At 39.3% G+C, this 52,573-nt stretch overlaps 4 protein-coding genes across 8 annotated transcripts; 2 read left to right on the plus strand and 2 right to left on the minus strand.

Moving 5' to 3' along the window:
* The first annotated feature begins 18,702 nt into the window (after window positions 1-18,702).
* Window positions 18,703-21,614, plus strand: LOC133707063 (uncharacterized). Of its 2 annotated transcripts, XR_009844899.1 has the most exons (4): window positions 18,703-19,834; window positions 20,147-20,698; window positions 20,798-21,148; window positions 21,291-21,614. XR_009844899.1 is itself a non-coding variant. In XM_062132599.1 (3 exons), exons 1-3 carry the CDS (start codon window positions 18,947-18,949, stop codon window positions 20,906-20,908), a joined length of 1,551 nt encoding a protein of 516 aa, XP_061988583.1. In that variant the 5' UTR covers window positions 18,703-18,946; the 3' UTR covers window positions 20,909-21,275. The 2 variants fall into 2 exon arrangements, 1 of the variants encoding a protein (XP_061988583.1); XM_062132599.1 differs by lacking the exon at window positions 21,291-21,614 and having other exon boundaries at window positions 20,798-21,275.
* Window positions 21,615-31,328: 9,714 nt separating this feature from the next.
* On the plus strand, window positions 31,329-36,009 carry LOC133746208 (trihelix transcription factor GTL1). Of its 2 annotated transcripts, none has more exons than XM_062174381.1 (3): window positions 31,329-32,481; window positions 33,175-34,759; window positions 35,008-35,163. In XM_062174381.1, exons 1-3 carry the CDS (start codon window positions 32,105-32,107, stop codon window positions 35,017-35,019), a joined length of 1,974 nt encoding a protein of 657 aa, XP_062030365.1. In that variant the 5' UTR covers window positions 31,329-32,104; the 3' UTR covers window positions 35,020-35,163. The 2 variants fall into 2 exon arrangements, with proteins under 2 accessions (XP_062030365.1, XP_062030364.1); XM_062174380.1 differs by having other exon boundaries at window positions 31,331-32,481; window positions 35,004-36,009.
* A 2,150-nt stretch (window positions 36,010-38,159) lies between these two features.
* Window positions 38,160-43,141, minus strand: LOC133742029 (uncharacterized). Of its 2 annotated transcripts, XR_009862325.1 has the most exons (11): window positions 42,780-43,141; window positions 42,623-42,701; window positions 42,455-42,549; window positions 41,577-41,681; window positions 41,393-41,472; window positions 40,485-40,575; window positions 40,293-40,400; window positions 40,126-40,212; window positions 39,798-39,873; window positions 39,280-39,348; window positions 38,698-38,767 (listed from the first exon to the last, which is right to left on the minus strand). XR_009862325.1 is itself a non-coding variant. In XM_062169724.1 (10 exons), exons 1-10 carry the CDS (start codon window positions 43,041-43,043, stop codon window positions 38,639-38,641), a joined length of 1,107 nt encoding a protein of 368 aa, XP_062025708.1. In that variant the 5' UTR covers window positions 43,044-43,140; the 3' UTR covers window positions 38,160-38,638. The 2 variants fall into 2 exon arrangements, 1 of the variants encoding a protein (XP_062025708.1); XM_062169724.1 differs by lacking the exon at window positions 39,798-39,873 and having other exon boundaries at window positions 38,160-38,767; window positions 42,780-43,140.
* A 4,346-nt stretch (window positions 43,142-47,487) lies between these two features.
* LOC133742028 (probable methyltransferase PMT18) lies at window positions 47,488-51,340 on the minus strand. Of its 2 annotated transcripts, none has more exons than XM_062169723.1 (6): window positions 50,931-51,340; window positions 49,490-50,187; window positions 49,197-49,407; window positions 48,539-48,836; window positions 47,962-48,426; window positions 47,488-47,867 (listed from the first exon to the last, which is right to left on the minus strand). In XM_062169723.1, exons 2-6 carry the CDS (start codon window positions 50,177-50,179, stop codon window positions 47,642-47,644), a joined length of 1,890 nt encoding a protein of 629 aa, XP_062025707.1. In that variant the 5' UTR covers window positions 50,180-50,187; window positions 50,931-51,340; the 3' UTR covers window positions 47,488-47,641. The 2 variants fall into 2 exon arrangements, with proteins under 2 accessions (XP_062025707.1, XP_062025706.1); XM_062169722.1 differs by lacking the exon at window positions 50,931-51,340 and adding an exon at window positions 50,595-50,870.
* Window positions 51,341-52,573: the final 1,233 nt, after the last annotated feature.

Genomic DNA, 52,573 nt, shown 5'->3' on the forward strand with positions numbered 1-52,573 from the left:
GAACAATCCATTTATGTTTTTTTTTTTGTAAGAACAATCCGTTTATGTTACTTTTTTTTTTTTTTTTTTCTGAGAACAATCCGTTTATGTTACTCTTTTTTTTTCTTGAGAATAATCTCTTTACGTTACTTCACAAAACTACACTCTCCTACTACTCTTATCTCATCGCCTAATCCTGCTACTGCACTCATACTCGTCCAATTCTGCTACTGCACTTGTGATCGTCTAATCCTGCTACTGCACTCATACTCGTCCAGTTCTGCTACTGTACTCGTCATCGCCTAATCCTGCTACTTCACTTGTCCAATCCTGCTACTGTACTCATACTCGTCCAATTTTGGTACTGCACTCGTCTAATCGTGCTACTGCACTCGCTGCACTCATACTCGTCCAGTTCTTGAGAATAATCTCTTTACGTTACTTCACAAAACTTCACTCTCCTACTACTCTTATCTCATCGCCTAATCCTGCTACTGCACTCGTCCAATCCTACTACTGCACTCGCTGCACTCATACTCGTCCAGTTCTGCTACTGCACTCGTCTAATCCTGCTACTGCACTCGCTGCACTCATACTTGTCCAGTTCTGCTACTGCACTCGTCATCGCCTAATCCTGCTACTGCACTCGTCCAATCCTGATACTGTACTCATACTCGTCCAGTTCTACTACTGCACTCGTCATCACCTAATCCTGCTACTGCACTCGTCCAATCCTGCTACTGTACTCATACTCGTCCAGTTCTGCTACTGCACTCGTCATCACCTAATCCTGCTACTGCACTCGTCCAATCCTGCTACTGCACTCGTCCAATCCTGCTACTGTACTCATACTCGTCCAGTTCTGATACTGCACTTTTTCCTACGTGCCGGAGCTTTTTTTCTCACTGGTTTTGTTCGATTATTTCTTGTGTTATCACCCTTTTGCACCTCCACACAATAGCCAATTTGAACCATAAACAATGAAAATCATATCATTAACATAAACCATAAACTAAAAAGTAGCGGATCAATTCAATTTGAACATTAGCAGATCATATCATTGACAGTAGCCGATCATATCAAAGTAAACCACAGAACCTTAGTGATACTAAATTCATGAATCTGCTCCTCATGTATATCAAAGTAAACTACAAAACCTTTGTTACGCCCGGAATCAAATTTTTCATGTTTAGTTGTTATTAAACGAGGAATGACGATTTTCTATACAATTTATTTAAGTTTCGATATTTTAGGGGGCCCTGAAAGTTTACTTTTTGACCGGGTCAAAATTTGAAAATTTTTTCTTCATGAAAGTCGTAGAGGACGTTAAACCGAGCACGTGCATATTTGGTTCGTAAAAATCGGACTTCATATGCAAAAATTATAAGCGAAATACGAAAGTTACTGTTTATGGTAATTTGGAAAGTTACTGTGGGTAGGTCGGTCAGAAACCTACCCAGCCACTTTTCTCTCTCTTCTTCCCCGATCTCTCACTCTTCCTCTCTCTCCCCCGCGTCGGCCCTCTCCCGTTTTTCCTTGATTTCTCCGGCATCTGGCAACCAAACGGCGCACCACCACCCATAAAAGAACCGTCTCTTTCTCCTCTACACGTTGGTACCCGTGGGTCACGGCGATTTGGCCAGAAAACCATCAATTTTGACCAAAACCGTCACTGTAGCAGTTGTGTTCTCCAGCGAAATTCTCCATTTTCCGGCCACTTCCAGAAGTGAAATTGATCCTATTAGGTGCGCCTCGAGTCACTGATCATCTTCCCTCAAAGCTTCTAGCTGAAATTCTCACTGTGGAAGGAGAATTTGAAGGATTTCCAAATCGGTGAGTTTGGAAATTGATGAAACTCGATTTAGGACAGTGGCAGTGTCGTAAATTATGATGAAACTCGAGTATTTTAGTCATTTGTCATTAAAATTGGGAATCAGGCTTGATTCATTTGGCTTTTGGGCCTGGGCTCATGTCCTTATTTGTAAAAAAAATTTTGCAAGTAGGTTTTTTGTGTTTACATCTTTAGTCATGTGCTACTATGTAATTTTCTATTTAAAATTTAACTTGTTGTCATTTTATATTTTATTTCTACACGTCACAATAAATGAGATGATGTATATAAGATTATTATTTCTATACGTCACAATAAATGAAACGATGCATTTGATAGAGAAACAATTGACAATTGACGTAATATATATCATTAAAATTATACAAATTTCACCAATATAATACTTAGTGAAGAAAAAGAATTAGTGTTTGTTTTAGTCAAAATAAGAATGCCACTAATTAAATTCCACCACTATTTTTTAAGTTCTTTTCTTTGCTCAAGCTGTTGATGTTGTCTATTGCTTTGTGAGGAATTTGGGGGTGTCCACCAGTGGTCCAATATTAAAACTTTGCACATTTCAAAGCTCTAGCATTCAATGTTAGAATTAAAAATGTTGCCTTTGAGATTACATTTATAGCTGTTTCTTCAACTTTATTAATTGCAGGCCTGAAACATGCATGGTATTTACTATATTTCAGTCAATATGAAAATTAATCAATGCAAATTTAGGTTTTGTATATATTTTACCAAAAAAAAACAAAAAATTGAGGTTTTGATTTGATAAGAATGCCAAATATATCATGTAAATGCTAACTAAAATTTGGGAAGACCGTCGTATAAATGTAATTTCCCGCGTTCATGATCCCATAATTTCGTTCGTCTTTATATTTATATTTTTCACATCATTTAAGTAAATTATGGGTCACAAAATATAGAGCATACTTATATAGAAAACATTGAACAGAATAAAACCCATGAGGAACCAAAAGTTATGAAATCAAAATTATGATTTGTGGAAAATGTTCTATTAACTTTGTGTTGTAATTTTCGAATTTCAGGATATAATTTTTTTTTTTTTTTTCATAGTACACAAATGAAGACGATAAAAGCATTGGATGCAATATGATTTAATCTTATAAATTAACTCATACAAGTGCAATACCATCAAACCACACTTCTATATCACATTAGGTATAAAGTAGCTTCCCACCCAATTGATTATTTTCAAAACTATCTAAATGAGCCCACAACAAAGCTTATAGTAAGGTTGGGCTATCTTTTCTATTATCACATTGAAAATGAGGTTTTATGGAAGTATATAAATGATTATCACGCGGCTTTTTCTTTCTTTTTCAAGTCAATGTCCTATTCTTCTTTACCTTTCGGGAGTTTACAATGACTACAATCCAAATACGTACAAATTATGAATCCAGTCAAGGCATAATAATGTGCTTAACTTTGCTCATTATTGATAATGTTCAATTGAGTTATGTGGAAATATGACCAACCAAAACGAGTGGGGGACTTTCATTTGAGGAAGAAAGCAAATTAATGGTCTATTTCAGTGTGTTTAATTTAGTAACAGTTAAGCGGCAAGTGCTTTTGGGGTAAGCCACTAAGCCGTATACTCGATCTTTTCTTTACAAAAGCAAAAATCAAGTAAGTTAATTTGTTGAGGCAAAATTTATGGCTCAAGCCCTTTTAGTTTCTCTTCTATCAAATGCCGCTAATATTGTTTTCAAACCTTTGATACCAATTTAATTTGCTATAGGTGACATCGTTTTAGGGTTTTGGGAGTCAATAGCTTTGTTGTCTCTGAGCAACGACGTCCGCTAGTGCTTTAACGTTTTTGGCTTCCTATTTTAATTTTTAATTTCCAGTTTGGTCACAAACGTAAACTTCATAGCATGAGTTAATAGAGCAGGAGCAAAAATGATCCAATGGTAGCCCCAGCGCTAAGTTTGACGATACTAAACGAACACTCCCCCTAACTCTCAATTCTTGGTATTGATATACTTGTTTATTGATGTTTAATATGAGTTTTGGTTAAAGAAACAGTCCAAAATGAACATAATCAAACACCGTCTTAGGGTATGTCTAATTGATATACATCATCCACTGCATTTTACAAACAGATCAGAATGAATTAGGAATGTGCCTAGCTCATTCCTACTCCATTTTTCTTTATTCTTTTTTATATTTAGCCTGCAGTGAGTAATTATTTAATCCTCGATCCTTATTGGCTCTGGCCCTGGTCGGTTATATAATTTTCTAATTAAGCACTGCCTAATTTGCCTTATCTCGTATCACCCGTGCACAAACACAGACACACCAACTCCATAATTATTTCTTAATTAGTCTGACTAATTATTTTTTCGTGTTTTAAATACATGAATCGCTGCGGGCACGACATCTTTGTCATGAATGTACGTACATTGCTACCAAATCCCCATCACAATACGTATATTTATATGCCTCTGTATATACGTCTGGTATGATAGTTTAGGGTTTCTGATCCTGTTTAAATTGTATATATTATACGTAAACCTCTTTGTTTGATTATGATAACGTAACCACAGGCTAAAGCTACTTCCTACCCGATCGCTAAGACAAGGACTCTTTGATTACAATAAGAGGGGGACAAATAGGAATACTCAGACATATAAACCACGTTTTAAGTTGCAGATTAGCTGAGTCTCTGTGTAGTTCTTGGAGTTTTAGAAGGGTAGTTTTGCTGTTTTACAGAGGCTTTGATTGATTTACAAGTCAAAGTGGAAGAGTTTGGGGTGTTTGGCCGAGCACGGCTAGTGGAGGACCATCTCACCATTATATGACTGTAAAACTTGGCCATCCAGATGGGTTGGCTGTGTTTAATACTGGAATTTATTTTTGTCCTACTTCTCCATAATTTGTTCGCGTTCTAACCTAGCTAGCTAATCACATAGAATGATGATGCCGCTGCGGATAATTATTCTGGGACTCGTACTTTTGGGGCAGTCCTTTTCAAGATCATCGATCTTAAATGGTGATGTGGTTTATGCTTTTGTTAAACCAGCTCGTAGCAGTAGGATAGGATACTAAAGTGCTTTTGCATGTTAGTTGTCCAAGAGGGAATACGTACTATGTGGTATTGTACGTCCTATTGATCTTGCAGAGTTGCAGTGCTTTTGCATGTTAGTTGTCCAAGAGGGAATACGTACTATGTGGTATTGTACGTCCTATTGATCTTGCAGAGTTGCAGTGCTTTTGTAGGGGGATATGTCAGATTCTCTCTGCAAATATTCATAATGTGGAGTTGAAGCAACTAACCGTTTTAATTATGATCGATCAAGTTCTTGTTGAGTTCAGGTTTTGATTTCATTAGAGACATAAATTGGGAAGTTTTGAGAGAGGGTGGAAAAGTTGACCGGAGGAGGAATGTGTCTTTGCAAATTGCAACAAATCATCAGGACATTAAAACAATTTGTTCTGTGATCGAGTTTATATCATGTGGATTAGCGCGCGCGTGTGTGTGTAATCATCCGACTGGTTCTTAAAGCTTAGAAGCATTTCGGAAATGAGTAGATTGCAATTCAATTTTTTTGGTTTTTTTGTTCCCCAAGTAAACTTGTAGAAAGTATACTACAACACTTGGATATAGTTGAACATTGAAATGCTAATTACTAATAAGACGGTGCTATAGTGATCTAGATCATCCATTTGCATCCTACCAAGCACAAGAATGAATGAGGAATGTGCCTACCCCATAATTTACCTTTCTTATATTTGTGACCTGCATCGAGTCATTGTTAGTCTTTGTTGGGTTGGCTCTTGTCGGATATATAAAAGAAATGAAACATTTGCCTAAACATCATATCACCCGTGCGCGCACACCAAACCCTAAACTGCAGTTTCTTTCTTATACGACTCTCTTTACCAAGAAGACGGGCCACGTACCATCTTATAATTAGTAGTCTACTTCTATTATATATCTAGGGTTTTAAATTACATTCATGTATCACTGCAGGTACGACATCTTTGTCATGAAAGTACGTTCTTAGCTACCAAATCCCCATTACATCACTATACGTGTATGATAGTTTAGGGTTTTTGATAGTGTTTCAAATCGTGTTTAGGTTTATTAATAAACCTTGCATTTTGGTTTTGATGGTGATAACGTAACCACTGGGTTTTAGGGTTTATGTATATGTTGAACTCAATTTAGAAGGGTTTAGTTTACAAGCCGATCGAAGTGGAAGAGTTTATGGTTTTTGAGTATGGCGGTACGTGGAGGGCCATTTCGATCTCCATTATTATGTCTGTTGATAAATGAAAATGGATTAATGGTCCACCCCGATGGGTTGGCATGAGTTGAGTACACTCTATGATGGTCTTAGCTTGGAATTTATTTTTGACCTACTTTCGATAATTTTTTCCCTTTTCTTTTCAATCTAATCAAATCAAAGCTTGAGACTTTGAGAGTAGTGGCGCCGAGAATCATAGCTCTAAGCCTCCTTTTTAAGAGATTCGTAGTAATGGGGCAGTCCTTTTCGGACAATCATCTTGGCCAGTGATTAATTAGTTTAGGCTTTTGTTCCCTGCGTATGTATTGGTAACGATCCAAGAGGGAATGCTTTGTGCAATTGCTGTTTAAAAGTGCTGGAATCGGATTGATGTGGAGTTGAAGCGGCCAATTACCATTTTAGAATGAAGGCCTTGTATATGACTGGAGTTGCTAGGATTTGATTTCATCAGAGGAATTAAGGTGGGCAGGTTTGAGAGAAAAAAGAAAACCACTGGAGGAGAGTGTGCATAGAGGTTTCCCATAGGCCATATCCTTATAGCGTGTCTTTCCAACTAATTAGATGATGAGCTTATCGTGTATCAATACCTCGGTATCATACTAATTAAGAGGAAAGCCATATTCTATTGACATATCAGTCCAATACTATGTGCTATTACTATTGCTGTTGCAGTTGATCCTCCAAATATTCCGGTAGAGTTGAGTTGAGTAGCCAACCCTCCAATTTAGAGATTTAAAAAGTTCAGTAGCGTGTATTTACAACTATATCCATTGACCAATCAGAATATGCTATATACAACGTATTGAGAAAAAAATATATAACTATCCTTATTCTTAAAGTTTAAAGGAAAAGTTTGATTCATATGTATACGCACACTTATATACATATGTTTTTCATAAGAACACCAGAGTAATAACCAAGTTTAAAGAGATCGAGTTTTAGGTCGCAATTCAATGGATTGGCTTCGTACCCTTACAATGACGTGCATCTTGATGGAGGGTAAGTTTCCTCATATTTCTTTTTGCTCTTTTTATTGTATAACAATAACATTTTATTAGATTTGTGTTTAAGGAAAACTGAATTGAGAGAGAATTGAGTCGTACTTTCATTGATAATAGGGGCCTCTTTATATAGAGGATTACAAGCATAGAGATAGAGTTGTACATGGAAACATAATCGTATATTGATTGGATATCTCCTAAGATTATCTGAGAATATCTCTAATATAAACCCTATTTCAACTAGAGCAAGTAACCTCGAGTTTGGGCCAGACACATATTCTGGATTTACTTGAACACTCCCACTTGTGTCGCCCAAACGTGGTGCTCCTCTCGTTGCCTCAATAAAAACCTTGCCGAGTAACAAAAACCCAGTGGGACAAAAATAACCTCGGTCGAAGGGGAAAAAGAGCACAACACACCTTTCACGTTTCCAGACCATACATGTAGACACCTCCCCCTGATGTCTGCATCTCCCCCTGACGACTACGGTCATTAGAGTTCGGATAACTTCCGCAAACGATGCTACCAACATGTTTCTCGAAAGTGGAATTTAGGCAATGACTTAGTGAGCAAGCCTGCCGCACTGTCCTCAGATTGAACCTAGTTCACTTTGATCTTGAGGAGAGTTTGTTGTTGCTGATTATACTTGGTGTGGTCGCTTTTGATGTAACCTTGCTTCAAAACAAGCAGCATTATCCTATATGCTCGTAGGCTCATCTGTGGTAGACTTCAAACCACAATTGTTTCGAACATGCGTAATTATGGATCCAATCCATATACATTCACGAACCACTTTGTGAAGAGCAATAATCTCTGCATTGTTCGAAGATATAGCGACTAGGGTCTGTTCTGTAGACCTCCAAGATATCACGGTCTTTTCCTATGGTGAACACTTAACCAGTTTAGGAATGATCTTTATGTGGGTCAGAGAGATACCCAACATCAGCAAAACCTTCCAAAACACATGTCGTTTTGGGATGGGGATAGAGGACGCAGGCCAGTGTTGGCGGCGTTCCTGGTGTGTGATGGGTCTGAATCCATCATCTCTCTGTAGGGATAGAATAAGCCCATATCAATCGTATATCTCAAGTACTGAAAGATATCTTTTACACCAATCCTAATGGTGTCGCGTTGGCACAGAGCTATATCTTAGCTAACAAGTTCACTGCAAATGAGATGTCCGGTCTTGTGCATTTAGCTAAGTACAATAATGCGCCTATTGTACTAAGTAAGGCACTTCTGCCTCTAGCACATCTTCGTCATCATCCTTTCGACGAAGAGGATCCTTTTCAGGATCAAGACTACGGATGATCATGGGGGTGCTTGAAGGCTTGACCTTGTCAAAATGCCTAAGCATCTATCGACACGATGCTCAAGTTCCAAACCGAGACATAATCGTGTTTTCCCATAATCCTTAATCTCAAAATCGGATTTCAAGTGTTCAGCGGTTTTCCTTAACTCTTTAAGGGCTTCCAATGAAGATCATGTCCAACATGAACCGCGATAGAATCCGGAACTTATTATGAAAACGTGCGAGCATATCCCCTCCCAATCAAGTAGTCATCTTAGTGAGCGTTTCAACCTTATTGTAAACGCGCTCCGTGGTCTAGAGCCACTTGACTTAGGTAAATGAAGTTCACCATGAACCTTCATGTATATTCCGTATCTATATCCCCATAAAGATACGTAGTGACCACATTTGTAAGCTGCATTTTCAGTTATTCGGAAACTACCAAACTGACAGGGTAGTGGAGTGCAATGACATCCATTACGAGAGAATATGTCTCATCGTAGTCGATTCTAGGGCGTTTTGTGAGAAGCCTTGCGCCATAAGGTGAGATTGTCATCTCTTTTTCTCATCACGCTTTCTAACGAATACCCATTAGTCAATAGGTTTTATGTTAGGAGGTGTTGGCATTACTGGCTCGAAAACCTTCCTCTTCGTTAGAGAATCCAACTTAACCTGGATCACAACTTTCCATTTAGGCCAAATTTCTCTACGTTGGCATTCATTCATCAACGGAGCGTGGTTCGATATCATCGGACTCAACAAACTCATGCGCATGCGTAACTACATCATCATTATGATGGAGTTTCTATCCCACGTCTCATGTACACTAGTGTAAGTTTCATAAAGCTCTATATTCTCAGGAATAAGTTCTGACGTTGAGGCGTCCCCCAACGATAACCATAATCCGGAAGATTCTCATGAGACGGATTTTGAGTCTTGATGATCAAAGGATTGGAATGTGCCAAAGTATCATTCGAACTCACGGGCCTCCCACGCATCCTAGCTGGGGTCATGGCCTGTAACGCCAAAGTGTCACTCTCTTTGGCATTGGTGCCATGCCTACCTCCGTGTAGGGTGGCGCTACGTCCTCTCCTAGGGACGTCCTTCCTTGTAGGCATGTTTGCAGCATATTTGTGTGATCTCGTCACTTTAGTAGGGATCGAGATGACACATAGTGGGGACAGACCACGACAATTCCTGTCGTTCCTGCTGAACATTTGTGTTCTTATCTCCCCCTAACGATGGGAAGACTGTCTCATCAAAGTGACATTCGCAAATCTAGAGGTAAGGAGATCGCCTAGCAAGGGCATGAAGTGGCGGACGATTGTTGAAATCTCAAATCCAACGTAGTTGGCCATTCGTTTGTAAGGACCCATCATAGAGCGCTGTGGCGGCGCAATTGGCACATAAGTGGCACACTCAAAGATTCGTAAGTACGATACTTGTACCCAGTCACTAGCTGTAACGCAGAGGTAGATTGAGTGGCGGTGGGTCGTAGACGAATTAGCATAGCTGCATGCGATATTGCATTACCCCAAGCAGATATAAGAAGATTGGTGCGCATTACCAATGTCCTGACTACCATCGTAGTCGTTTCGCGAGACCATTTGGGTGTGTCCATGAGAATATGATGTCCAACATCAATCCCATTGCAATATCCATCAAAAGTCTTCGATGTAAACTTACTAGCATTGTCAAGTCCAATTGACGGAATAGGATGATCCAGGGAGTGAGCCCGTTGTCATATGATATTTGCTAGGAGTGTAGCATAAGTAGCATTACAAGTGGACAATGGCACAACATGTGACCAGTATGTTTGCGTGTCAACCAACATCATGAGATATTTAAACGTCCGCAAGTTGGTTAAACTAGTCCACAGAATCCCTACGGATTCTATGTAAGAACACAATGAGTATTTTCATATCCTTTGCATAGGACTGTCTCAGTCCTAATTTCCCTAAGGAACGGGCTTTGTAAAACGAGCGAGAGGCTTTAGAAGCAACCAATGAGAATTTTGGTTAGGCCTGAGCGTCTGAAACGCTATTTGAAGCAAGTTGGTGATGACAGCAACACCTAGGGCGCCATCACCATGATGGACGCCATCCATGGCGTCATGGATAGGAACTGCGCCAGCCCTAGGCTGGTGGTGGACGGAGGCGGTGCCCTAAGCAGCTGCGTCGGTCACACTTAGTCCAGAAATCAACTTTTGATTCATGCTTCATTTCGCTCGAAAGAAATGATGTCCATGTGAAGTCTTTAGTAGACGGATCATCATATCATGACTAGGATGATCTATCCTGTCGTGACAAAGCCAATATGTGTCTAAATCCAAGAAATCTTCTCTCATCACTTTATTGGATTAATAGCTCGAATAGTGACATAGAATCCACTAGAGAGACACATAAACTTCTCTAAGATGCGCCTTTGTTAGCAATCATTAGAGGTATTGGAAAGGAACTCATTTCCGTTCTCTCCATGCGTTTTCACATGGAATCCGTTGGCTATTCATATGTGCGATTGGCCCTAGGAGCGTAGAGAGTTTCTGTGACAGTAATGAAGGTGCCATTTGGCAAGTGGAACTTGGGCTATTCCATGTCCTTGAATTTATACTGATGGCCCAGCCATCGTAGTCACAAAAGTCATGTGCTCAGAATCAAAATGGAGTCATAAGGAACTCGAAATTTTATTCATAAGCCAACGAAGTTACATCATTGTCTCTTTGACTAAACAAAATCTAATCCAAAATGATAGCTAATGCAAAACAATAGTAGTCGTCTAACTTCTTTCGGTAATTCCAAAATAAATGTGACCAGGTGAGTAGAGAGATGTCGGTGGAGTAAGGCTCGCTTAAGTACCACTAATCTCAGAACCTTCCTAGACATCACACTGACTTTGAGTGAGCCTACTTTGAAGAAAAACTAAACCATTGGCATTTACTACAAAAATATATGGCAATTGCCTATTACATCTCTTGGAAAAATAAAGACTTAAACAGAATTGGCGATCTATTGATCCCAGCCAGATTTGTAGTCTTCAACCCTTCACTCTAGATCATCTTCTTGATCTTCTTGTTCCATATAGTGAGCATCTCTTGCTTCACAATATGCTTTGAAGGCGGTGACAAGTTCTTCACAAGCTCTACAAATGTGTGCCCAATGATCAAACACTCCACATCAAGAACATACATCTCTTTGCTCAAACTCCATTGATTGAGGCGCTTTGAAAGCGTCATTTGGATGGCTCTTAATGTTGGTGGCGTCACCAACATGGCCAGAGGCGTTGCCTCCCTCTCTCTTTCCACGTTGACCTCTTTGGTTCTGTGTTCGCCTATTTTGGCGATTACCTTCCCAAGTAAAGCGATTATATGGACTAGAATGTCCAGAAGTATCCCTAAGATTAGGGTTTCGCTCTTGGCGCCCTCTCTTAGAGGCGCGACTATAATTGGATTCCGGAATATGCTCTGTTTCCATGATCTCGAATTATAGTTCTTCACAAGGATGTTGTCATGTTTTTCAGCGACATTCATAGCTCTAATGAGCTCATGAAAACTTTGTGATTCGTCCTGCAGTGGCATCGATTCGATAGTTCTTAGCAACCATCAATGCAGAGACGGGAAAGGTAGAGAGAGTCTTCTCAATCAACATCGCATTTGTGATCTCTTTACCACAGAATTCCATTAAGGATTTAACGCGAAGTACTTCCGAGTTGTAGTCAAGAACTGACTTGAAATCACAGAAGCGGAGGCTTTGCCATCTTACTTCTAGGTCAGAAAGCAGGGAGTCACGGACGTTGCCAAATCTTTCTTCGAGTGAGACCCACAGCCTTCTGGGGTCTTCTTGTAAGACCTCGGAAAATTGTTATTAATTCCTAAATATTTCCTGGGATTAATAAAGTGTTCGTTTGTACGATTTCGTAGTTCGAGGGTGGAGTGAAATTATTTTCGGACGAATAATTATTCGAAGTGCACGTTTTAGGGGGTTACGAAGTTTGACTTTTTATAAGTTTAGATTTTGTGAGAACTTCCTTCACGGAAGTTGTAGAGCGCGTCGATACGAGTTTGTGGACATGTGGAACGCGAAAATCGGAGTTCGTATGAAGAAGTTATGACCTTTGGAAAAAGTTTCCATTTTTGTTAAATAGGAAAAAAATCAGAAAAATCAGAAGTTTCCGAAAAGGGAAACTTTTTCTCTCTCTTCGGCCCCGACCCCGGTTAGCCCCCTCACCTTCGCCGGCGTCGTTCTTCCTCCTCCGGCCACCTTTTGCTTCGATTCCAAAGGGAATCCTGCTCTCCTCAGTCCCCTCTTGAGGTCTGTGGAATAATTGGAGCATGAAAAGAGCTGTGGAGGGCGGTGCAAGGCCGGAAAGTTTGGCGGCGGCGATGCTTCGAACCCAGATCGGAGATCAAGTTTCCGGCCACCATAGCAGATTATTATTGAGGGCTTTTTCAGCCCATAGGACGTTGATGCTTCCCTCCAAGCGGCTTGCAACGATTCAAAGTGTGGAGGTCGAATTTTGAAGATTGTGATTATAGGGTTCATCGGTTTTCAAAACTTGCGAGATAAATTCCGGCCAAATGGCTTTGATTCTGACTTTGTGCTAGTTATGAATGTTTCAATTGGAGTTGAGATGAAGAACTTTGATGTTGGAAGTTTTGTCAAATTTTGACTTTGGTTTGGTGGCGGTGCCGCCACTGTGGTGGTGGTTTCCGGCGGCCTCCGGCCACCTCTGGGGCAGTTTATGCTCCTCAGTGCGATCTACTCGTCGATACGAGCATTTCGATATATAGTTTGTAATTTGTGGAAATCGTATGAGCATGTTATGAATTTTCCAAGTTTTAGGGTTTTCGGTTCGATCGATGTTCGATCCGTGAGGATTTGGCCGACCGATCGACTTGTAGTTTTGATTTGTTAATCGTAGAAGTGTTCCGAAGACGTTGGATGGTCTCGGATGAGGATCCGACTGTTGGATCGTCGTATAATTGTGTTTTGTGAATTGTGTGTTTTGTGTTGTATTGAGTGTGACCTTGATTTGATTAGGTGATTGACGGAATTGTGTGAGCGGGGTATGGATGATTTTGTGCTTGTCTTGGTTTGTGTGAAGACGCAGCAGGATTTGGAGGTGAGTAAATCTCACGTGGTTCATTTACGAACGGATTTATTTATTACTCGGAATTACTTGTTTAATTGTTAAATCATTTTCGAAACAAATTATTTGTTTTAAAATATATGAACTTGATCGACAACGGTTCATGGGTAAGTTAAAACAATGTTTTGATAGAAAATGATTTTCGAGAGGAATAATTTATAAAACTATAGTTGGTATTAGTGGTCATTCCTGCGTGAATGATTACGTATATATATATTTACGTGGAATATATATATTGGATGGTGTGACATTGGTGAAGTAATGATGGTGATTTGATTGAATTATTATTGCGAGCATTACTCTTTTCGGGATTACAATTCATCATGTGAGTGATTGATGTAATTGTATGTGTGTAGCGGTATACAATTCATCATGTGAGTGATTGATGTAATTGTATGAGTGTAGAGGCATACAATTCATCATGTGAGTGATTGATGTAATTGTATGTGTGTAGCGGGATACAATTCATCATGTGAGTGATTGATGTAATTGTATGAGTGTAGCGGCATACAATTCATCATGTGAGTGATTGATGTAATTGTATGTGTGTAGCGGTAGACAATTCATCATGTGAGTGATTGGTGTAATTGTATGAATGTAGCGGTATACAATTCATCATGTGAGTGATTGATGGAATTGTATTAAAAGAGTATTTGGAGTTGATGGGTGATCATCTACTTTAGTCAAAGTCGATGTTCGACTTTAGTTTGGAGTTGATGGGTGATCATTGACTTTAGTGTGAGTTGTTTGACTTCTTCATTTATTTTCATTTTCCTTTTAATTGTTGAATTTTATGTAATCTCCTGAACTAAGTTATATGCAGGGATTACTGTCTTTTGAATTGTTTGTTTTAATGTAATCTCCTGAACTAAGTTATATGCAGGGATTACCGCTTTTTGTATTGTTTGTTTGAATGTAAATTCCTGAACTAAACTCTATGCAGGGATTTATATGATTTCTTTGTTTGTTTTCATGTGATCTCCTGAACTAAGTTTCTATGCAGGGATTACTGATTTTGCTGAATTCCTATTGTGGGTACAGTTGTGGGTTGTGATCTGTAGTGATTGGGAAATGAGTTGTGAGGTCATCCTTTTGACAAATGTTTTATGTTGAGGGGAAGTGAGTGTGATTTGTCGTTGAGATGATATGATATGATATGAACTTGATGTTTGGTTGTGTTTTGTGGAATTAAATATTGTTGCTTTAATTATCTCACGAGCTGAGAAATTATAAGCATGAGTGACGTGAGTCACTTTAATTGAGTTTACTCATACGGGCTGAAAAGCTTACCGGGTTTCTTTTGTTCATTCCCGGTGCACTATTCTATGGTGTAGGGGTTTTTGTGCAGGTTTGAATATCGGGTGATCGTTATCGAAGCTGAGGTGGACTTTCCGTCACGTGGGTGTAGAAGGGCGCTTATACTTGTAGTCTTCCGCTGTGTAGTGAGTTGGTGAGAGTGGTGACACGTTGAATTGATATTCAGTTTAATTTGTAAGCTATTGTAATGTAATATGTGACTCTAAAGAACGAGTTGGTATTGACATTGTGAGTTCAGTTTGTTTGTTGCTTAGTTTATTTGAAAAATTTTCTAAGAGTCTTCTTGTGATTGTTTGTTCTCGCGTTTCGGATTTGAATTCCTTTATTCAAAATTCGGGGCGTGACACTTCTTCATTCATACACTCGTACTAGAGCGAATCATCCATATGACGAGTCATTAGGATGATGGCTTTCGTCTTATTTGCTTCTAAGGCTGCTCTATTTGCTTCCAAAGCTTGAGCTTGCTCAACAGTTAGCACGTCCTGGCTAGGCTCGAGAATCATATCCAGGATTCCATCGGCCTTGAGATGCTGGCGGACATCACGAACCCACCTGTGATATTCAGAGCCAATTGTTCCCAATTGAGCAAAGTCCAATTTGTTCAGGTTACTCATCCTGAAAGAGAACAAGAAATTAGGGTCAGTTTCGGAGCGAAAAAGGCTACCACGAAAACAAATAAAATTTCTGAGCGTAGTCGCTTCCAAGAAATTAGGAATTTCCGAGCGTAGTCGCTTCCAAGAAATTCGATTCCAAGAGGGGTTGGATTAGATCGAAACAATGATGTTTACGGTCGATCGTTTTATCTCAACAAACTCTAAGTTTGGAGAACTCTACAAGCTCTAAACTTGGAGTGAGCACGAACCCCCACAGTTCGGCTTAATTTGGTCTCCCCTATGATAAAGAAAGGGGGGTAGAAGAAGGGAGGTTGCAAGTCCCCGAAAAAGAAGAGAAATTGAATTTAAAATTTCTAAAAAAACGGGAACATTTAGTAAAAAATACCTTGAAATAGGTCGCCGGAAAATTTGGCCGGAAATTGTCGAAAAAGTCGCCGGAAGTCGTTGACCGGAGGGTTGACCAGTGTTGACTGGTGTTGACCAGAGGGTTGACCGAGTTACTAACGTGGCTGCTGACTGTCTGATGACGCGGCGTAGTTGAGGTGGCTGAGATGACGTCAGCGGCTTGGGCTGCGGCTGCGGCTCGGACTCCTGGGCTGTGGCTTGGGCTTCTAGGCTTCGGCTTGGGCTCTGGCTCGGCTTGGGCCTCTAGGCTGCAGCTTCTCCTTCCTCCTTTTTTTTTTTCTTCTTTTCTGCCGGTTCAAGATGCAGATGCTTAGGTGGCCGGTTCACGTCTTTTTAGGCCGGTTTTTGGACTTTTTCTTCCGGTTCCTATAACTTCAGATCAAAGGGCTTCTGCTACCAAAATTTGGTGGAAATTGGAGGTCCGGAAGATGGTGAACTGGTGGAATATTTTCTGCGAGTTGTATGGAGCTTCCGGTGGCCGGTTCGGTAGGTTTCCTGCCGGTTCTTGGGGTGCCGCCGCCGGTTCCGGACTCCTGGAATCGAGTTCTTCAAGTTGTGAGGTGGAGGCAGAAAAGGCTTTAAGGTTTTGTATTTGGATTCAAGGTTTTTAGCTTCTTGAATCAGGGTTTGGCTATTTGTTTCAGGGTTAGGGCTTCGTGTTGATAACGTGTTTAAGGAAAACTGAATTGAGAGAGAATTGAGTCGTACTTTCATTGATAATAGGGGCATCTTTATATAGAGGATTACAAACATAGAGATAGAGTTGTACATGGAAACATAATCGTACATTGATTGGATATCTCTTAAGATTCTCCGAGAATATCTCTAATATAAACTCTATTTCAACTAGAGCAAGTAACCTAGAGTTTGGGCCAGACACATATTCTGGATTTACTTGAACAATTTTATTATTTTTTTTATTATGAAATGTATTATAGATACTTTATATTTGAGACTTTGAGTGAAACCTTTAACACTAAGTTTTATGAGCTGTCACACTTGACTAGCAGGGAGCTGAGATCGAAATTTTTAGAATTCTCTACCGAGAAGAGAGAAATAGTGAGGCTCAAGGGCAGCTAGGGTTCCTTCAAGGTTCCTTTAGTTCTCGTCTGGCTGCCCCGCGCCGTGCCTAGCCGCTGGTCTTGTAGAAGTGCGATGTGTGCTGCCGGACATTGAGGTTTGCGGGAGCGGTTTTGTGGCTCCTAACGAAAAGGCTTGCCTCTATCTTGGTCGATGATGTGTTATCAGTGTGTGGGGTCCGATGATGCAAATTCGAGTAGGCAGAGCGATTATGGACTTCGATCACGATGATTCTAAGGCGGAGGGTAGACCAATTTGTCAGGCGTTCTGGTTCCCCCTAATCCGAGGTTTGGTGGCACTGTTGATGGCTTTTGATTGGGGCGCGACGCTATGCTTGCATAAGGGTGTCAGGCTTCGTAAGCAATGGTGGTTTAGAAGTCTTCTTGGGTTGTGGGTGACGTTGATTGGTGGCTAGTATCTGGGTTGCAATGGTGGTGCAGGTCGCCTTGGATATGTTGTTGGACTCTGGGATCGGGGAGTTTTTTGGTGAGGCCAATGTTGGATATGAGTCTTTAGGGCTATTTTTTACTTAGTTTGTTTTTTCAATAAAGCTCCGCATTTCTGGTGGTTGTATTAGGCTTTGGCCCTGTTATTCCTTGGTCTTTATGTTGGTACAAGTGTGGCAGGTTAAAGGCCAGTATTGATGTACACCATGAAGGTCTTTAGGCGGATGTACTGGTTTATTAGTTGGATTTTGTAGCTTCATTTTGGTCAAAGCTTAGTAGTAGTCTAGGCTAGTAGTCATTTTCTTAAATATATAGGGGGTACTCTGTGCTAGGAATTTGGTTCACGGTTGTTTATGTGCTTCGGGAGCTCAGACTTTGGTATATGAATTATCCTGACAGTGAATTTTGTAAAGTCGTGCGAATATTAATGAATATTCATTTTAAAAAAAAAATGAGTTGTCTTAAATGTTACAAAATTTAGAACAATTCTTAGGTTCACCCCTAGGGTGAATGAGCATATTCACCCCTATTGTCTATTAACATACTTTTATTTAATAAATTTATAATTCAACGGTCCATATCTTAAATTAGCCTTTAAAGATCATCTCTGTAAAAAATCAATCGAATCAGAAATCGTTTAATTATCTAATTGAATCAAACAAATGGTTCTAACAACACTTACTACTATTATGATGAACTGTCCATGTATTTCATAGAAATGAATAACTGAAAGCTCTTCAATTTGATTGATTTTTTACAAAGCTAATCTTTGTATTACGTTGTACAAAATGAATGGTTGGATTAGAAAATTATAAAGTTATTATGCGTTAATCGACAATGGGGGTGAATATGCTCATTCACCCTAGGGGTGAACCTAAAAATTGTTCCAAAATTTAAACCTTATAACAAAAAACTAAAATCATAAATCATAATACTCCGATCTCATCCATGAACAACAAATTATACCAAAAAATAAAAAAAAAATAACGTTGTAAATAGAACAGTTCTACTGTAGTCAAACTTAAGAAAAGAAAAGAGTTCACTGAACTGCCAAAGCGGAGTAAACGGTTGACTACAGTCTTCTACTGTTCCCTCTTTGCGGCCCGCGCGTTCCGGTTCACGTTGTGACTCAATACCTCTATGACGTGTCGTACAAAGGGGTTTTGCTAGGATTTATGCCCATACGAGATTATATCAAACCGAACACGTGGGTCCGATCATCGCCAGTGAACGGTGAAGATTCTCCGCCTTTCACGTTCGAGCCTTTCCGCTTTTCCCATCAATCACACGGCGGCATGTGCAGAAAAATTCGCAGACCTCCAAAAAATTTCAAAAAAAAAAAAAAAAAAAAAATGCCAACAGACACTACACACTTCACACTCCACAGTCAGTTACAGGGTCTCTCCCTAATCCCAAAATGATCCAGATCATAATCTCTATCCACTAATTGGCACTGCCACATTTGGCTGATTAGTTCGTTATTTTCGAGGTGGGGTTTGATTTTTCCGGTGGTTTCTGGCGGCGAGGGGCGGAGAGAAATGAGCATTTGGGGCGATGACTACGATGTCAACCAACCCCAACACCAGTTCCAGTCCCAAAGACCAGACCAATTCCCGATCACCCAAAAGCCGGCGGTGGCGGCAGAGCCAGGTGGCGACGGCCGTGATAGCCATAGCGGCGCTCTTGATCTCCACGGCCGCGTGGCTCTCTCTGGTGTTCTCCGGCAGTCCTCCGTCGCTCACCGTCGCCCGCTTGCAGAACAAGGCACCGGCTCCGTCTTTTGCTCAGTACCGAAACGACAGCGTTGCGGTTTCCGAAGACGAAGAGTGGAGCGACGAGGAGGAGCTGAGCCTAGACGACGTCGTTTTCGGGATTGCCGGGTCGTCCGGGCTCTGGAAGCAGCGGAAGGAGTACGTCAGGCTGTGGTGGCGTCCGGACGACATGCGCGGCCACGTCTGGATGGACGAGAAAGTCCCTGAAGAAGAAAACGACGAGTCGTTGCCTCCGATCATGGTGTCCGAGGACATCTCGAGGTTCCGGTACACAAACCCGACGGGTCACCCGTCGGGGCTCCGAATCTCCCGCATAATTTCCGAGTGCTTCCGCCTCCTCCTGCCCAAAGTCCGGTGGTTCGTGCTGGCGGACGACGACACCATCATCAACGCCGATAACCTCGTCGCAGTTCTGAGCAAATACGACGCGTCGGAGATGGTTTATGTGGGGAGTCCATCGGAGAGTCACTCTGCCAATACTTATTTCAGTCATTCCATGGCTTTTGGCGGTGGGGGTATTGCGATTAGCTATCCTCTGGCGAAGGCTCTCTCTGAAATTCAAGATGAGTGTCTCGAGAGGTACCCGAAACTCTATGGAAGCGATGATCGACTCCATGCCTGCATTACTGAGCTTGGGGTTCCTTTAAGTAGAGAGCCCGGCTTTCACCAGGTACTGCATTCCTGAACTTGAATTGCTTAATTAGTTGATTAGCTAGTATTGGTTAAGTAGTTTTCGGGTTATTCTAGACTTGCTTAATTAGTTAGTTGATGGATTGTTCTAGCACTGCTTAGTAGTTAGTTGATGAGCTGTTCGAGCATTGCTTCAATACTTGATTTGTTGTTCTAGCACTGCTCTATTAGTAGATGGGCTGGGTTGGTCAAGCACTGCCTGATTACTTGGTTTGATATTCTAGTGTTGCTTTTGTTAGTAGATGGGTGGTTCTAGCATTGCTTACTCTGTTGAGTTGGGTTGTTCTTGCAGTACGATATCAGAGGTAATGCACACGGTCTTCTATCTTCTCATCCGATAGCACCATTTGTGTCGATTCACCATGTTGAAGCTGTGGATCCTTTTTATCCTGGTTTAAACTCTCTACAAAGTTTGAAGCTGTTTACACATGCTATGAGACTCCAACCCAGCAGCTTTTTGCAGCGATCCATTTGTTATGATCACCGATACCATCTCACATTTTCGGTTTCTCTTGGTTATGCGGTCCAAGTCTTCCCACAAATCGTGCTTCCTCGTGACCTCGAGCGATCAGAGCAGACTTACTCTGCTTGGAATGGAATCACCACGAGGAATGAATTTGATATGGACACCAAAGACGTGTACAGGTCTGTTTGTAAGAAGCCCATTCTGTTCTTCTTGAAAGATATTAGGTCACAGGGTAATGCTACTTTGGGTTCATATATGAGGAGTAGAGCAAAAGATGATTTCAAAAGAACAGTTCTATGCTTTCCCCGATCCCGGCATTTGCGCCATCTGCGAAAAATTCAGGTTTTGGTTCATCCACTCACCAAGAAATGGCATTTGGTATGTTTCTTCACCTAGGCGTTTCTGCCATATGCACTGAAGTGAATAACTTGACTTGTCAGTTTAGTTTTAGTGATATCTTGAATACATTATACACAGGTACCGCGCCGGCTATGTTGCCAACTGAACCAAAAGAGTGACGAATTCCTTAGATTAGAAGTTGGACAATGTGCTAAGGGAGCTTCTGGTTCTATTACTAATTTTAAATGACTGCTTGGTAGATGGTAGTGCTCATTGGATTCTGACATGAACAACTTGGTAGAAGGCCCCCCACCGTTATGTGTGGCCACAGTGAAAGGCTTTGAACTTGCTGTTATTCATTCAGCTGACGTCTGTCAAACTCTGGAAACTTGTGCTTGCATATACTAGCGTCCTTTATTCTACACAAGAAAGTCGAAGAGAAGCACGTGAACCACGACTACATTCTTTGCCTTCAATTTTGTTCTGAAGGTATCTAATCATAAATTGAGATCCATGATCTACTACTTGCTGATTAACTGAGACAAACTGTAGCTTTTCAAATTTTTGATATGCAAACTGGTGATAATTTGATTGTGGTTAACGTCTGTTCATCTTTATGCTTTTTGTTCAGTGATCATGGTGTGATCTAGGGCCTAATGGTCATCGTTTTGACCAAGTTAGAAATGCTGTTGGCAGCATCATAAGCAAGCTAGAATGCCAAACATTTTTACTCATATCGAGTGAGGAAAATTAGAATATGTTTAAAAGCAACCTGCAGCTTAAGGCATTATTGAGTTGTATGGAAATTGTGTTAACCCCCAAGCCTTGTAAGTATTGAGGAACTCAAGGTGATTGTGGACAGAGTTGTAAGGTTGATGATGTATTGACTTGGTTCCTACAAAGTCGATATTATTTTGGACTACTCGAGGTTGGCTTTAGAATCCATTTTTTTCAACTAGTTATGTTGGATACAGTGTGCCTGGAGATCATAGACGGAGATCTAAAGAGAAATCCATTTAGAAAATAAACCCAATACGTGCAATTAAATTCTTGGTCGTTAATGGAGTTATGTCTGTTCAACTTGCATTGAAGGTCTAGTGTTCTTTGCTAGTTTGCAAAACTTGTTGAGCATACCAACCCTTTTAGTTGAACTGGCACCTGAAGAACTTACATGCTTACTTACCCCGCCAATACAATTCAGTTGTTGGTATGTTATGTTAAGTCATTACACTAGAGATTTTATTTTTTGGCCAATTAACATTAGATAATATCAAATTTGAAGCATTTTGATTGAACTTTGCATTTGTTTAGTTTCTGTCTACAAATTTGGATCACTTGAAGCATTCAATTTGAAGTTCAGATCTGGCTTTGTTCAATGAGCCTCTATGTTACTTAACTGTTGCATTGTATAGTAAGTTTGTATCATAGTTATTTAATAATGTAGGTGAGTAAGACACTCATATAACTGATTATGAAGCTGGAGGATCTTTTGTTAACGCTGTACAAACAAATACAAAGATGTTTAAAGGCAAGGCTAAGTAATTAGAGCAGAGTGGAAGTTGCATGCTTATGAAGAATCTAGGACTACACTAAATTATATGTAGAACTTACATTTTGCCTGACCACTTATTTCTGCTTGATCTCTCGGGCGTTTTAGCACATGTACGAAGATCTATAGCCAGGATTGAACAACTGGAAGATGATCATCTTCTGATTGCTTTGTTCTGGTGTGTGACATTTTGTGCTGCTTTATTTGGGAATGAAATTTTTTAGTTTGACTCAACCGTTCCTCCTTGTATAACATGGTTTCTGGTAGATTAAATCAGAGGAGTATAGTTATGATTTTGTAATTCAGGCGTTCTTTGATTCGCATTGAGCCCTCTTGAAGTCTTTCCAGTAAAATATATATTGCTACGCAGTCCATTTTATTAAGGTTTGTGAAGAACTCTCCTGTAGATAACTCATCTAATGGTTGTGATTAGTGTCACGGTTTTCTCCATTTTGATTCCTTAATGACTGAGGCTGATGGCAAATTGTCCTCTATAGGGCGAATCTTCTTGACCTTCACAATTGGAAATTTGCGGCCCAAAGTCAGGTTTGGAGTTGACAATAACACCCCGTAATGTGGGCTAGGTCTTGTCAAAATCTAAATGAGCCTGACACAAATGATTGAGCCTTTAAATTCTCAGGAGATAGGAAACTACTTTTTTTCCTTTTTTCTTTTTTTAAATTTGACTAAATACAGATGACGGTTTAAATAATTCTTCTACTACTGACGGTGTAAGTGAATCAGCAGATTTTAACTGTTAATATTTATGAATAATTTTTTTTTTTGTTTTTATAACAAGAAAATGTACTTAATGTTATTTAACTGTCTATTTATGTTTGTGCAAGTGTACGTCCGTGTACTGAATACTTTTTCAAATTCGAATGATTCTCTATTGTATTTATATCCGTTGTATATTCTAAAGTCTAATTATTGTATATTTTTTATTATAATATTGTCAGTTATTTATTAACAATTTTATTAAAGAAAAACATACGGTTTCTATTTTATGGGTCTAATCTAAAAATAAGGCAAACACAACACTATTGTTTGTCTGTGATAAGGGTAGGTCATGGTGTAAAAAGAGGAAGAGATAGGATATGACTTTAGGGGAGAGAGCATGTTAGGGGCCAGCTCATTTCCACAGGTGTGGCAAGTAGTAACTTGAGAACAGAAATATTATATAATAACATTAGTTATATGGAGACCGGAGACTAGAGACTAGAGAGAGAAAAAGACGGCATTAAATTAAATTCAATTAAACCAAACAAAAAGGAAAAAGGAAAAAAAAAATATCAAGTGGTTAAAAATGAGGAAGGAGCAAGTGGCATGTGGAGTGGTTCTGGCATGGGGAGCATGACCATGGGATTAGGGTGGGGGTTAGAATTAGAAATACGATTCCAGGCAGTTGGGGGTTTCGGAAATCCGGGAGAAACGCCACGCACGTTTCTTTTTTTTTTTTCTTCTTTCTCATTTGTTTTTTTCTTTACCAATGAAAAATTACACGAAAGAACCTCTAAAATTATCAACTTTAAATTTCTACATGAGCTATATTATAAGGAATGAAATGGATTTATAGTTTGGACGTGCACTTACACTAATAAAAATAGACAGCTGAATAATATAAAGTGTATTTTTTTGTTAATTAATAAAAAGTCTTAACTACAGATCAAAGTCTGAACTCCAACTGCAAGCATTAGAAGAATAACCTGCATTAGCTTTCATATCTGCTACAAAAGTTAATTTCTTCTTCTCTTTCTTTCTGTGGTTCATTCATTCATGATTCATGTAGTAATGTGTCGCCAATTGGATGGGAATGGGACTGGTAATGGTAATGTGGGAACGGTAATGGGAATGGAAATGGGGTCCCTTTTGAACAGCCTGTGCCAATCTGTTCTTGTCTGCCCTTCTCAACCTCTCCTAAATGCTAATGCGCCTTCTTTACCTCCTCCTCATCCTTTTTCTTACCCCATCCTTTTTCTTCTTCTTCTTTTTGGTCAATCTTAGTTAATCCATCACCCCCATCTCTACTTTCTATCTGTTTCCACTTTCTTCTTGCAATGGAAAATGCTATAAATTTGAATTATTATAAGTTTCTAATTATGTGATGTAGGGTGGGATTTACAAATCAGTCAATTATTTAATGATCGAGTAACTCTCAGCTGTAACAATATTTCAATTTATAGAAAGTTGCTTATAATATGCTTTTAGCTCGTACAAACAAGTTGTTTCAATGTTTGGTCAGGAAGCAGAGTAACCAAAGGCAAGATATTTATTAAAATGGTTGAATAAAGTTTAGGTTAGTTTGAAGGTTGCCAAGGGAATGAGGAGTGTGCCGAGAGACGAAAATGAAGTGTTTAATGAGCTTTAAACACACATGCATAAGGTAAAATGTAACTGGATATCCCAATTGAAGACGTTATTTTTCTTATTGGACTTTGAGAAGAAAAATTCTTGAATGTATTGCTCACGGATAAATGAGCGAAATATAATCTACCTAAGAAATGCAACAAATACGGCGGCGGCATTTAACAAATGGGTTGCCTGCCCTTCTCTTGCATGGGCATCCATTTGATCTAATGAACTTTACATGTTAGCTGCATTATGGTTCCCATGTGAAACCAGCCAAGTGATCAAATTAAAAAGGAATTAAGAAAAAGTTGCGTTCTAACTTGTGCCCTATTATTTACTAAAAGAATTAACACACAACGCAGCAAAAACTTGCTGGACAAATAATGTCAGACCTAATTAGATCGCTTAGCAAGTTATTCAATCTGAGATATTCCTTTCCTCAATTACTATACAAGTCTAGTCTTAATATAATCATTTGGTAATATTCTACACTTGTACAGCTAGGTTTGCTCCTTTTATCTAAATCAACAGAGTAAATTATCGAGATTTTATTCCTATACACAACTACCTGAATATCATGATCATCTTTTTTATGAAGTATTTTGTGCTGTATATTGAGTTATATATATTTCACAGTTAAATTTTATGTTCATATTTCCATCCTCTTACTAGACTCATCGGATGATAGTATTTTATGTTTAGGGAATAAGAAATTGATATTTTAAGACTAGGCGGTTTTAAGAGTTAGAAATCACAAGTGCAAATATATAAAGAAAACTGCTGACGCTTTTCGACATCGTGAAAATGCATATTCATAATGTTTTTCAATCAGAAATGTTACATGGATTTTAATTTACAATACATAACAAACCTGCAAGGATATCTCACCGGTTAGATATGAAACTAAAATCGACAATTAATTGAAGTAGCGTGTAATTCACCCAATCTAGTAACACCTTTGTTGAATTTATCCTAGCTAGCTATCAATAAAAGCATACATTAAAGCATGCTTCGTGCATGCATTGATGCATACACATGTATATTCAATATAGTAATAGAGCTTCGATTATTAAAAAAAAAATAAAAAATGATTGGATCAATGATATACAAGTACATAGCATTACGGTTTGCTCCTACCACCATGAGCTAGGTCGAGAATTAAACAACGAACACTATACAGTGTGTCCCACGATGTGTTAATGCGATTAAAAGTTGCACACTGGTTACCAGTTGAGGTTTTTGGGGAGTGAAATGAATGCAAGGGGCTTCCAAAAGGGAAAGGAAGATGTTCCACGGTGGCTTCTAACGTGCTGGCAATTTAGTTTTAATTTCGGGCGTACTATGAATTATTCACCTCCTTAGCTTTTTGAGTAAACTGAGGTCAGCCCTTTATTGAAATTGGAATATTACAATGAGATGATGCAAAAGTACATCAATAACCAAACTAAACAATACGAAAGGAAAAGATGCAAAAAGTGCATCAACATATAAGGAAGAATAAATAAGGCAAGAATAACAGCACCGAAACGCATGGCTGAATTTGCACTACTGATTACAGCCGTGTAGTGAATTGAGTAGTCGGTGGTTTGACTACCCATCGAACTCCAACGCACAAAGTGACAAAAATCAGCTTGGCGTCGGAATGAAGGCACTCTCCCACCTAAAGATCGAAGCCGGCCAAGGGTGTCAGAACATGGCCATGTTGGCAGACGATCTTTCACGAACAGATACCAAAGATTTGGGTCTCGAATCCAATACCAATAACGCAGAGGAGCCCCAAACCATTTTGGCAAACGATCTCCCAAGAACCAGAACAAATACAATATCAATATGAGTAGCTGTCTCGGATCCAAGATCCGGATTTGAATACGACCCGGGTCCCAAATTCGGATCCAAATCCGGCCTGAATCCAAAATCAACTCTGCCGAGGCAAACTTGACAAAGGCCCAGGCCCAACTTAATCTCATTTGGGCACCCAACCACTTGGGCACCCTGGCTGCAGCCCAAATCTGGACACCCACACATCTGATCATCCTTCCAGATCGGCATTGTCGCTCCCCGGAGCTACACCGTTTCACTTCTGATAACGCTGGGCATACACCAGATCGAGAATCCCATAGCCACCTGGAGGCCGAAGAGCAAATCCTCCAACCCTCAGTATCCAAAGAACCCAACGGCAAAACCAACCAGAGCCACTGCCGGAGAGGATCTGCACACGGGGTCACCATCCACCGCCGAAGCAACAGATCAGCACCCAGACACCGAGTCGCCACCATCTGAGATGATCCGAACTCCATACCTCTACCCATGAAAAGACCGGGATCCCATATCTGATTAGGATCCTCCAAACCCCCACGCCGCCGTCCCCCACCATTACTGAAACAGAAAGCAACAGCGACACGGGCAAAATCCGTCGGGGTTGAATCCCAACGCCAGGACGCTGCGATTAGAGTGTAGCAACCAGATGGTTGAAGAAGAGAGATTCGCGAAGCCACAGGACCCGCCAGCAATGGCCCGCAGACGCCATCGACGCAGGCCAAGGAAATCAGACGGCCAAACCCTAGGGTTAGCCGCCGCAAGGGTGAGAGAGCGAGAGCTCTCATATTTTAAGATATATATATATATCTTGGTTTTGTATGAACAACTAAAATCACACCACCTTAGCTAGCTGCGATCATCGTTTGGTGCATTAAAATTTTATAAAATAATAATAATAATAATAATATTATGGATATATCTACGAATAATGGTGATTTACAGTACCTTAATTTAGGGTGGTGCTATTCGCACACCAATTTTCTCTATTCACACACCCCTCCTATTTTTCCATTACTTTAATACAATTTTTTTTTTTACAAATTACCCTAACTACCCTCTCTTGTAAGTTGTAATTATGTTTTTATTTCTTTTCTATTTGGCAAGTCAATCATGAATTAAACATCATTATACAATAAACCAATTTTTCTCGTAAATGTCATTGCTGATTAGGAATATATATATATATATATATATATATATATATATATATATATATATAATGGGCAGGACGAAGTGCAATCTGTCAAAAGTTCTGCAATTAGTGTGGTAAAGTTTAGGGTTCAGATGAAAAATCACGATGTAACTGAGTTTGGGGATTTAGGTATGTCATCATGACTGCTATACAAAACTGAAGAGAGATATAGGCATATCACCTAAACTAAAGGAGATCCAAAACCTCTCACATCTGATTAAGCAACGTTGAATCAAGATACCATTCTCAGTGACATAAAGCATTTTGTAGAGTGATGATATGACTAAAGTCAAAATGAAATCAAAGCGTCAATAATTTCAAAATTATCAATCAACTCAAGTAAAAACCATGATTAGCAAGCAAGCCATACCAAAATCAAACTAAGATGAACAGAACGCACAAATTTAAAGCTCTTAGTCCACCAAATCTCTGAGATAAAATGACGTTAGATAGATAAAATGACTATACTAGAGAAGTTTTTTTATAGAAAAGAAAAGAGAAAATCGTAAAGAGTTTTGAAGTTCTCTATGTCTGCAGGAAAATAAGGGTTAGGATTTGGGGATGATTGACTTGCCAAATTAAAAAAAAGAAAAAAGAAAAAAGAAAAAAGAAAAAAGAAAAAAGAAAAAAGAAAAAAGAAAAAAGAAAAAAGAAAAAAGAAAAAAATAAAAAGAAACAGAATTGCAAGGGAGGGTAATTTGTAAAAAAAATTAAATTAAAGTAATAGATAAATAGATGTGGTGTGTGAATAGCACCACTCTTAATTTATCCATGATTTACTTGATCGGTTTTATATAAATATAAAACTGATTTTCATGCATCAATAGACTATTTTAGCTTGATCTACTGGGTCATTGAGTCAGACATTTGTTCACTGTTTTTTTATGTTTGTTTCTATCAGTTGAAAATTGACCACGATCATTTTGGGTCAGTTTGTAGGTTCGAAAACTACTGATTTAGGAAGTAACTTAGACCCAACGGGATGGAAACAAATATAAAAATATATATATTAAAAAAAAATTAAAAAAAAAGGTAAACAGTGCCTAACTCAGTGACTCTGATCCAATAACCGAACGGATGAAATTGCTTTGATAGTTTTCGAATTAGTCTAGAACTGCAGCGAGCTTATCATTTTATTTACGGTCAGTTTATCGATACGTTATATATATATATTTTTAATATAGATGATGAATTCCCTAAGCCTCCCTACGGCTCCAATCACATGGGACTCATTAAGCATGTCAGATGGGAGGGGTGGGACCCATAAGCAATTGTTTAAAACTAAAGTCGTATCTGACAGCATCACAGGTCTTCTCTCCCTCCAGGTTAAAAAATTTCAAAGTTTTCCGATGTGGGGATTAAAAATTTGGCTTCCGGGTTTTCCCTCCCTCTCTCTCTATCTTTCTATGATTAGCAAATAGTTACTTTAATTAATTAATAATTAAATTCAGGGTTAAGGTGGAGCGTGTAGTACTTGGTTTGATATTAAAATAGGTCTAATGCTAATCATAGAGATCTCACAGATTATCGTGTAGGGTTGGGTTGGCCTTTTAACCATGGTTAAGGTGGAGGAAGGTAAGATATTCTGATTCGTTTTGTTTTGTTGGTGCTGTGCTGATTGTGTGCTTCAACTTCGAGTTTGTTCTTCCAGCTCGGAAAAACCGTATAAAAGGGTGTACAAGTTGTGCTGTGTTAAAAATACTGAAAGTGAATCTGCTGGGACTCTCTCTTAGCTGGGACGAGGGATTCTGTAGAGCTCACAATCTGGATTTCACGTTCATGATTTCAGTATTGATCTTAACTAAGATCTCCACGCACAATTATATACATTTTTTAAATTAATTTTTTTTCATAATTTGAGATCGAAGAATTGTTTGGTTCACGGAATCATGTCTTGGAGAGTCGGAGGAGAAGTAAAATCGTAAGGTGGATGATTTTCAATTTTTCTCTTTTCGTGACGTACTTTTTTTTTATTAAAATGAACCGAGTTTAATATTATGAAAATACAATTCTATTTAATCTAGAAATCCGATTGTAGTCTTTAAACTTTTAATCTCTAACGTTGATAGATGTTTTAAGAATGGGTCAAAACCAGGGGCGGATCTAGTTATAGGGGTTGAAAAAAAAACCTATATATATGATATATATTTTTTGTTTGTATGTATGTTTGTTTGACGAAGCCTACCCGAACTCCCGAATTATCGAAGTCAAGCTCCTCTATGGCTCTCTTTTAATTTTCTCCGTCCATCACAAACTCTCATTATTCGTCTTCTTCTTCTTCCCAAAAAGACCTAAATTTCAGACTAAATTCAATCGTTGAACACTTGAACTCTTAGGTCCTTATCTTTCCGCTACTGCATTCCCACACTTGTGCATAATTGTAGTAAAAAAATTTGGTCTTCACCCAAAGAGACACATGAATACGTAGCCCACCCCATTTTCGAATCCTAGATCCGCCACTGGTCAAAACTTCTTTTTAGTACAATAATGTCCTACCACTAAGATGATAGGTAAGACAGAGATACTAGTAGTGGTAACTTACCAAAATAATCTTCAAAATACTTATAAATTTGCAACAAGCATTAAAAATCCACACTACATCGATCTCTAATTGGATTAGAAAACGTAGTTCGTTTTGGTTACTTTTTAACGCGGGTCCACTTGCTTTTCATTTACTGTGTGTTAGTTAATGTTTGAGAAGTCATATAGTAGAATCATTTCACTAATTCTCATATTTATTTTAGTTAAGTAAAACATGTTATTAATGTCAAGACTAGTCAAATGACGTCCTAATCTCGGAAACTCGCGCGTGATATTTAAAATGGACGATCGGGGTAGATAAACACCACTATATGATGAAAACAAGTGGATAGAAACACAAACAATCTCAATGATACAAAGCAAATTGGAATCAACAAACACATGAAGTCATTGCCAAATCGAGAGCTACTACTAAATCAGACACAATAGAGTACATGAAATTAAACTAGATGATACGATGAGTCATATACTCTCAACCGTGGTGTAACTAGGTCGGTATGGGAATGCAACACAATATGACATGTTGTACTACATTCACATATAAACTCTTCAAGTGATCCCAAGACTGTTTTGTTAGAGATCTCACTAACTGTATTCACATATACGTCACACTTGATGTATATTGTGCAGAAGCGAGAAGTCAAACGATAAAACCCTAGACAACACTCTTGTTCATAACTCATCATAAATTCAACCTACATAACCCTAGACGCAAGTTTGGACATACACACAAATTTCACTTTTCTTATAAATAGAGGGTAGAGTGAAAAGTAAGAGGGAAAATTTCGTGTTGCAAGTTAAAGCAAAGTCCAATAGGACGTGGCCACATCTACAGAGAGGGATTGTTGGGTCAATTCAAGAAGACATTATTGGAACGGCAAAGAAAAGATGGCCCTGGATTTTTATTCCTAACGATGGATGTGGAGACTTGGCTAACCCCCCTCTTGGTCCCTTCAGTTTTCACTTTTCAGCTTTGGACTTGCATGACATTATTACTGTCAATTTTATTATTATTCACCTTGAAAATTTAAAAGGAAAAATATAAAAATAATAGTAAATTAGTCGATCCGATTATTGATTGATTGAGTGTATTACTAACTCGCTAACGTACTCGGAGCGGCTTGCTATCTCGTAATTAATAAAAAAGAAATAGAAATAATAATGATAAAACTGAAAATGGCGGTTCTGACAATTATTAGCAGCAAAGTGAGAGCCGCTGACAACAGAGCATCTCGATCTCAAAATAATATTTAGTTTTTATTTTTTCTCTTTCTATCTCTAGCTCTTAATCATCATCATCACTCTCAATAATAATAATCGTCATCTCCATTCATTCATTTCTTTCTCTTTCTTCATTTATCTCTCGCCCCCCACAACCCATCCACTCTTTTCTGTCTCTTCCTCCTTCTAGCTTCTCCTCCCCCCTCCCTCCCTCTCTCTCTGTCTGTCATTTTTGCAGAGCAGCAGCAGCAGCAGCAGCAGTTTTGATTTTGGGGATGATGATGATGATGATATGCTCTTCTTCTCCTTCTCATCCCCATCAACCCCTTTTCTAATTCTTTAATTCTTTTTCGGTGGGGGGTTTTTTAAATTTTTTTTTTTAAAAAAAAATTCTTAAAAAAAAAGACAGAGGAAGAATAAAAATCAAATCTGGGAGATAGAGAGAGAGAGAGAGAGAGAGAGAGAGAGGTGTACTGGGAAGAAAAAAAAGAAAGAAAGAAAGAAAAGAGAGAAGGTGAAGTCCAGCACTAACTCATAGGAGAGAAAGGAATTCACTTTCTGCCCTCTCAATCTTTCCAGTTGTCTAATCCCACACCTCCATCCTTTTCCTCCTTAACTTCCCTTCCCATCATCATCCTCTTCTCCCCTCTCACCAACCTCCTCTTTGCACCCCTTCCCCACCTCAATTCCCACTCCCTCTCCAAATCCACTGAGATCCGCCGCTTAATGTACCACCACCGTATGCGCAGCTGCCACACGACGCCGTTCTGAGAAGATGCAAGGCGGGCAGTCCCATTACGGAGCTTCAGCTTCAGCTCCAGCTGCCGAAGGGGCCGCTGCTACTACTTCCATGGCGGCGGATGCAGCAGCAGCAGACCAAACGCATGTAGTTGAAGAGGCTTCCCCCATCAGCAGCAGGCCGCCGGCGGGAGGAGCAATCTCCGCCGTCAATTTGGACGAGCTCATGACGCTCTCCGGTGCAGCAGCTGACGTGGCGGCAGATCAAGGCGGCGGCGGCGGTGGTGGAGGGTCCGGCGGCGGGAACAGATGGCCGCGTCAGGAGACGCTGGCGCTTCTTAAGATTCGGTCCGAGATGGATGTGGCCTTCCGCGACGCCACTCTCAAAGGTCCCTTATGGGAAGATGTTTCCAGGTAACCAAAAAAAAATTAAATTCAAAATTAATTAATTCGAACTTTTTTTTTCGATGAACAGTATGGAAAATCAAAATTAATTTCCATTTCTGGGTCACCAAATTCCTCAATTTTCTTCCGCATTCCCGAAATTGATTATTTTTCTCATACCAAATTGTTTAAAAAAAATAGAAAAGGAAAAAAAGAATTTCATCTGCAAGTGAATAGATACATACAGACACAGCTAAGCTAAGCTAAGCTAAGCTCAAGCCAGCTGCACATGGGGACATGGCCCTTCTATCTCTTTCCATCACGATTCACGAGTTGGGCATCTTTCTTTTTTTCTATCTCTCTCTCTGCTCTGGGCTCAGATCCACTGCTTCATGTTTTGTTCCTACCCGCAATCCTTTGTTCCTTTTCTTTTCTTTTTTTGGTTTTATTATGGATATATTTGAAAATCCCGATAAGATTTCCTTTTTTTTTATTATTATAAATTTTCAAAAATTGGTAATATTTATCCTCTTTCCCTCTAAACCCAATTTTATAATAATAGCTTTCCAATCTTTCCACTATAGACAGATTAGGACCAAGTGGAGCTTGTTTCTCACCCCCTCATTTCTCCTCCTCCTCCTTTTTCCTCCCTCAAATTCTTTATTTATTTGTTTGAGAAAATTTTGGGTGTGATCGTCTTGCATTTTCCGGTAATGGCTGCAGGAAGCTAGCGGAGTTGGGTTACAAGCGAAATGCGAAGAAGTGCAAAGAGAAATTCGAAAACGTTCACAAGTATTATAAGAGGACCAAAGAAGGACGGGCCGGGCGGCAAGACGGCAAGAGTTACAAGTTTTTCAGTGAGCTGGAGGCGCTCCACGGCACCGCCAACGTGTCGGCTTCTCCGCCGGTCCACGCCACTACCAACACTCCGGTTTCTATCGGTTTCGGATCCATCAGCAGCCCGATGCCCATTTCGTCTTTCCGGATGACTAGTGGCAGCGGCACCACTTCTACTATTCCGGTTATGACCTCGCAGGGTCCGGGTGCAATTCCAGTAATGCCCTCGTCCCAACCACCACCGCCCCCGGCGACCACCGCCGGCACTCCCATGGACATTAATTTCTCTTCCAACAGCTCCTCCTCCTCCTCGCACGGCGAGGACGATGACTACGAGGACGACGATGAGGTGGCGGGAGAGCCGTCGACGAACACGAGCCGGAAGCGGAAGAGGTCGTCGTCGAGAGAGAGCGGCGGAAGCACGAGAAGGATGATGGAGTTTTTCGAGATTCTGATGAAGCAGGTGATGCAGAAGCAAGAGACGATGCAGCAGAGGTTTCTGGAAGTGATTGAGAAGAGGGAGCAAGATCGGAACATAAGGGAAGAAGCTTGGAAGAGGCAAGAGATGGCCAGGCTGAGTAGAGAGCACGAGCTCATGACTCAAGAGCGAGCCATTTCGGCTTCCAGAGACGCCGCCATTATCGCATTTCTGCAGAAAATTACCGGCCAGACTATCCAATTGCCTCCGCCCCTAAACGTCCACAATGCTCCTCACCCGCCGTCTGTGTCGTCGGTCCATGTCACGCCAATATCAGCACCACCGCCACAACCACCAGTTCAACAATTTCATCCGCATCAACAGCACAGTACTCCAACTGCTCAAGTTTCACGGCATCAAATTCAAACTTCGATCCCGCCTAATCCTCAGACGGAGGTAGTTATGGCTGTGCCGGAGCAACAGGTGGCACCGCCACAGGAGAATGTAGTCGGTAGTGGAGGAGGTTTTGAGGCAACAACCTCATCTTCGAGGTGGCCCAAGGCGGAAGTTCTTGCACTGATAAAGCTGAGGAGCGGACTGGAGACTAGGTATCAAGAGGCTGGGCCGAAAGGCCCACTTTGGGAGGAGATTTCCGCAGGGATGCAGCGAATGGGGTACAAGAGGAATCCCAAGAGGTGCAAAGAGAAATGGGAGAACATCAACAAGTACTTCAAGAAAGTGAAGGAGAGCAACAAGGCCAGGCCCGAAGATGCGAAAACGTGTCCTTATTTTCACGAACTTGATGCACTCTACCGGAAAAGGATACTCGGCGGTGGCCCTAGTGGTGGCGGTGGAAGCAGCAGCTCATTGGGTAATCAGAATATCCCACAACAAGCACCGGCTACTCAAGGGACAGTAGCAGCTACTGTGCCTGCACCACAAACACAAGGAACAGTAGCAGCTACTGATCAATCAGGAAACAAGAGTGGTGATCATAGCCCAAATCTGCAAAAGAATCTCTTTGGAGATGCACCTGAAGAGGCAGCCAAGAAGGTACGTTTTTCCATATGAGTGCCGTTACATTTGCCCCAATATATTACCAAGTTTTATTCATCAGATCCCGCTTCAAACTGTGATTAATTTCTAGGATGTATGCCCAATTAGTAAGCGTATTCGGTGAACTAGTGAATCTTAACATTATTGATTAGTACTGTTGTAATATGATGATCACAAATCTTTTATGCAATGCCAATTGTAGTACAAGAGATATATGCTGATTTTGTTTTTGTATCTGAAGCCAGAAGACATTGTGAAGGAGTTGATGGGGCAACAGCAACAACATCATCATCCACAACAACTACTCAACCAACAAGGGGTACAGCAGCAATTAGTAGTAGAAGACTATGATAGAGTTGAGGAAGCTGACAGCGACATCAATCTCGATCAAGATGAGGAGGAAGACGAAGATGACGAAGAGGATGAAGAAATGGATGAGGAGAGCAGGAAGATGGATTATAAGATTGAGTTTCAGAAGCAACAGAATACAGGCCCTTCATCTAATGGGGGAGGCAATGGGGCACCCTCCTTCTTGGCAATGGTTCAATGATGGATATCATGTGATGATCTCGACCTTCCTTCTTGGCCCAAATCTGTACAATATGTACGTATCTACATGTTCAGAAGCTCAAGTAAGATACCTAACATCTGTCTGAGCTTGAAAATCCATGATGACCTTTAATTCCTCCACTTTCCTTCTTATTTTGTTGTTAATTTTCTTCTTTTGGTCCCCATCATTGTCTTCTTCTGTTTTTTGTTGTCCTCCTTCTTCTTCTACTTCTTTTTTTTCTACATCCAATTGGGTAGAGAGTTAATGTATAGCTTCTCTGAGATGAATTAATATCTTGGATGGCAAGTACTCATCATCATTTGTATCAGTTTTTCCAATTTATTGATTTATTGGTGAATAAAGAACCGTTTTCAAGGAAAAAAACGGAGAGGGGGATTGGATTAAGACACTGGGAAATAAAGCTGCAGCTGTAGCAGCAGCACCTTCATAGTTGTCCTTAGTGAGAGATATGAGATACAGAAGAAAACAAACAAAGCCCTGCGGGCTGAAAAAGAAAGAGATCAGGGAGAAGTGGACAGTTTCATCAGAAGCAGAAGCAGATGATTCAGTTATTCTTTTTTTTTTTTTTTTCATTTTACTTTTATTTAATTTGTATGCTCTGGTTAAGTTTCGAGTTCTTTGTAACTTGCTTGGTTTGAATGAATGAACAAACTGGGCTCTCTAGAATTCATCTTCACTATTCACATTGTTCATTAACTATTTCCTCTTTCATTTGCCGTCTTCTTCATTGAATCCCCAGGAAGTTATACAACCATAGTAGACATACGCATTCAAGTATTTGATTATATACAAAAGAAAAAAAGGATTGAGAAATACATCCGAAATATGAAAATTTTGAAACTCCAGAACCGTAAGCCAATCTCAAAATTTTGATATTGTATGACAAAACTTTATCTACCGAGTTCATTTTGGAGAAATTTTGATGACATGTAGCAGTAAGTCCCAAATTGTAGAAAAAAGAATTTCATCAAAATTTTGACTGTTTGAGAAATATTTAAAATTGATCCATGATGTATATCCAAAAATGAAAAATTTGTCACAAATAAAGAAATGTGAAAAGAGGGTAGTAGTGATCATAAAGACAAGTAGATAAATATGCCAGCTATAATGAGATTGAGAGGTGTTGAATTTTCACCTTTAGAAGACTTTGGAGAACATGGTTGCATGGTGGTGGTGTTGGCTATTTTGGTTCTCACCACGTCACCTGAATAACAGAAACAACTTTGTGAGTTGGCATTTGGTGAATAGTGATGACAAGTATGTGGAGGCTATGCTCTCCCTTGGTCGTCTCTAAATTTTAATTTATCTTTCAATTCTATTATCCACTCAAGCATTTAAAGTCGAATTTGAGATAATTACTTAATACTTTGTTGAAAAGATAATCTTTTAATCCGTTAAGAATCCTCGTTTCTTAAAAAGTAATTTATGTTATTATACTAATTAATTGTTTGCGGTAAGATAATAAGATGATTTATTAGTTATCAAATCCCTAGACTCATTGAATATTATTGTCTTCCTTAAATCATAGGAGGAAAAATAATTGGTACATTGCCCCCAACCATGTGCAAGTTATTGTTGTTTTCTTTTATATCGAACCCACAGACCCCCCACATGCTACAACCTAATCTTTTTCTTTTTTCTTACAACGCCTTGCCAATTCCATCGAGTAATACGGTTTTGCATCTTTCACTAATGAGTTCAACTCCATCTCTATTAAACATATTTTCTAATCACAAAGAACTTGTAAAGAAGCTTACTAAATATACATATTACAAACACAAGCACATGGGAGCAAGAGTGGCCTTGGTTGGTGTTGGTTGAAGGATTAACATCTTATTAATGAACATCCCAGCCTGTACTAGTAATAACTTCTTGCGCAATGCTAGCATCTGTCCTCACATCTTCCCTTTCGACATTTCCCATTTTGGAGTTCATTGTAAACATTGATTCCTTCGTCTGGTTGGTTAAAACGGCAAAAGATCGATTAAGAAAAGAAAAACGACGAGAAAAAGTATATTATGAAGATTGAAATTTTATTTTTTTAGATTCAAATTAGAAGTGATGTATAATGCGTCTCTTTAAATTGTTAAATATAAATGACTCAAAATTGTATGAGATGAAATCAGCTGTCCCAAATTGTATTGGTTCAAAGTAGTGTGCATTGATTAACCAAATGATTTAGGGTACTAAATAATTAGGAGAATAGTATAATAGGTTATTCAATGATGGGGGTGCTTTCTAAGTTTCCCTAACTTCCATTTCAAGGTGGAGGCTATGAAAGCTGTGTGCCATGAGATTCCTTACCTTTACATATCACATGTAATGTCTACTTGTCTAGTACGTGGCTGAAAAACAAAGCCTGTAAATCCCTGTATGTAGTGGTGTATCACTTTCTCTTTTCAGCAAAATCATCACCGTCACTGAAAATACCGAAGCTGTCAATTGTTGTTTTTCCATTCACCTCTTTTCCTTTTTTGCTTGGAGCCTTTGCATTGCATATTCTCATGCTCAAGGAGTGAATGACAACCACCCAGGGCCCTTTTTTTCTGGTGTGGAATGATAAATCTCTAATCAACGTAGGTTTTCCGGCAGACGATGACAAATCCCTAATCTGCCGTGACAGATGTACACCCATGCTTGTTGTGGTGCAGATTGATAAAATAGTATGAGTATTACTTCCAAAATCAATTAGCAAGTTGATTCAAATTCTTATAAACTCATAGACAATATCTCTATTTTTTCATGTGAAATTCATGATCTCAACACGCCCTTGTACAGGCGGCGGAGAAATTTTGCAAATTGGCTATGATACCATCATAACAAGGCTTGTTGAAAATCTTATATTGAAAGAAATGGAATCTTAATGAATTACATTGTGGCTGTGTCAATTACAGAAAAAATGAAAAGATATCAAATCAAGCTTAAGAAAGAAGAAAGGCTATATACAAGAGATCTATCTAGCTCACTCAACCTCTAGGATTAGAACACGTGGCACTGGATTCTGATGATGAACCTTCAACTCGCAACACAGATGATTACAAGTCTCACATGTATAGCTAGTCAAGCATTTTTCTTTCAAGTATCATATATAACGAACCTGTATCAAAACTTATTACAAGGAAACTCACAGCCACTCTAATCATTTTATAAAAGATCAAATTCTACATTTATATAGAGCTCAAACTGGTAAGGAAATTTCCAGTGCCTATGTGTCAGAACAACAATTTGAGATCCAGAGAAAACGTTACAAGGAGTTCCTAAGAAGTTGTAAGGAGATTAATCCTAATAATTACGGATCCCCGGCCCTACAATTCCTGCTTGCTCTTGGTCTTTTTCATCTTTGCCTTGAACCTCGATTTCACCATGAGTGTTTGTACAGTATTTACAAAGTTCCCGATCGCCATAAGAATTAATAGCACACCGCACAAACTCACCTGCCAAAAGATATTCATCCCGTTACATTCAATGATAGATATGATTCTTCAAAATTGAGTAAATTACACCAAGTTTTCTTCAGATTTATTTCAACATAATACTGTCAGCCCTCCTGTTTTCAGAAACTACAGAGAGCTCTTACATAAAATTTTGGGAAAACGTGTTGTGTAGCACATCTACTTTGGCTTTTCCATTTCAAGCAACTATCTAATAATATTATTCACTAGAAGTAAAGTTAAGGTTCTATTTTGTTAGGTTTTAAAGTAGCAGTGAGAGAAAAAGAACATAATGTTCTGATGTATATGATAAACTTTTGAAAATCAGTCATATAGCCAATCTTTTTGTTTTGTAAAGCAAAAAATCAACCAGAACAGAACAGGAAAGTTGTCATAAATCTTCTCTTGAAGATTGAAAAGTGGAGTGGTCTGTATAATCTCTGAAGACAATGTCGAGATCTATGAGGTTTATTCTTGTTATTGTATAAATCAGCATAAAGTTGTAGTACAATTACCTGCCATTCGGTAACATCCCCGAACAAAGCAGTCTTAAGCAACTGTAGTCCAACATACGCCTCAAAACCCTATAACAATGTAAGAACAGTCAAAAAGTCAGTTATCAATGCAGCTAGCTAACATGCAAAATCTGGTCAGCCTATTTCAGTTGACCTAATTTGTAGTAGTATGACCCCAACCTTGAACAGAACATGCAAGTATGCAATATATCACTTTATAATACATGAGTTTCTATTTATTTCATGAATTTCTAAGAACACACTGATGCACAGATGATGCAAGCATAAAAAATAAAAAATAATAATCTTGGCATGAATTTCTATTGCCTATGATGTTGCCTTACTAAACATTCTGCTGCATGTCATGCAAAGCTCATAAAGACATGATAAGTTGATGCAGACCAATCAACAGTATACTGTGTTAACATTTAGTGACTGTAAAAGTATCTATTAATTCCCTCTGAAATTTTTATCTCTAATAATCTTTCAGGACAATTATCAAAATGCTTTCTAATCACCTGCATTATAAAAAGTATGGGACATAGAAGCCACAATTGACCATCAACACCAGCTGTTTCACCCCATACGACGTCCCTATTGGCAAACAGATGATGCAAGCATAAAAAATAATAATTTTGGCATGAATTTCTATTGCCTATGATGTTGCCTTACTAAACATTCTGCTGCATGTCATGCAAAGCTCATAAAGACATGATAAGTTGATGCAGACCAATCAACAGTATACTGTGTTAACATTTAGTGACTGTAAAAGTATCTATTAATTCCCTCTGAAATTTTTATCTCTAATAATCTTTCAGGACAATTATCAAAATGCTTTCTAATCACCTGCATTATAAAAAGTATGGGACATAGAAGCCACAATTGACCATCAACACCAGCTGTTTCACCCCATACGACGTCCATCCTATTGGCCTGAAAATACAAAATCAAATATGTAAATAAAAAAAAAAGGCTTAAATTTTTAAAGCAAACAGTAATAGTTGGAATCACACCTTTCCCAATGCAATTCGAGTATACAGTCTCTGGCGTTGATATCTATTTTGTAAAAGCATAGCCACTCCCTGCATCATTGCCCATTGTAGGAAAAGTTCCACCCCTCTCTGCAAAATATTCAACTAATCTTTAAAGGTTCCACTGCTATTACCATACAATGAGCAAAATTTACCTGAAAACTAAAAAGTTACCTGCTTTTGGGCACAATTTGGTTGTCCTTGAATGTCCCATGTGAGACTAACCATGGCCATAAACATAGCACAATAGTGATGGTATATCCACCTACAAAAGCATCAGTTTCTGATCAAATTTGTGCTCAGTCACAATGGCAATTTCCTAACTGAAATACATGCCAGGCATGACCACTAGATATCTTATTGTTGTGAATAAAGCTTCATGCAAAGAATGAGCAATGTATGCATGAAACAAATGATTGAAACTAAATTTTCTGTTTGTTGATGAAGAATCACAAATGACAACCCTTCTAAGTTCTACCTTAACCCAGAGTTTGGAATATAATTTTTTTTTTTCCACATCCCAAAAAGATTTCAAGTCCGTTATGAGCATCTAAAACTGCAAGGCACACACACAGCCTATATGCCAATTTCAATCAAGAAATTCACCATGATCAACCAACATGTGACAAAACAAACCAGGACACCTGATATTGCACTCAGAAGAATTGATACCTCAGAAAAAGGTAACTTTTACAATACTAGGAACAAGGGAAAACAAACTACATGAAATGCGGTAAGGAATTTTCTCCCTTCCAATTGCAATGTAGTAAGGAATTTATGCAGTTTATAGATCCTAAAATAGGCATTCTGAAGTTCCACAAGTGTTGTGTGTGTCTGTGTGTGTGAGTGCAGGCCCACTTAATGACTACTGCTAGTTGAACCAGTATCATTTAAGAGCGATAACTATAAACAATAAGGCACAATAAAATAACAATTTGACCAATTATGGTCGCAGTCGACCCAAGTTTGAGCACACTAGGTCCTTCATATTTGGTTATTTTATCTTGTAAGCCATATTGAAGATGAATAGCAGTGAAGAAAAACAAAACAAAGAAAACAATCAGGATAGATTGTGTATTTACCACGGACGAATATCACTTCCGTTTACTCTCAGTATGTTTTCTCGCAATGACAAACCAGTGTAGAGGAATAAGAGCCATGCCTAATAAACATAAACTTGGAAGTCAAATTAATAATGAAATAAAGCATGTAGGCAGTATCAGCCCATTCTTTATATCTCATAGAAAACAAGTGATTGGCACATACCTGGTAAGCTTGAACAGGAAATGTTGGCAAGCATCCATCCCATATCCAAGATCTCAGAATAAGTAGTGCAAATGGAAAGAGAAGGAATAGCAGGGCAGTTCGATCCTGCTCCAAAGGAAGCTATGGTAAGCGAAACTTCTATGTCACTTGATATTCTTTGTAGTACAGAAGATGGAGAAAGGTATCCAACCTATCCTAAAGGGGCTTCAATTTTGCACTAGAACTACTAATTCAACCTATCCTAAACTTGGAAACCATTTCTCTCCCTGCAGGGAGAAAATTACAACCTATGGCTGCAAGGATACAAAAAAAGAAAAGGACGAAAGGCTTTCCTTGAAATAAGACAATGATCCAGACAAGAATCAAGATTGTCTGAGGAAGTGATCCACAAGGATGAATGATCAGAGCATCGTTTTTGCTTTCATTGATTGGAATTAGCTTTAATCATAGGCATGATGCTAAGCACAGATTCTGCACTCACTTATCTAAACTAAGCCTACTCAGGTAAATTTACTGGCACTTAGAATGTGAGAAGAATCTCCAAAAATTTCAGTGCCAAAAATGGTTAAAGCAAAACCAGGGAAATTGGCAAAGCAGAAGAAGCATATTCACGTACTTTGTAAATGAAAGTGGTCTGAGGAATTGGATATCTACTATGTCAAACCTCCTAAAGATGAATAATCAGAGTATCTAGAATAATTGTAATAGGCATGAGTCTAGAACCATATTCTGTACCAAACTCAGCTTTAATCACACAAACAATCAACTATCTACTTCCCTCCAATATCCAAAACTCTCACTGTACCTAGAACCTCACAAACCTAGGGTGCTTAACAAAAAGTGAAAGGCAAAAACGGAAAAAGCAATCAACAACATACTCTGTAAGCATTGTATTCCTCTTTAACCTTGAGTTGGATGTCTTTGCTAGACGAACGCACGTTGATAGGACCAAGAAACATCCTCAGAAACCCCCCTGCCACATTAAATACATCAAACGAAACCGAATCCAATTACCGAACACAAGATCAAAGTCTCAAAAGGGGTACCGTGAGCTTTGGGAGGAAGAAAAGAACCGGCGTCGCCGTCCGTCAAAACACACGTGGCCCTGTGCAAATCTTCTTCCAGCTGCCATTACCAAATGGATTTCAGTACACGATTGGGTATTGCATGCAGAAAACATTAGAAATTGGATGGAGAACTTGCCTTTTCGCAGAGCTTGGGATCCACCGCCTTGTTGTCATGATGATGAAGAGAATAGATTTGGGAACGGAGGCGGCGGATTGTGGAATCGAGAGACTGGGCTCGCTGGCGAAGCGACTGTTCCTCGCTGGAGTTTCTGGAGATGAAGGAGGAAGCTGAGTCCTGTAACGACTTGGCGCCCTCCATGGCTTCGGTGACTTGAGCTTGTAGGGCGTCCAGAGTAGGCGAATCAGAACAAGAGCTCTTCATCTTCGCATCATCTCCCATTGTTTTGCTTTGCTTTGCTGGGGGATTCCAGTGTTTGATTTGGTGGGCTTTAGGCTCTCTTGAGAGCGTTCGGAGTCCACCAAAAAAGTGTGGGTTGGTTGTAATTTATATGGTGTGGCCTCACAGCGTCACACGCACGAAGAGGCCAAACAAATGGGAAAGACAAGTGCCCAAAGTGGCATACTGATTGGAACCGAACCCAGAGGTGCTTTACCCCAACAGCAAGCCATATACCATTTTGGAAATTTTCATTTTATTTTCCACAAAATTGACAACTAATTAATAGAAGATCACGAAAGAGTTTAACTTTTAAGTTTCATTATGTTACTGACTCATTATGAAATCATAATTATTTAGATTTTGATGTTTCTCTTTCCAATATCTTTTACTAGAAAGAAGCAGTTATTGAGATAAAGTGTTTGATGTTCTATTTGGTTTACGTCAAGCTCGTATGGTGTTTTTAACGATCGATACATCGAGCATGGGAGGTGTAGAATGGGTTTTGAGATCATACAAAAGCACATATGGTGGTGAGAATTAGGTCGATCATGTGTGTGTCATTTGTTGAACGTCTGGAGATGTTGGTAGTCAAGAAGGGCTTGAAGATGACTGTTTGCCGTGATGGTCAAAAATTATTGTATACATGTACAGGGTAAATATTGTTTCGATAACGTACACTTGATTGGATTTCCTAATATATCGACGGTGTGTTGGGGTTCTTTCCTATCGACTCTTTAGAATGTCTCAGTTTCTCATGTTCATAAACAAAGTCAATATGATCGCATGTCATTCAAACAAAGGTTGCTTACTCTTTGCCTGAACTCAAATGATTTGGTAATTTTTCACATTCTGAAGTAATATTTTAGAATATATAATTTATGAAAATTCATTTTCTTCTAAATAAGATTAAGAAATTATAAATTTTGTAAGATGATTATCATAATGAAGAAATCTTACCATCCAACTTAAAATTGATTGACAACAACAAAAAATTTCAAAACCTTATAAGCCCAACTTCTTTAATGTCGATCGACACTAGTACTCTACGCTTATAGGCCGTGATCACTTACCCAATTTCAGCTTAAAATATTTCCACTAAGAGTTTTTTAACCCCATTTACCCAATCTAACATCTATTGACAGTTTTGCCCCTATTAATTAAATTGAAACTCACCGATCTCTCTCCTCCCAGACTCTCTCTCTCTCTCTCTCTCTCTCTCTCTCTCTCTCTCTCTCTCTCTCTCTCTCTCTCTCTCTCTCTCTCTCTCTCTCTCTCTCTCTCTCTCTCTCCACCTCCGGCCGACTGCATCGCCCAACCGGTTTCGCCAAACTGCCTTCATCATCCTTTCGCCACCATCGCGCCATGGATCACCACCCCAGCCAAACAACGCCTTCTCCAGATCGGATCCAAGAAAACCAACCCAGATCGGGTTCGTCCAAGCAGAGCCCGACCGCGCCGCCAAGACCATGGCACCTCGAGCAGCCTCCGACTTCACAACCCCAGTCCCCTCTGCCGACCGGACCAGCAAGGGACAAACTCAAACCCGACAACCTCCGCGATCTCCCTCTTCCTCATCGCACACACCACCACCGGAATCTACCCGATATGAACGAAAACGACGATCGATGAGTCCGGCCACTCACCAGACTCTCACGGAGTCAACAAGTCCCGTCCGACGACTGCGAAAGGCTCGCCGCCGGACAGGGAGAAAAAGCTCAATGTTCTCTCAGGCGCATGGTCAAGCTTGTTTTTTTTAGATGATTTGGTTGGCAATAATAAGATTACTGAGGGGCAATAAAATGTTTATTGGGGCAATAATAAGATTATTGGGGGGCAATAATAAAATTATTTATTTGGATAAACCTCTAAAAGCTTTCAAAATTAAAACATCTTCATTTTTTACTAATTATTGATCCCCAATAAACTTGTTATTGGGGGGCAATAATATGATTACTGGGTATTATTGGGGGGTAATAAAATCAGAAGCCGGAATCTGGTCACCAATCCGGTAGCCGGATTCGGGATTCCAGTCACCGATCGCCGGATTCCGGTCACTGGAGTCCGCGGCCGGCCACTGGTCACTGGAGTCCGGCAAGGTCTCCGATGACTTCTCTCTCTAAGTGACAAAGAGGGCAAAAATGTCCCAAAAATAAATAAAAATGAATAAAAAAAATACTTAATTGGGTATTAGGGAAATGATCTCTTAGGCATTGTTTGTTTCGCGGATTTGAGGACTTGGGAAAGGAAAGTTATTCATTTCCTTTGTTTGGTAACCACAAAGTACGGAAATGCTTTCCTGACATAGAGGAAAGTTGGGGGTAAACTCATTCCACTCAAACTTCATGGGATTGAGTTTCCCATCCCATTTCCCAGCATTAATTGCTTGAGTACCATTGGTAGTGTTGAAAATTCATTCTAGGTTGTTTTTATTTTAAAATAGAAGGGTATTATTGAAACATTGATATATTTTTACTTTCATTTCCTGCACCAACCAAACATCGGAAGGGAAATCAAATGGTCTTTCCTGGATGCTTTCCCTGCTTTACCAAACACATGAAAGGAAATCTGACAGGAACTTTAGTTTCCCTTCCCCACGGGAAAGACAAGGGAATTGATTTCCCTTCCATGAACCAAACGAGGCCTTAGAGTAAATATTTGGGTAAGTGAGCAATCTTTTAAAGTGTTTGAGTGAGATTAATTAACTCCAAAATTAGATAAATGATCATTTCCCCTAACCAACAAACTATATATCTCTCTCTCTCACACACACACACACACAAACTGGATATTGAAAAAGAAAAAGAATTGTGACAAGAACGTGTAATAATGAACAAGCAGGACATAGGGAAGCACAAGTGTTGAAAACAACTTTGGTCCCACTTTGGTTTTTTCACCCCTGAGTCCTGATTCTAGCACGTAGAAATTACTAAATTTAGAGCATGTTAATTAATGTTATGGCTTGAATGATAATACAGAATCATTACAGCTGCTACCTGAAATTGATAGATTTCTACCCACTAAATCAATTGCTGGGGTTGATGTTGGTCAGTATCGTTCATTAATCTTGGTTGTCCATGGGTTTGGGTTTGGGTCTGGGACAGTTGAATTTCTAACTCCTAGCGAGTGTCAACTGACTTGACAGTGACACACTTTATGTTCTGGGGATCTGCTATCTACTGCTCAAGGTTTCTGGTTGTATTCCTTTCTCGGTTCCCGAGTTTTACTATTCTGAAGTACTATAGAAGTTTTGTTTCTTCTTGGCTTTGCCTTATTTGCTGCTGTATTTCTTCACTTTTCGTTTTGAGCTTTCAATCGAAGTATTTTTAAGACCACAAAACAGAAAAAAGAATCGGGGCCAATATAACCCAATCAAGGCTGCCTTTGCAGTCTTGCACCAGTTCTATCCAATCTGACTCTTATTACGTTTTGTCGAGTTTTGGCTGCCCTAAAGTAGGTCACAAGGTGACCATAGTACTAGTAAATCCTGGATACCGGTTCACTCTGGGTTTTCTGCACTCAGTGGGTCTTTTGCCGTCGTTTGAACCTAAATTTGACCGGACTTTGAGTCGGCATCTGTTTAGTTGAGGCGTTGAGCCTCCCCAGTAGTAGTACTACTGTAGTGCATGTCTGTCCAACCCTCTTCCCAACTCCCCAACTCCCCAACAATACCTTATTTGGGACCTATCCCTTACTTCCCAACTTCTCCAACTGTACCCTAGTCGGGACTTGTCCCTTACAGCCCATTACTTGATAAAAATGTCCTGGATAAGGTTTGGAAAATCTCCATCCTTTTACTAGTAGTGAGATCATGACAGAGAAATTTTGAGGAAAAAATGTGTTGATAATGTTTTGCATGTTTTGACATGCCACAAAACATGCCACAAGTGTCTTTATGACACTTCGTAAATGTAAACCATGTCAAGATCCTTATTTCTTAAAATTTTTCCAATGTCATAATTTCACAATTTATATTGCATTATGCATGATTTTAGAATACGCTCCATTTGATGGACATCAAAAATCTCAATGGATTTATATATATGATTTTCCCGGTTTTCAACTTTTGGAGATCATTAAAAATAAAAAAAAGATCAACATTTTCCAATACCATCACTTATAAGTCTTAAAAATCAATACTTTATCAATAATAAGATTATGAAATGAAAGATCGAGAGAAAATGCTCAAGATTTCACAATCAAAGAGTTTACTTAAGATTCATCAGTTAAATTTATATTTGCTTTATTGAATTATTAATCGGTGTATGATTTCAAGTTCAATATGAATATGAATAGTACACTTGGTTATTTATTGCGTCATGTTTCTATTGTTTGGTTTCATCCAGCCTTGTCAAATCTTGACACCATTAAGTCAATAATATACAATACCTGTTCTTTGGAAGTAGAAGTAGTATGACCTACCCAGAGAAGTATAATGCACAATGAATGAGCAAAACTATCCCTTTTCTCAATTAGATGTTTAATATTCGATTACAAATTCCCAGAGGATAATAACATGGTGATGATATGGAACAAAAAAGAAACAGATACAAAAAGAGGGTTGCAAGCATAAGGAAAAAGAGTACACTACTACAACTCTACTAGCTTTGCTTATTAGCTTCACCAGTCCAGTAGGTTTTGACAGCAACTAGAATTTTCTCTGGATTAAAAGGTCCACTCTCATGATCCATAATTTGACTCTTCCACCTCATCCCATCTGTAATGGCCTTTATCTTCGTAAGTATCTCCACAGTATCCCTAAATATAACGGTTCCTTCTGGCCTCAGAATTCTATCCATTTCCAGCAATATGTATGTGATGTCACACCTTCAGTAATTGTAATACAAAGCATATTAGACCATGAAATTAGGAATTACAATACCAAAAGCATTGAGGTAAATTGTGATCTAGCAAGTTTTACCTGTCCTGATATATACTGAAGACACCGCCAGCATGGATGAGATCATAAGTTCTGGGGTATGTCGAAAATGCTTCACACCAATCCTGGTAGGCACCAATGAAACCCCTTTCATAAATCACACCAAGAGTGTCCTGGTTTGTATTGGCAGGAACTGTGTTCATAACCCAGACTGGATATTTCGACGCTGCAGCAGCAAATCCACCGAGGTAAGCATTCATGTCCATCACATTCCTATACCTTCCTTTGGAAATTGGTATAATCCGCTTGTAACGTTCCATCCTCTGCTTCCACAGATCATTATCCTCTTTAAGTTTCTCCGGGGTGATTCCTGGTATTGAACCACTGCTGATTCTAGGTGGGATGGCAAATGCACGCTCAGGCCACTTCTCCAATGCCCCACCAGCAACGTCATTCGGATTGTTTGCCTCTGGTAGAGGTGTAATGCAAGTTTCCATATTTCTGTCCCTTTTAAGCACAACAGAGTCAACAACAGGATCATTTTATTTTATTTTATATTTTTTTTATACCAAATCAAATCAATAAAATATCATGAATGAAGCTCGGGGAGTAGTAGTACCAAGCCATATCTGGATTGTCTGATTTGCATAGATGCGGTGTCTTAACAACATTCCTGCTTCTGATGCATTCAATGTGATTGAGAGGCTTTTGCCAGATAGCAAGATCATTCTTCTGAATCACCTTCTTCCAGCACAAGCTCTTCGCAACAGCCTCAATAGCATCTTGCTCTTGTTTCAAGTCTTCTTGGGTTCTCTCCCATCCTCTCCAGTGTTTTTTCCAGTTAATAGGGGGCCCGGAAAGAATCCAGTAAGCGCCCGGCCTTAGAACTCTGTCCACTTCAATTAGATACAGACCATCTGCTCAAAGTCACAAGAAAATCCACATGTATTAAGTAACCTATCATGTGAGAACTGAGAAATTAGTGGTCAACTTTACTCTTTTCGGCGAATTGTACATTTTAAGCTGAAGGATTAGTTTCTCTATATCGAAGCTGTTAGGTGAGATGTTCATTCCGTGTACACACACACACACACTCTTAGCATGTCGCTCAACCAATTTGCAACCAGTACACTAAGCATGGTCGTGCTTTTGGATCACCCTAAATTCTTACATGCAAGTCACTGTCAAAGTGACCTACATTTGATGAGTATATCAGTGTCGAAGTATTCAATCCCATAATTTAAACTGTTTAGTTTATGGAAGAGTTACATGCTTACCATTATTCTGCCACGGTATCAAGCAGCGGGAACAGTGAGCCATATCGAAAGCCCTGGCCGGGTAGGGAAGCCTTTTTGAACCCATGACACCAATCATAGCAGGAACTCCTCTCTCCAATGCGAACTGGACCTGTGCTGCATGCGTATCTCTTGGAGCAAAAGACATTGTCAAGATATTCCTCTTCAACAAGTAAGCACCCCAACTTGCAACCTTAATAAACCAACAATAAAAGTTCATTAGCATTCACATTATACAAACGAGTAGTGAATTCTAAGTTTGATACGTTACTTACACCACAGCCTGTGTCAATTGCAGTTCTGATTTGACCCTTAGTAAGAGGAATGAGCGCATTAATGTCATCTATATAAGCATCAGCTCCTTTTGGAAACATGGTACCTCCACCAGGGAATCTAAACCGGTCACCCTCAACTTGAATCCAATTCTGAACAGCTTTCTCAATGCTAAGCTCCCTATGCGGAATGTTGTCATACCAGGCGAAATCCCGGCTCTGAGGCCACATAAAAGGAGTCTTGTACTTTGGTGGAGCCGGTATCAAGCAAAGAAGTTGTTCTTCTTTAGTGGGGCAATGCCGCTCTCTGTACTTCAACATTTTCCTGTCGAATTTTCTCCCCCTGTTCGGATCCTGGCAAGGAGTGTACTCACTGTACGTCATGGCACACGGTGGGAACTTCTGGACTGCCTCGGATTTGTTGATATCCACTTGGTGATGGCTTTCGAAATCCAAGTGAGGTGCAACAGACTCCGATGAGGCATTGGAGGTCTTCATTTGGCTAGAAACTTCATCGCAACCAACCCTGTTGTAGAGTTCAGACCGACTGACGGGAGCAGAAGTGGTTTGCCAAGCTCCTAAGCAGTAACATACTATGCAAAGTGCACTAACCCCAAAGATCATAGTCAGCCTCTTCTTCTTGGATTCAACCTGGTGGTGCTTTGGTGATCCACCACCATAGTCCCTAGCCATTTTGGTCTCTGCAGAAGTTTCAATTCAAATTACAAAACATCAACAACAACACCCTATAGCCATCACCAATCAACAATGTCAAAGTTTCAAGCTTTATTCAAAAATTGTAAAACCAACCCCACATATAATCTTGACCAACCTCACCCCACCATATATCTTTTGCGAAACATCAAGATCACACTCTTAACTATCAAACAAAAACTTAAAGATCCAGTCTTTACCTACCTTCATCCATCCCCACATCAATGAATCTTCCTATTTTGTTTCAAATCAAGAACACAAAAGAAAATATACAACTTTCACAGAGATCCAAACACTCAAAAGGCAAAGCTACAAGATCCCAATAAGCAAAACTAACAAAAAAAAATTCAAGAAAACCAAAGGAGGAAGCAAAGTACAGCAATCATTAATGTACCTAATTGCCAGAAACAGAAGCTGAATCTAAAAACAAAATCACAAACTTCGGAGACCCTCCTCCTCTGTAGTCTCTGAAGCTTCTACACTTTCTCTGTTTTCTATTATTCTTTGCTTGTTTTCTGACCCCCAAAAGTTTCTTGTCATGAAACCACAAGAAGACCCCCAACTCCCAATCAATGGATTCTCAAGGAAACCCACAGAAAACGTGCATAACAGCAGAGACCAGAAGCCACTGGAAATGGGTATTATCCAAAGACCACAGTAGTAGTACTAGTTGTATATATATTTCTATAAACAAAGAAACCCAAAAAGGCAGAACCTATTTATTATTTACCTGAGAGAGGAAAATCTCAACCAAGGCTGTGAATATCTGTCTGACTACTTCTCCCCCAGTACAGTAGTACCTCACATACAGCCTCTAAGTAACATTTGTTTCCGTCTATTAGAAATAATAATCAAAGAGTGGGGGAAGATCTAAAAGGCTAATGATAAATAATAAAGTTAATAATAAATAATTGGAATTAGAATGAAGGTTAAAAGGGTCCTCCGCGATTACAGGAACTGGGAAAGTGGTGATTGGTTAAAAGTGGTGTGTATTTGCAACAACTATGCATTTCTTTCTCTTTTTTGTTTTTGTTTTCTTGGTGTGAAAAGGAGGCAAGGGAGAAGAAGAAGATGATGATGATGGAGTTTTGTGCAGAGAGGTTCAGTTTGTTATTGGGGGTTTAGTTTTAAGGCATTTGAGGGTGTACCCCAATTTGTTTGGACCTAAAAATAGAGAGCGAGAGTAATTAAGGGACTCTCTTAAGTGGGGATTTTGTCTACAAAACGACATTTGCGGCCTCCACAGAAGAGAAGAGACTGACCAGCCTCAAATTGCTCCTCACCATCTTTGTTTAAGTAATGTAATTTTAGTCTATTCAAAATTAATTTGTATGTACCTTTTTAGGTTCCTGAGAATCCAACCAAGTTCTGAAAGCACTGACAAAGGTGTCAGTGTTTATTATTCAACTTAACCTAAGCCGTTGGCCCTCTGGGCAAAGTAGGAACACTGTTGGTGGTATATTTTATATTTCTCTTTACACCCTTCGATGTCACTAAATCAAACACACAAAGCAAAGTTGTAGCTGATCTGGGTTGCATTAAATTGCTAAACAATCCAAACCCAGATTAAATTATTAGGGTTTCTCCAATCTCAGCGCATCTGTAATTTAAACTCAAATGGGCGGTTGAAGGGCTATGAATGTCTCTACCTAATGATGGTAGGGATTTGCATAGAGCATAATACTGTCGACATATAATACAAAAAAGTGTACGTGCAAGAAATGAAGAGGAGGGAAGTATCCCACTATTATTAGGAATTGCAAAGGGTGATGAGTGATCACGTGAAGCTCATCAATGGTCATATGTATGTTTACATGGAACTATGCTAACTCGTGGGAGAAAACGACATTAAAGTTGGCCACACGACATATATTGGGGGTGAGGTCCACAGTCCACTTCTATGGTATCTCATAATTTTGGGGTTGCATTATTGATCAAATTCAAAGGTAGGAAGGAATTATTGGATAAGAAAAAAGTAGGAAGGAATGATGCACGTTTATAAATTTAATAAATCCCATTTCAATTAACAGTGTTTTGGAGGTGAGACAGTATCAATGTATTGTCAATTTTTCAACTGAAAAGAAGGTGATATCACTTTCAAGAAGCGATGTTGGAGGAGTATTATGTTGCACTTTTTTAGATTACGTTTATAGGTAAAATTTGCTCGTTTGCATCACTTATAATACACAACTTCTTATTTTATCTCTATATAATGTGAGTCATTTAGATTTTAAGATATTTTTACATAACCGTTCAGTCTAATGGTATGACTCTTCTTTTAGTAAATGAGAAGTCATGAGTTTGACTTTCATAGTTAAAATCAATGACCGATTCATAATGAATATATTAACTTCCGGAATATAGATATGGGAA

Source organism: Rosa rugosa, chromosome 4 (assembly GCF_958449725.1).
Source record: "Rosa rugosa chromosome 4, drRosRugo1.1, whole genome shotgun sequence".
In the NCBI taxonomy this organism is placed as follows: domain Eukaryota; kingdom Viridiplantae; phylum Streptophyta; class Magnoliopsida; order Rosales; family Rosaceae; genus Rosa; species Rosa rugosa.

What these genes read in the sequence shown, in the direction of transcription:
- LOC133742029 (XM_062169724.1), bottom strand. Translation starts at nt 43,043, where the DNA reads ATGGGAGATGATGCGAAGATGAAGAGCTCTTGTTCTGATTCGCCTACT. An exon ending in TCTTCCTCCCAAAGCTCACG is followed by an intron (nt 42,550 to 42,622) that starts GTACCCCTTTTG and finishes TTAATGTGGCAG; the next exon opens with GGGGGTTTCTGAGGATGTTT. An exon ending in GGGATGTTACCGAATGGCAG is followed by an intron (nt 38,768 to 39,279) that starts GTAATTGTACTA and finishes ATCTTTTGGCAG; the next exon opens with GTGAGTTTGTGCGGTGTGCT.
- LOC133707063 (XM_062132599.1), top strand. Translation starts at nt 18,947, where the DNA reads ATGACTACGATGTCAACCAACCCCAACACCAGTTCCAGTCCCAAAGAC. An exon ending in GAGAGCCCGGCTTTCACCAG is followed by an intron (nt 19,835 to 20,146) that starts GTACTGCATTCC and finishes TTGTTCTTGCAG; the next exon opens with TACGATATCAGAGGTAATGC. An exon ending in TCACCAAGAAATGGCATTTG is followed by an intron (nt 20,699 to 20,797) that starts GTATGTTTCTTC and finishes CATTATACACAG; the next exon opens with GTACCGCGCCGGCTATGTTG.
- LOC133742028 (XM_062169723.1), bottom strand. Translation starts at nt 50,179, where the DNA reads ATGGCTAGGGACTATGGTGGTGGATCACCAAAGCACCACCAGGTTGAA. An exon ending in GATACCGTGGCAGAATAATG is followed by an intron (nt 48,837 to 49,196) that starts GTAAGCATGTAA and finishes GACTTTGAGCAG; the next exon opens with ATGGTCTGTATCTAATTGAA. An exon ending in GACAATCCAGATATGGCTTG is followed by an intron (nt 48,427 to 48,538) that starts GTACTACTACTC and finishes TGTGCTTAAAAG; the next exon opens with GGACAGAAATATGGAAACTT.
- LOC133746208 (XM_062174380.1), top strand. Translation starts at nt 32,105, where the DNA reads ATGCAAGGCGGGCAGTCCCATTACGGAGCTTCAGCTTCAGCTCCAGCT. An exon ending in TTATGGGAAGATGTTTCCAG is followed by an intron (nt 32,482 to 33,174) that starts GTAACCAAAAAA and finishes TAATGGCTGCAG; the next exon opens with GAAGCTAGCGGAGTTGGGTT. An exon ending in CTGAAGAGGCAGCCAAGAAG is followed by an intron (nt 34,760 to 35,003) that starts GTACGTTTTTCC and finishes TTGTATCTGAAG; the next exon opens with CCAGAAGACATTGTGAAGGA.